Raw genomic sequence first — 72,089 nt, forward strand, 5'->3', positions numbered from 1 at the left:
TATTCATGCTAATTGTTTTTTATTGCTATATCAGCAGCTAGTTATAAACGCAACTTTGAATTGCTGTTATTAAAGATAAAACTGATTTATTTTCATTTTTATTTTAGTTTCATTCTGCTGTTGATGTCATAAGCAGCTGAATAAAGTCAGCAAACCACACGAAAGTCATTTCAGAGCTTAGCTCTCTGTCTAACTAGGACTTACAGCCAACATCTTGGTGAGGACGATGCAGTGACATATAATTTTTTTAAAATACAGTGGGAAGAACAAGCATTTGATACACTGCCGATTTTGCTGGTTTTCCCACTTGCAAGCCATGTAGAGGTCTGTAATTTGTATCATAAGTTCTCTTCAACTGTGAGGGATGGAATCTAATACAAAAATCCAGAAAATCATATTGTATAATTTTCAAATAATACATTTGTATTTAACTGCATGAAATAAGTATTTGATACATTACCAACTAGTAAATATTTCGGCTCTTAGTTCTTTTTTAAGAACCCCTCCTGTTCTCCACTCATTACCGGAAGTAACTGCACCTGTTTGAACTTGTTACCTGTATAAAAGACACCTGTTCACATGCTCAAACAAACAAACTCCAACCTCTCCACAATCGCCAAGACCAAAGAGCTGTGTAAGGACATCAGGGATAAAATAATAGACCTGCACAAGGCTGGGATGGGCTACAGGAAAATAAGCAAGCAGCTTGGTGAGAAGGTAACAACTGTTGGAGCGATTATTAGAAAATGGAAGAAGTTCAAGTTGACGGTCAATCTGCCTTGTTCTGGGGCTCCATGCAAGATCTTACCTCGTGGGGCATCACTGATCATGAAGGTGAGGGATCAGCTCAGAACTACACGGCAGGACCTAGTGAATGACCTGAAGAGAGCTGGAACCACAGTCTTGAAGAAAACCATCGGAAACACATTACGCCGTCATGGATTGAAATCCTACAGCGCACGCAAGGTCCTGCTGCTGAAGCCAGTGCATGTCCAGACATGTCTGAAGTTTGCCACTGACCATCTGGATGATTCAGAGGAGCAATGGGAGAAAGTCATATGGTGGGATGAGACCAAAATTGAACTTTTTGGTCTAAACTCTGCTCGTCGTGTTTGGAGGAAAAAGAAGGATGAGTACAACCCCAAGAACACCATCCCAACCGTGAAACATGTAGGAGGAAACATCATTTTTTGGCGCTGCTTCTCTGCCAAGGGTACAGGACGACTGCACCGTATTGAGGGAAGGATGGATGGGGCTATGTATCGCCAGATCTTGGCTGACAACCTCCTTCCTTCAGTGAGAGCCCTGAAGATGGGTCATGGCTGGGTCTTCCAGCATGACGACCCAAAGTACACAGCCAAGGACACTAAAGAGTGGCTCTGTAAGAAGCATCTTAAGGTCCTGGAGTGGCCTAGCCAGTCGCCAAGTCTGAACCCGATAGAAAATCTATGGAGGGAGCTGAAAGTCCATGTTGCCCGGCAGCAGCCCCAAAACCTGAAGGCTCTGGAGAAGATCTGCATGGAGGAGTGTGTGCAAACCTTGTCAAGGACTACAGGAAACGTTTGGTATCTGTAATAGCAAACAAAGGTTTCTGTACCAAATATTAAGTTTGATTTTTGTGATGTATCAAATACTTATTTCATGCAATTAAATGCAAATGTATTATTTAAAAATCATACAACGCGATTGTTTTTTTTGTTGTTGTTTTTTTGTATTAGATTCTGTCCCTCACAGTTAAAGAATTTATGATACAAATTACAGACCTCTACATGCTTTGCAAGTGGGAAAACCAGCAAAATCGGCAGCGTATCAAATACTTGTTCTCCCCACTGTATATACAGTATATACTCTAGTCCTTCTAAAAAAAATTAGCATATTGTGATAGTTCATTATTTTCTGTAATGTGCTGATAAACATTACTTTCATATACTTTAGATTCATTACTCATAACTGAAGTAGTTCAAGCCTTTTATTGTTTTAATATTGATGATTTTGGCAAAAAAGTCAAGAAAAAAAAAATCTAAAAAAATTAGCATATTTCATCTGACCAATACAAAAGTGTTTTCAATACAAAAATGGTCAACCTTCAATTAATTATATCGGCTATGCACTCAATACTTGGTCAGGAATCCTATTGCAGAACTGACTGCTTTAATGCGGCATGGCATGGAGGCAATCAGCCTGTGGCACTGCTGAGGTGTTATGGAGGGCCAGGATGCTTCGACAGCAGCCTTAAGATCATCCACAGTGTTGGGTCTGGTGTCTCTCAATTTCGTCTTCACAATATCCCACAGATTCTCTATGAAGTTCAGGTCAGGAGAGTTAGCAGGCCAATTGAGCACTGTAATGCCATGGTCAGTAAACCATTTACCAGTGGTTTGGGCACTGTGAGCAGATGCCAGGTCGTGCTGAAAAATGAAATCTTCATCTCAATAAAGCTTTTCCGCAGATGGAAGCATGAAGTGCTCCAAAATCTTCATGCTGCATTGACCCTGCCCTTGATAAAACACAGTAGACCAACACCAGCAGCTGACATGGCACCCCAGACCATCACTGACTGTGGGTACTTGACACTGGGCTCGAGGCATTTTGGCATTTCCTTCTCCCCAGTCTTCCTCCAAACTCTGGCACCTTGATTTCTGAATGACATGCAAAATTTGCTTTTTATCTGAAAAAAGTACTTTGGACCACTGAGCAAGTCCAGTGCTGCTTCTCTGTAGCCCAGGTCAGGTGCTTCTGTCGCTGTTTAAGGTTCAAAAGTGGCTTGACTTGGGGAATGCGGCACCTGTAGCCCATTTCCAGCACACGCCTGTGCACGGTGGCTCTGGATGTTTCTACTCCAGACTCAGTCCACTGTTTCTGCAGGTCCCTTAAGGTCTTCTCCACAATCTTTCTTAGGGTGCGGTCACCTCTTCTGGTTGTGCAGCGTTTCCTGCCACACTTTTTCCTTCCCACTGAGGTGCCTTGATACAGCACTCTGTGAACAGCCTATTTGCTCAGAAATTTCTTTCTTTGTCTTAGCGTCTTGCTTGAGGGTGTCAATGATGGCCTTCTGGACAGTAGTCAGGTCGGCAGTCTTGCCCATGATTGCTGTTTTGAGTCATGAACCAGGCTGAAAGTTTTTAAAAGCCTAAGGAATCTTTCGCAGGGGTTTTGAGTTAATTCTTTGATTCAGATGATTAGTTTAGTAGCTTCTTTAGAGTACCTTTTCATGATATGCTAATTTTTTGAGATAGGGATTTTTGGTTTTTCTTGACTTTTTTGCCAAAATCATCTAGATTAAAACCATAAAAGGCTTGAAATACTTCAGTTGTGTGTAATGAATCTAAAATATATGAAAGTCTAATGTTTAACAGTACATTAAAGAAAATAATGAACTTTATCACAATATGCTTTTTTTTTTTTTTAGAAGGACCAGTATTATCACGAATGTTATGAAAATATTTTATAAAGGTTGAAAAATTACCTAGTGTTGTTTTAAGTCATTTTTAGCACCAGTATCTGTACTTTTACTTAATATAAAAAAAAAAACTTTATCCACCACTGAAAGTAGCAAATATTTTGGGAAAAGCTTGCATTTTTTCCACCACCAGCGTTGCCGTTACGCAAGCTGCAGATCAGCATGAAAGGCTCCGTGTGTGCGCCTCTCGCTCTCTCTCTCTCTCTTGCTTTCGACCTCCTCCTTTTCCCCCGTCCTCTTTTTTTCCTCTTCTCGCTGTACAGCTGGCAATTTCCAGAAAGAAGAGAACGGCGACGTACTTTTCAAGAGATTCTCTGTGCTTCTTCCCGCAATTAGACGGCGACACGAGTGTCACGTGACACTGATTTTTTTTGTCCCCCCGCGGCTCAAGAAATCAAGAACAGCTGGTCACGCTTCCCTCCATAAGGTAAGAGTTTCAAAAAATGCCGAAAAGTTGCCCGACATGCGCTTCATGACAAAATGTGTTTTTCCCCCCAACTGACATGACTCAACTTTTCCTGTTTGAGGTCATTTGGGATAAGCAAAATGAGGGAAGGGAAGGTACGTTTTTCTTTGTGTAAACCAATTTCAACAAGCCAGATGATGTCATTTTTGAAAGGACTATTATTCAATGGCATTTAGAATAAATGAAAAGCAAGACTTGAGGGTTTATTTTGTCACCTTTTTGGCCACAACCAGATTTTGGGGGGATTTTATGGGTGAAACATGGTAATATAACAAGGGTTGCGATGCTGAAATCGCAGACATCAAAGAGTGTTTGAGATTTTCATATATTTACCCTTTTTATTTACCCTTTTTTAGGTACATATCCGTGACTTTTTAGACACCAGTTTTTCCATTGTGACATAATTTGTTTAGAAGTTTAAAATATGCGAGTGAATGCATTTTTTAAAGTTTTTTTTTTCATCTGTTGATGATTCTAAGCTAAAAATGACAGACATTGCGAATAATAAATACAATTACCTTGTTTTTATGGCTAGGTTGAAACAAAAGCGGTTGCCCAACGTCTGTAAACGGGGGTTTTCAGAGTACAACGGACAAATTAAAAATAGCTCAGGGGCTTAATGCGCCATGAATCTGCTATGGCAGCATATAGACATATTGTTCTATCAAATGCAACAGTTCTTTTGGCTTAGCAGTTTATTTTAAAGAGGGGTGCAAAAGCAGAAACTGCTTTTTGAGTCTTGAGTTTTCCACCATATACCTACACACTATATGTATATGGCGGAAAACACTCAGGTGACTTGAAGTTCCGCTCTGAGATCCCCAATTTGGCCAAATTTCAAAATTGTCCGATATGCATGTGTGATACGTCATTGGAAAGCTTAAAATCTGAATTTTCTGGGGGAAGAATTTTTTTTTAACGGGAGGGCATTTAAACTTTTTTTTTTTTTTTTTTTTTAAACAGCAAAACCCTATCTGGAGGTGAGCGCATGCGAGAGCAGAATTACAGACGCCATGATTTTAACGAGATACTATCGCGTACTTATCTCTTTTCGATCCAAAAACTCCATGTAGCATGTATCACCGAGTGTCAAGACACAGCTGTGAATGGTCACAGCTGGACTTTTTGGGGATTTTATGAGTGAAACATGGTCATATAACAAGGGTTGTGATGCAGAAATCGCAGACATCAAGGAGTGGTCGAGATTTTCTTTTTCATATATTTACCATTTCAAACCTTTTTTTGTTCAAATTTTCTTTGTTTAGATCGATTATCATCTAACATTTCGGGGGAAATGCGACAGTAACAAAAAAAAATACAATTAAGCGATAATCATGAGGCAGATATCCGTGACTGTTTTACAGACACCATTTTTTTCATTGTGACGTAATTTGTTTAAAAGTTTAAAATATGGGAATGAATAGAGACTAGTATTCTAAACTTTTTTGGTACGTGTGTTTCCTGGTACCGTAGACACTTTCACCGAATTTGGTGTTATTGTTTGATACTTCAGCTTGTGTAAAATGGTTCCTCCTTCATCCAGACAGTCCACATGCACACATGTGAAATGTTCCCAGCAGCTAAAGACTTGCCCTGCGACCTTGCATGGAATGGAAGATCAATCACCAAGCTGACAACAACAACAAAAAAGACAGGCTGAAAAGACGGCAAAGACAAGCAAGTGGAGTTCAGAACTCTTGGGCTGCCTTCAAATACAAACAACTACTTAACGGTAGCCATTTTTTGGAGGGCTGCGCTCAATGTGATGTCAATTACTGTATGTTAGTTAGACTAAGGAGTAGCGCCGCGCAACGGTGTCACTAGACCTGATACAATACTGGGGCACTTTTTTTTTTTTTTTTTTTAAAGCATTTATCATAACGGTCAGAAATAGCGCTTTAGACTATATATAATCAAACCAAAATACAAGTTTCTGTAAAAAAAAAAGATTTTCTACTGCTCTACTTTGTCTAGAGAGAAATGGAGATACAGTGTGGAAACTAAGTATTTAGTCAACCACTAATTGTGCAAGTTCTCCTACTTGAAAATATTAGAGAGGCCTGTAATCGTCAACATGGATAAACCTCAACCATGAGAGACAGAATGTGGGGGAAAAAACAGAAAATCACATTGTTTTGATTTTTAAAGAATCTATTTGCTAATCATGGTGGAAAATAAGTATTTGGTCAGTACCAAAAGTTAATCTCAATACTTTGTTATGTACCCTTTGTTGGCAATAATGGAGGCCAAACGTTTTCTGTAACTCTTCACAAGCTTTTCAAACGCTGTTTCTGGTATTTTGGCCCATTCCTCCATGCAGATCTCCTCTAGAGCAGTGATGTTTTGGGGCTGTCGTTGGGCAACACGGACTTTCAACTCCTTCCACAGATTTTCTATGGGGTTGAGATCTGGAGACTGGCTAGGCCACTCCAGGACCTTGCAATGCTTCTTACGAAGCCACTCCTTTGTCGCCCTGGCTGTGTGTTTGGGATCATTGTCATGCCGAAAGACCCAGCCACGTCTCATCTTCAAGGCCCTTGCTGATGGAAGGAGGTTTTCACTCAAAATCTCGAGATACATGGCCCCATTCATTCTTTTCTTTACACAGATCAGTCATCCTGGTCCCTTTGCAGAATAACAGCCCCAAAGCATGATGTTTCCACCCCCATGCTCCACAGTGGGTATGGTGTTCTTCAGATGCAATTCAGTATTCTTTCTCCTCCAAACATGAGAACCTGTGTTTCTACCAAAAAGTTCTATTTTGGTTTCATCTGACCATAACACATTCTCCCAGTCCTCTTCTGGATCATCCAAATGTTGTCTAGCGAACCGCAGACAGGCCTGGACGTGTACTTTCTTCAGCAGGGTGACACGTCTAGCAGTGAAGGATTTGAGTCCCTGGCGGCGCATTGGCTTACTGACAGTAGCCTTTGTTACTGTGGTTCCAGCTCTCTGTGGGTCATTCACTAGGTCCCCCCGTATGGTTCTGGGATTTTTGCTCCCCGTTCTTGTTATCATTTTGACGCCACGGGGTGAGATCTTGCATGGAGCCCCAGATCGAGGGAGATTATCAGTGGTCTTGTGTGTCTTCCATTTTCTAATAATTGCTCCCACAGTTGATTTCTTTACACCAAGCGTTTTACCTATTGCAGATTCAGTCTTCCCAGCCTGGTGCAGGTCTACAATTTTGTCTCTGAGGTCCTTCGACAGCTCTTTGGTCTTGGCAATAGTGGAGTTTGGAGTGTGACAGAGTGAGGTTTTGGACAGGTTTCTTTTATACCGATAATGAGTTAAAACAGGTGCCATTAATACAGGTAACGAGTGGAGCCTCGTTAGACCTCGTTGGAAGAAGTTAGACCTCTTTGACAGCCAGAAATCTTGCTTGTTTGTAGGTGACCAAATACTTATTTTCCACTCTAATTTGGAAATATTTTTTTAGAAAATCAAAGAAAGTGATTTTCTGTTTTTTTCCACATTCTGTCTCTCATGGTTGAGGTTTACCCATGTAGACAATTACAGGCCTCTCTAACCTTTTCAAATAGGAGAACATTGTTCGTTATTATTTGTGCACCATGAGGGATTGATTGACAAATTCAAAGCATCTAGTTTGGAGACATCTAGAGGATGCTCTAAGCACAGCTGCTGTGACCGGCCCATGCACAAAGGCTGCAGTTGAATTGCCTAGCAAGGCCAGACTGTGCTCCCTGTATTTTTCAAACACCAAGAGAACAGTCTGGAACCCAGCTCCTCATTGGCCTCTCGAGCGCGAACAAAAGTAACCGTGTAATCAGATTTGTTTATATGCGTGACGTGGTCTTAACGAGCAACGTCACTCTTGCGCGTCGGAAGTCATCTCCACAACAACACAGAAGGCGAACGGGAGAGCCGAGAAAATGTTCCAATCCGCAGTACTTTCAGTTTTAATAACCAAAAACACACCGAGTCGCTAAAACCCCTGCAACTGACAGCACTGGAATAATTTCTTTTAAAAGAAGATGTGCTTCCTCACACTAGAGTTTCATGGCGCTTTACCAACATCATATCCACCCGTCCCTGATTGGTCCGCTCCGCTGTCTGTTTGCTGTGACTCCGCCCTGGGAATTTGATCCGCGGAACGGTCGCCAGACTCTATTGCTGGAACAGTGGTGAGTCTGGAGTTCCAGGCAAGCAGTTGAAGGAATCTGACCTTTTAGCCAGATTGCCAGAATCATGCCAGCCGAAACGCTGGACCCGCGCCAGCACAACTCCAATGACCCGACCCGGCCCGGCGAAACTCCGATGACCCGGCCAAAAAGCCAAACTCCACGCGTTCACCTTAGTCTTCCCCCTTGTACTGACTCCATTCTGAAAGCTGGAAAAAGGTTTCGAAACACAAGTTGACAATTTATTCAGGTCGATAGCGATCAAACAGCAAGGCAAAATCGCAGCAGACCCAGGCGACGAGGCAGACTGGTTCCAGGGTCCTCAAAGGCGATACTGATATGATTTTTGAACGTATATTCACCTGAGTTTTTGCACACCTGGAGGTAAAAAAATACTAGTGGTGGATTCAGCATAGATTTGACCTTTGACCTAACCAGATCTTTCATGATGACATGAACATTATTTACCATGAATAAAACAAAGACAAGAACAATTTTGACTTATTTGAGGAATATTCATTCATTCATTCATTTTCCATGCCGCTTATTCCTCACGAGGGTCGCGGAGGTGCTGGAGCCTATCCCAGCTAACTACGGGCAGTAGGCAGGGGACACCTTGAATTGGTTGCCAGCCAATCGCAGGGCACAAGGAGACACACAACCATTCACGCACACACTCACACCTATGGACAATTTAGAGTGTTCAATCAGCCTACCATGCATGTTTTTGGGATGTGGGAGGAAACCGGAGTTCCCGGAGGAAACCCACGCAGGCACGGGGAGAACATGCAAACTCCACACAGGAAGGCCGAAGCCCGGGATTGAACCCTTGATCTCAGAACTGTGAGGCGGACGTGCTAACCACTCAGCCACCGTGCCGCCTATTTGAGGAATAAAGTACCCATATTTATTTTTTCAAATAAATGTAATTTGAGTCAATTACAATCAATCAGTCAATGTCATTGACGATGTGTTCCCCTGAACAATGAGCACTGAACTAAAACAAACATAAACCCAACAGGTATTGTGGTTTGTCAGCAGATAAAACATTTAGTGCAACAGAAGAGGAGACTTGTGGTCTTGGTCAATGAAACAACTTTCTTAACCTGGCAATTATAGAACATCAAGCCAAAAACCATAAGGCTTCTCAATAACTTGTAAACATAACACTATAAAATGCAAACATTTACTAATTGCCATAGTAAGGTTAATCATCAAGGTAACAAAACTTGGCATACTAGTAAAACAGGAGTGGAAAAAAACGTACACATCCCAATCCACTGACACCTGCCAAAATATTATACAATATCGGGCCTATTAATAATGCTATCGGATTTATTGGGATGACGTCATAATTCCTATTATCAGACCGTGCACCTTTATTTACAAGTCAACAAAAGATTCCCGAGAAAAATGACAACGATTAGTTAAACATTCAGTCTTTTTGAAGGCCCTCGCGGGGCGGGCCGTGGGCAGAAAGAGGGGTGTGTTTGGGTCATCTTCTGTTGCAGATTTGGGCGGTCAAGTTCATGTGTCACTGTTGCAGGGTCATGGTTAATGAGGCAACTGAAATGGGAGGTTTGGCACGCATCACCCTCTGAGAGGCGCTGAGCTATCAAACTTCGAGTTCTTTTTGTTATCGGGTGTTGTGATAGTACAGGATGTCCCACCATTTGTTCTGGACTGTCCTGAAGAGCTGATTGGGGGATTTGGTGTTTCAGACGTGGGCTTGTAGATGCCTTGCCTATCACCTGGTAGTCAGCGTCAATATTGCTCAGTCAGTTGCATGACGCACGCGTTGGGCTTCCGTGGTCAGAAGGCGTCATTTATCTCTTATGCCCTATGTCAAATATATTCTGCTTGTTTTCCTTAAACTATGATATAAATGCTATTTATTTTATATTGGGTGCGTTAGAGTAATACAAACAGTCAAACAGTAAATACGAGAAAAGATACTATTCCTTCACAGTCTACTATGTTAACTTTTAACCCAGTGTTCATACTGGCGCAATACAGACACAGATATTTTTATCACCTTTTATCAGCCAATAGTATCGGACAACTCTCAATGAAAGTCTGGCTCCCTCTAAGAGTTCAATATTTATATTTCTCTAACACAGGTTGACCATTTGGTTATCCTTTTGCCACGTAGGTGTAAGAATGTGGGCGTGTCTGCTTTTCTTTCTGGCCTCGTGCTCGCCTGGCGGCCTGGCTCAGACAACGCGGGCCCCGCCCACGGCCGCCACCCCTGGCCCATCCCCGTCATCGTCCCCGCAGAAGGCGAAGGTCCGACTGGCCGGGTTCCCGCGCAAGCACAACGAAGGTCGTGTGGAGCTCTTCTACAAGGGCGAGTGGGGCACCGTTTGCGACGACGACTTCTCCATCGCCAACGCCCACGTGCTGTGCCGGCAGCTGGGATTTGTGGAGGCCACCGGATGGACGCATAGCGCCAAATACGGCAAGGGCCAAGGTACATTGACCGAGAGGGAAAAAAATGCGGCGTACCAAGCCCTAGCGCCGTAGCGCGCTTTTTTTTTCTACTGTGAATTGAAATGAGTTTAACACAAATAGACACCCAATCAATTTAAAGCGGGAGGGTGGCGGGGAAGAACTGTTGCCGTCATCCCTCCTACCTCAAATGGATTGGACATCTATGGCAGCCAATTTTGGTGCATTTCGGGTCACTTGCTGTTGACTTTTCGGTCACTTCATGTTAGTTTTGGGGCATTTGCGGGTAATTTCCTGTTGACTTAGGGTCACTGAACAGGAAGTAACCCAGGAGTGTCCCAAAATGAATAGGAAGTGATTCAAAATAACTTTTAAATGCCCCCAAAATTAACAGGGAATTACCCATGTTCATTCACCAAAATGAATTGCATGTCCATTGTCGTCAATGAGTTCACCAATTTAGGTCGTAACTTGTTAGTTCCTTTATTTTTTTTCTAAATATGCCTTTTTAAAAGTATGTATTCCAAAAGGTTATCCATATAAAGTATCACCATATATCACCATTTCATATATTGTCCCTGGAATGGGAGGCCTCTCTGGGTGCACACCAAGCTAGCCAGACGAGGAGAAGCTAACCGTTCACCCTGGTTCTTTAATGCGGTGCCGTTGAAATGAGAATCAATCGTGCTCTGTAACTGGATTTTTATTTAAAAGACGAGCACGAAGCACCGAAAATTCAACGGAGGAAGATTTCCAGTTGAAATAAAGCAACTAACAATGGCTTGCAACCGTGCAACTTCTCTTGCTAGTAGCTACTCGGCACAGCAATTGAAGTGGACATTCACTTCCCACAATCAGAGCTCTCTTTGAGCAGCTAAAACAGGGTTACCGTGTTGTCTTTCCAGCTTTGGAAACTATTATTTTGCTCTCCTTTTCGAGCACACGCCATGCTATCGCGGCGACTCGTCTGCCGCGGAAGCGAAACAAGCGCAGAACAACTAAAGTTTGCCTTCTGGGCCACTCGGAGAAAAGAGTTTCAAAACGATACCTTCAATTACCATCTGGAAAAAAGCTACAGAGCTCCAAAATATCATACAAATAGTGAAAAAAAAAGTACAAAGTGGGTGTCTGCGAACCAATAACGGATTAGCATTAGCATTTTGAACTTGCTAGGTAGTGGAAGGTTGACTTGCACTGGGTATGAGGAAGTACAACAGACCTAGGGCCAGGGTGGACTTGAATTTTGACATGTTTAAAATCATGCTTTTGAAATGTGAACAGGAATTTGCCTAGATATTAGGTTGCTAGTTTTGATATATGTTTTAAATTTAGAAAAAAAACTTTATTACCCATGTAATATGCACATGTGAAACTCGTAGGGTTCAGTACCTTTAGACAGGTTAAGAACCGGTGTCCTAGGACCTCCTATTAGGTTGGTGAATAATGACTTTTATTCACATCAATGGTTCTGTCCTGTTTACCAATGAATTCAAGGTAAGATCTGGCTGGACAATGTGCAGTGCGGCGGCAGCGAGCAAAACATCGGCATGTGCAAATCGCGCGGCTGGGGCAACAGCGACTGCACACACGACGAGGATGCCGGCGTGATCTGCAAAGACGAGCGGATTCCAGGATTCGTCCAAACCAACGACATCCGGGTGGGACGCTTTGAGCTCCGCTCGGGACAATTTGGCACTGTTTTTTTTTTCTCTCTCTCTATGAGCAGGACGGGGACGAGGACAAGCTGGAAGAGGTGCGTCTGCGTCCGGTGGTGGCGGCGGCCAAGAAGCGGCTCCCCGTCACCGAAGGCATCCTGGAAGTCAAGCGCGAGGACGGCTGGGCACAGGTGTGCGACCTGGGGTGGACGGCCAAAAACACTCGCGTGGTTTGCGGCATGCTGGGGTTCCCTCAGGAGAGGAAGGTCAACAACAACTTTTACAGGTCGGTGGCCAAAATCTTTGCCGTTATTGGTGGCACTAGACTTCCCGTTCCTTTTGACTAGGAGGGGCTGAATGAACCCAAGGGCATAGGTTTGGTCTCAACATTGGTAGGGACGATATAACAGCATAACCTGCATGTACACTTTTTGCTCAGGATGGGACATTAATAAGACCAAACAGATCGGGTGAACAGGGATCAGGGCTACATTTCTCACGAATATGAACCTAATTAATTGATATGCTGAATCAGGGGTGCGACCAGTCGATTGCAACGCTAGTGTGGGTAGCTCGCGGCATCAAAAATAAACCTTTTTTTCAATGTACAAAAGTAATTATGATAATGTTGTGTGTATGTTGTGTTGTCTGAGCACATATGAGGTTATGCAGCACCTGTCTCTCTGTCTCTCTTTAAGCAGCTTATTGCTCACGTTTTTCTGCTTCTATTGTTTCCAGCAGAGTTTACTACATTTCTCACAGTTTAATTAACGTTAACAGTAGAAAACACAAACTGAAGGACACTTCTAAGCAGCTTCCTCCTCGAGTTTTGTAGGTTAGTTGGACTTTCAGTAGCAAAATTAGTTGTGTGTTTCCCACCTCCACTACATTGGTGCCTTTTTAAATTACTTACAGTGGCTACTGCTGGCCCAAAAAAAAACTTCTAATATCTCTCGTCTTCGAAGGGGGCGGCATGTTGTCGACATGTATTTCTGTCGGGAGCGGGTTAAGTCATCAGCTAAATCAAACATGCAATTGAGAGGGGAAGAATGGACCGGCGCATTCAGCAACTGAAAAGGGGTAAATGTAAGTCTGGACATAATGAAAATAATTCACTTAATAATGGTAGGGTCAATTCTATCCATACAACATATGGGAAGACCATCTAAATTACCTGTATAACTAAACTCTTTATATAATGCATATAAGGTTGCTTAATAGTTGGTGGGGACAATGTAAGCATCCTGAAAAGTTGGCAGGGTTATGTCCCTACCATTCCTATGCAAACCTAAGCCCTTAAATGTTAATGAACCATTCACGTTCAAAAGGAATTGGACGTATTGCGCCGTCCATGGTAGCCACTGAGTTAAATGAGTTCCCCATAAAGAGTTCAAGTCATCATTTTCACCTTTCCTGTTTATAGACTTTTATTTATTTTGGTGACTTTCTGTTTATTTGGGGACACTTCCTTTTTATTTTCGTCACTTCCAGGCCCGGAGTGGCTAATCGGGAGGACCGGTGTTCTGCCAAAATCTGCTACATCGGCGAAACGTCCTACATTAGTTGAATTTCACTCCCAAAGTAGTACCGTGCGCTCTAAACTTGTTTTGTTTAGATGCATACAGGCAGAAGGTACTAAAAAATTGCCTTAAGAAAATACTTAAATGTAGTTATATCAAATAAGGACAGTTTAAATATGCTACGTGACTAATGTGGTCAACTGCCTCAAAGTTAACAAAAAAAAAACAATGGTTAAAAGTATGAGAGGGTAATACATGCAAAACGTATTTTTGAGGCAATGAAAAGGTTCTAAAAAACTAAATAAAAACAAAAATAGTGAGTACTCGCCACTTCTAACCGATGGTAAACTGTGAATGAATGTGTAGAATGAAAGAATTTGAATGTTTTCGAGCACAACTTAAATCTTCATCATCTGTCACGGCCGCCCAGAGGTCACTATTTTTGGGCACAAAGACACAGAGGATTGGGGTGAAATCCAAGTTTTCAGCCAAAACATAACTGGCGTTTTAACCCAAAATACCGCTCTGAGGTGGATCGATGGGTGCGAATCACCTGAAATGCACAGATGTTCGCACTTTACCAGTGCTTTGGGAGACAGCTGTGTTGATCTGACAGCTTGACAGCTGAGTTCATTTATCTTTCTCTTTCACTTTTCTTTTTGTTGTTGTTGTAATTTTATGTCGTAAATAATATGAAACCATTGATATATTACATCAGTACTCCCCCAAAATTTTTCATTTTGGTAGTTCAACCTAAAAGAGTCAACCAAAACAACTGTATGTGTTTATTTGCATTTAAAGTCTCATCTCAAGCAGCTCCTGGTAACTTTTCTGATTAAGATTTTTCATCTTATTATAACCACAAACTTAAAAAAAAAAAAAAAAAAAAAAAAAAAAAAAAAGCCTCAATTTTGTACACAGTTGCCACATGTGTCATTCAAAACATGCAAAAGGTTCTTGAGCCTTTAAAAAGTCAGTCTGATACATGATAAAATTTTACAGTCGTATGAAAAAGTGTGTAAACCTTTTGGAATTCCTTACATTTCTGCATAAAATCACTATGAAATGTGATCTGATCTTTGTCAAAATCAAGCAGATGAAAAAAAACAGTGTCCCCTTTAACCATAACCACCCAAAACATTTCTAGGTTTTCATATTTAATGAGGATAGCATGCAAACAATGACAGAAGGGGAGAAAATAAGTGCTTGAACCCTCTGCCTGTGGAGACTTAAAGAGCAATTGAAACCAATTTTTACTAAACAATTTAAGTCAGGTGTGTGCCCAATCACTGATGAGTGGTTTAAAGCTGCCCTGCCCACTATAAAACACACACCTGGTAAGAATTGTCTTTATGAGAAGCATTGTCTGATGTGCATCATGGCTCGGTCAAAAGAGCTGTCTGAAGACCTTCGATCAATGATTGTTGATATGTATAAAGCTGAGAAAGGATGAAAACCATCTAAAAGTCTGGATGTTCGTCAATCGGCAATCAGAAAAGTTGTCTACAAATGAAGAGAGATTGGCACTGTGACTTATCTCCCAAGGTGCAGCCGTCCACCAAAGATAATGCTAAGAGTTCAGCGCAGGATACTCAGAGAATACTCAGAGAGGTAAAAAAAAGAACCCTTGAGTGTCTGCTAAAGACTTACAGAAATCACTGGCACGGTCCAATATCTCGGTGCACACATAAACTACATGTAAAACTATGGCCAAGAATGGTGTTCATGCGAGGACTCCACGGAGGAAGACACTGCTGTCAAAAAAAAACAAAACAAAAAACATTGTTGCTCATTTAATGTTCGCAAAAAGGCACTTGGACACTTCACAAAAGTTTTGGCAAAATATTTTGTGGACTGATTAAACCAAAGTTGAATTGTTTGGGAGTAACACACAATGTCATGTGTGGAGGAAAAATGGAACAGCTCACCAACATCAACACCTCATCCCCACCGTGAAGATGGTGGAGGGATCCTTATGATTTGGGGCTGTTTTGCTACCTCAGGGCCTGGATAACTTGCAATCATTAATGGAAGAAAAAAATCATAAGTTTATCAGGATGTTTTGCAGGAAAACCTGAGGTCGTCTGTCAGACAGTTGAAGCTAAAATGAGGATGGATAATACAACAATACAATTAGAGCTGTCCCGACTAGTCAACGTTATCGACGTTCGATGACTTAAATGCGTCGACGGGCAAAACATACCGTCGACGGGTAATGACGGGTTAAATAAAAAAATTACATGAGGATAAAGTTTAGAATGGCGGGCGCTCGCGATGCAAGCGGTTGTAACTGGCACCCCCAAGGGGGCCGCTGTTATTTCAATGTGACCGGCATTATCAGATTGAGCAAAGAGGAAGAAAGTGGCCGAGCGAGAGAGAGCGGGTGAGATCGGTGAGTTGGGAAAGTGCGCGGGTAGTGCGAAGTTCAGTGGCTGCAGCCCCTACGTTTTTGTTTTGGTCAATAAAAGTGTCCAGAAGGAGCCATCCGACGCCTCTCGGTGTTTTCATGCACGCCACCGCCTTCCTGAGGAGGAAATGGGCCGAACCGACGACAACGAGCCAAGTGAATCACCGGTTCACTCCTCACTACGCCAAGGAGTTGAAAACACCGCCAATTACCAAAAAGGGCAGAATTGGTGACACGTGAAAGTGGCATAAAGCCAAAAAAGCGGACCAGAATAGCCAGAGCCTGGAATAATTTCAAGGAAAATATGGAGGGTGCCATTGTGTGTACTCTTTGCTAAACTGAGCTCGCATACCACGGTAGCACGTCGGCTATGAATGAACGCTTGAAACGCCGTCACCCAAGTATAATTTTCGAAGACAACAAGAAACAACAAGCCAGCGGATTGTAAGTCCATACAACTAACGATTTTTTAAAATGAAAGTTACCATTATGTGCATCGTATCAACGTGCATTTTTATTCAATAAAATAATTAATGTATATATATAATATAATTATATAATTTTTTAAAAATTATTATTAAATTTATTAAGATCATGGAAGCTCCCACTTGGGGAAAATATATACATACAGTGGGGAGAACAAGTATTTGATACACTGCCAATGGGTTTTCCCATTGTGAGTGTATCAAATACTTGTTCTCCCCACTGTACATCCTGTATATACATAATATAATAAAAATATATGTGGAAACAGCACTGGCCTGCTTACTGTAATCCATGACTGCACTAATGTTAGTTACTTTATCTTATAAAGTATCATTGTGTATATACATATAGTAGTATACTATAAAATTAATACTATATATTTAATTTTTGTTACAGTGAGTATGTGTGCCTCAAAATAGTTGTGGTAATATTTCAGTGTGCCCTCTACTTTATCTATTTTCAGGTTAAAACAAAAGTTGAACAGTTTTTCCCCTCCCCCCAAAATGCGGAATGCGCACCAGAAAAAGCATCTGAACTCACACAAAGTATTCTGAAAATGGTTGTCCGGGACATTGCAATTCATTTTAACATTTAGAACAATATAGACAATGACATACCACAAAAAGAGTAAGAATTGTTTTGACTCCTGTTAAAGAGGTGAAGTGTCAGTGTTTCCGTTTAAATTTTTTTGCACTAGTTAATGCCAGCATCATTTGACCTCATTGTTTGTGATTTATTATTGATTTATTATTATTATTATTTATTATATTGATTTATGTTATTTATTTATACGTTAATAAAGAATTTAGGTGTTCCAAAATGTTTTTTTCTGAATTAATATGCTTCAACAAAAATTTCATTATTAAAGTAGTAAAAAAATATATATATATATATATATATATTAGATTAGTCGACTAATCGTAAAAATAGTCGGCTGACTAATCGGGAGGAAATTAGTCGTTTGTGACAGCCCTAAACACAATGATCCAAAAGACAGAAGTAAATCAACTTCAGAATGGTTTCAGAAGAACAAAATACACGTTCGGGAGTGGCCAAGTCGAAGTCCAGACTTGAACCCCATTGAGATGCTGTGGGATGACCTAAATACAGCGATTCATGCCAGACATCCCAGGAATCTGACTGAACTACAGCAGTTTTGTCGAGAAGAATGGTCTAAGATTAGTCCTGATCGATGTGCCAAACTGATCTGCAGATACAGGAAGCGTCCGTTAGAAGTTATTGCTGCCAACGGGGGCCCCATAAAATATTAAATGTGATGGTTCAGTTACTTATTTTTCCCCCTTCTGTCATTGTTTGCATACTATCCTTCTTAAAATATAAAAACCTATAAATGTCTGGGTGGTTTTAGTTAAAGCAGACACTGTTTTTTCATCTGTGTGACAAAGATCAGATCACATTTGATTTTATGCAGAAAAGCGAGAAATTAGAAAAGGTTCAGATGCTTTTTCATACCACTGTAGATTTTACCCCAAACACAAAATGGAAATTTCCGTGCTTGAGCCCTTGATCACAGAACTGTTAGAACACATGCCAACCACCCTTTCTCCGTGGCTCTCTTTTGACAAGTTATTCAGGGGGAAAAATCATGTTTAATTCATCTTTACAAGTATACAAGTGTCCAACTCTTGTTTCTAATGAGTGTTAAATTTGAATGATGCAAGGTAAGCACATTGATCAACTCTTGTGCTAATAGGTGTACTGTATTTAAAAATTAAAATATATGATTTTTGCATTTTAAAAAGGCCATTAATCGCAAGTTAACTATGGACAACATGCGATTAATCGCGATTTTAAAAGTGTAATCGCTTGACAGCACGATTATAATTACATTATTTCAATACGGTAGGACATGATATAAAGTGGGCCGGTCTGTGGCATGAAACTCCAGGGCCGTGTCACTTCCTTTTGATTTTGGGACATTTCTTGGCCACTTTGTGTTTTACCTATTTTCCTTTGTATTTTCCCCATTTGTTTCAACATGCCTTATTTTAATCTTTGCTTCCAGTATCTTTTGTCATTTCCCCAAATTATTCCTATTTTTTCTCCCATCCCTGATTGATTGCTTAAGTGATGCTTTCCATGATGAGGCGTCGTACAAAAAGCAGGTACTATTTCCCAGACAGGACTCCCGTGAGGATGTTTGGCATTCCGACCGGCGCAGCCAAGGAAAAAAGGCTCTTATTTGAGGCGGCGGCGGTCTCGCATGGGCTCGAGGAGAATTGTTGCCGCATGCGTGTGAAGCCTCGGCGGCTTTCTGGGAACGCCGCGCATCCTGCGGAAAGAGCGCAGGCCGGGTCAACGGGGGCTTCTGCTGACCTTGTCAAAGAGACAATTGCGGTTTGCTTAGCGCCGGCCGCGGGAATCCCTGAACCCAAAAAACACAAAGAAATTTGCTAAACTACTCTTAGAAGTACACTTTTCTTAGAGTTACTCAAGTAGTCACTCTGGAAGTGACGTATGCAGTAAAGCAGTCAGTACATTTATAGTTTTTTTTTTTTGTGTGTGGCAGGTAGGGCTGCAGCTATTGAATATTTAAGTAATCGAGTATTCTGAAAATTCCATCGAGTAATCGGATAAAACATTTTTTTTAGGTATAGAGCAATTATAAATATACATGAGAAAACAAGACATTTCACCTAATATTGTACCATTTTTAGACTATATTTTAGCTGTACAGTGGGGCAAATAAGTATTTAGTCAACCACTAATTGTGCAAGTTCTCCCACTTGAAAATATTAGAGAGGCCTGTAATTGTCAACATGGGTAAACCTCAACCATGAGAAACAATGTGGGGAAAAAAGAAAATAACATTGTTTGATTTTTAAAGAATTTATTTGCAAATCATGGTGGAAAATAAGTATTTGGTTAATACCAAAAGTTCATCTCAATACTTTGTTATATACCCTTTGTTGGCAATAACAGAGGCCAAACGTTTTCTGTAACTCTTCACAAGCTTTTCACACACTGTTGCTGGTATTTTGGCCCATTACTCCATGCAGATCTCCTCTAGAGCAGTGAGGTTTTGGGGCTGTCGTTGGGCAACATGGATTTTCAACTCCCTCCTCACCCCATGGCATCAAAATGATAACAAGAACGGTGAGCAAAAATCCCAGAACCACACAGGGGGACCTAGTGAATGACCTACAGAGAGCTGTGACCACAGTAACAAAGGCTACTATCAGTAACACAATGCGCCGCCAGGGACTCAAATCCTGCACTGCCAGACGTGTCCCCCTGCTGAAGAAAGTACACGTCCAGGCCCGTCTGCGGTTCGCTAGAGAACATTTGGATGATCCAGATGAGGACTGAGAGAATGTGTTATGGTCAGGTGAAACCAAAATAGAACTTTTTGGTAGAAACACAGGTTCTCATGTTTGGAGGAAAAAGAATAATGATTTGCACCATACCCACTGTGAAGCAAGGGGCTGGATACACCATGGTTTGGGGCTGTTTTTCTGCACAGGGACCAGGACGACTGATCTGTGTAAAGGAAAGAATGAATGGGGCCATGTATCGAGAGATTTCGAGTGAAAATCTCCTTCCATCAGCAAGGTCATTGAAGATGAGACGTGGCTGGGTCTTTCAGCATGACAATGATCCCAAACACACAGCCAGGGCAACAGAGGATTGGCTTCGTAAGAAGCATTTCAAGGTCCTGGAGTGGCCTAGCCAGTCCCCAGAGCTCAACCCCATTGAAAATCTGTGGAGGGAGTTGAAAGTCCTTGTTGCCTCGTTTGAAAATATTTTATAAAGGTTAAAAAGTTACCTCGTGTTGCTTTAACTCCTCCAGTCCAGCTGAGGCGGGAGGGATGGTAGCGTCGTTTACTCGCTGCCAGCCTCCCACTCGGATTAAGTGGATGGCCACAAGTAATAAAGACATTTCAACTGATTGCAGAAGTATAAGAGCTCAACATGGCCGCCCATCTAATGCATTGACATTCAACTCGTAACGATCTTATTTGCTTTATTTTGCATCTGCTATTTACTCAATGCTTGCCATAGAAGGCACGAGACGTCCAAGCTATTTAAAGTGGGAGGCAGCGAATGAATAAATGTTATTCCGCTGCCATCCATCCTTTCACTTCAAATGAATTGAACGTCTACAGGTGAACTCATTTTAATTCACAGCCGCAGGGCTGATTGGATGCCATGCGATTGGCATTAAAAATTAACTTTTTTTAAATTGTTTGTTTGTTTTTACACACAGGTTGTTCATGGAGCGTCAGAAGAAGGTGTACCGCGTGCATTCGGTGGCGTGCACGGGCACCGAGGTCCACCTTGGCGCCTGCCGGTTGGACTTCAAGGCTCCCAATGGCAGTGTGCCCTGCCGGGGCGGCTCGCCCGTTGTTTTGGGGTGCGTGCCCGGACCGCTCTTCGCGCGGGACGGCAAAAAGAAAAGCAAAATTCCGGTAAAGTCCACTTATCCAGGGGTGTCCAATGTGGTCATCAAGGCCTGCCGTGGGTTTCGGTTTTTGTTCCAACCAGTGGTGGATGAAGTAGTCACTTTTTTACTAAAAGTAGATAAGATACAGGTGCAAAAAATTACTTGAAGCAACACTAGGTATCTTTTTAATTTTGGTCAATTTTAACTACGCAAGTGAACAAAAGCTGTGGTATTTTTGCCTTAAGGAATCCTGCGTTTCACATGAGAACCAGCACACAGTGTCGTAAAATCCTGAACTCCCGGTCACCTGCAGATGGATTAAACCACATTTCTGTTTCTAGCGGCTGTGTGAAGGATGAATAGTAATGAGGTAATGAATCAAGTTGTGGCTAAACAATAGCATATGACGATGTTGAAAATGAGAAACTTTTGATTTTGTACCATATACCCATAACCGAACTCGTCAGTGGTTGTCACGCCAATGAGTGAAAGACGGGCCAATGATTATTCTTGACTGTCCTTTTATCCTGGTAACCTCCATTTTTCTTTTTTTTTTCTTTTTTTTTTTTTATCCAAGGATAATAATAATTACTAATTCATTAAAGTACTCAAGTTTCCTGAAGGCAGCATCATTTTGGGTTGCTTTGATAGGCTGTCTCACAAGTATCTGAACCTTTTGGAATTTCTCACATTTCTGCATAAAATCACCATCATATGTGATCTGATTTTTGTCAAAATTACACAGATGAAAATACATTGTCTGCTTTAACGAAAACCACACAAACATTTATAGGTTTTCATATTTTAATGACGGTAACATGCAAACAATGACAGAAGGGGGAAAATTAGTAAGTGAACCCTCTGCCTAAGGAGACTTAAAGATCAATTGAAACCAAATTTTACCACACATTTTAAGTCAAGTGTGTGACCAATCACTGATGAGTGGTTTAGAGCTGCCCTGCCCACTATAAAACACTCACCTGGTAAGAAATATCTAGATGGCTCTGTCAAAAGAGCTGTCTGAAGACCTGCGATCAAGGATTGTTGATTTGTATAAAGCTGGGAAAGGATAGAAACCCATCTCTTAAAGTCTGGATGTTCATCAGTCGACAGTCAGAGAAGTTGTCTACAAATGGAGAGAATTTGGCACTGTTGCTTCTCTCCCAAGGAGTGGCCGTCCACCAAAGATGTCGCCAAGAGTTAAGCTCAGAATACCCAGAGAGGTAAAAAAGAACCCTAGAGTGCCTACTAAAGACATACAGAAATCGCTGGCACAGTCCAATATCTCTGTGCGCACATCAACTATATGTGGGAGTAACACACAACAACATGTATGGAGGAACAATGGAACAGCTCACCAACATCAACACCTCATCCCCACCGTGAAGCATGTTGGAGGGAGCATCATTTGGGGCTGTTTTGCTACTTCAGGGCCTGGACAACTTGCAATCATTCTTGGAAAAATGAATTCAAAAGTTTATCAGGATGTTTTGCAGGAAAACCTGAGGCCATCTGTCAGACAGTTGAAGCTAAAAAGAGGATGGTTGCTGCAACAAGACAATGATCCAAAACACAGAAGTAAATCAACTTCAGAATTGTTTCAGAAAAACAAAATACACATTCTGGAGTGGCCAAGTCAAAGTCTAGACTTGAACCCCATTGAAATGCTGTGGCATGACCTAAAGACAGCCATTCATGTAAAATATCCTAGGAATCTGACTAAACTACAGCAGTTTTGAAGAGAAGAATCGGCCAAGATTAGTCCTGATCGATGTGCCAGACTGATCTGCAGCTACAGGAAGCGACTGGTTGAAGTTATTGCTGCCAAAGGGGGGTGGCACAAAATATTAAATGTGATGGTTCACTTACTTATTTTTCCCCCTCCTGTCATTGTTTGCATACTATCCTCATTGAAATAATGAAAACCTATAAATGTTGGGGTGGTTTTAGTGAAAGCAGACACTGTATTTTCATCTGTGTGATTTGACAAAGATGCAGAAATGCAAGAAATTCTAAAAGGTTCAGAGACTTTTTCATATCACTGTAAGTAAAAAAAAGTGAGTACTTCATCCATCACCGGACCAAACCATAGAGTTCTTTTTGCACGTTATCATCTCGTCATGAAAAAAAAAATCTTCGTAATATTTGCGTTAGTCATCGTTGATGAAAACAACACTGTGCTAAAACAAGCAGAATCTGACTACAATCAACTGGTTACACTTGTAAGACAACTAGATTGGTGCAAAGGTGTCGTCCTGTTTTGTTGGAAAGAAATCTTGCACGCACGGCGGCCCTTTGTGGAATAGATTGATGACCTCTACTCTAAACTTTCCAGCAGAGTCCCATGTGTGCCATGTTTTTTTGTTTTGTTTTGATTATTTTTTTTTTTTTGTCGACGGCGGCAGGGCAACGTGAGGCTGAAGGGCGGAGCCTATCGTGGCGAAGGCCGCGTGGAGGTGCTGAAGGGCAGCGAGTGGGGCAGCGTGTGCGACGACCGATGGAATCTGCAGTCGGCCAGCGTGGTGTGCAGAGAGCTGGGTTTCGGCAGCGCCAAGGAGGCCATGACAGGGGGGCGCATGGGACAAGGTGAGACGGAGTCGACCTTGACTTGAACTCAAAGCAGAAGGAACACCGAGGGACACGCTTTTAAGCTACGTGTTGAGACCAGGGCCGCCGCAAACCATGATTTTGATAATTCCGTTTCGTCGCAAAGACAATCATCCACTTTCACTAACAGTACTTTTTTAATTAAAAAAAAAAAAAAATAATAATACAAAAAAGTTCAACTGCAGTCTTAGACTTTATAATGATATTGACGGGGCGCGGGGCCAATTCATTAGGGGCCTATCTCCGTCAAAGCTGACCGAGTGGAATCACAGACAAAGAGCTTTTTCCGTTGAAAATTCTTGTAAATAAATACTTAAATCCCTGAATTCTTTATAGATATGGACGTAAAACAGTCTCGATTCTTGGTTAAAAGCAAAACAAACTTGCAGTTACCATTTATTTTACGTAAATATGTCGAAGTACGATGCTGGTCTGTCAGTCAATGTGGCGGCCGTCATATGTAAACGGCTTTTACGGTGAAAATTCCTGTGAATAAATGCTTAAATCCCTGAATTCTTTATAGATATGGACATAAAACAGTCTCGATTCTTGGTTTTGAAAAAACGTGCAGTTATCATTTATTTTACCTCAATATGTCGAAGTATGATGCTAGTCTCTCAGTCAATGTGGCAGCCGCCATATATAAACAGAGCTTTTCTGGTGAAAATTCTTGCGACTAAATCACTGAATTCTCAATAGATATGGACATAAAACAGTCTCAATTCTTGGTTAAAAGTAAAAAACTGGGCAGTTAGCAGTTATTTTACTTAAATATTGGAAAGTATAATGCCAATGCTGTAGCGGCTAATTTCTCCCATTGAATTTTTTCACGTTTCAAAATGCATGCATGATACGAAAAATATATAATTACCTTGAATCCTTGAACAAATCACTTCTAAGACAATCCTTCTTTTTTGTATGCAGTACAGCTTTCATACTTTTCCAACCTAAATCTGGCGTTAGATCGCTGCATGTGACCGATTGCTAATATATGAAGCGGAGTGTTGGACAGCCCCCTTCGGGAAGGCGTGACGCAGTGAGTAGGGAATGTGTCGTGTCAGTACTTTATGAAGTCTATGGGTTAAGCTAGCGCAAGTCAATGGTGGTGCAAGTCAACCTCATGGACTAATTAAACCCCCGCTAACTCGAAGATTAAGCCTTATGTGAAAAATTCAATTACACGCGATGACATTTTTCTGTTGTCATTCTTATGTTGAGGCAGCAAAGGGAGAAAACTTGGTAAAAAGCAACTGATAAATTACTTTTAAAGTAACTTAGTTACTTTGATAATAAAGTAATCAGTTAAGTAACCAGATTACTTTTTTGAGGCGTAATCAGTAATTAAAATGACTTTTTCAAGTAATCTGTGACAACACTGGTCAACTGTAGAAAAATTTTCCCTTATTTTAAATACTTTTTAAATTGCAAGATGCCATTTCTGAAGAAATCACAGGCTAATCCTATGTATTGCGTGCCGGTAAACTCGTTGATTTTGGGGCATTTATGGGTTACTTCCTGTTCATTTTCAGTTTCTTGTCAATTTTGGCAAGCTCATTTTGGGTTGCTTTTTGGTATTTGACGCATTTATGGGCAACTTTTTGTTGATTTTGGGGCACTTATCAGTTACTTTTTCATTTGGGTCTTTCCCGTGTCACTTCCTGTTCATTTTCAGTTCCTTGTCAATTTTAACTTCTTGTTGATATTGCGTTACTTTTAGATGATTTTGAGCATTTCCAGGTCACTTGCTGAATATTTTGGGCCAATTCCTGTTGAATTTTGAGTCACTTCCTCATGATTTTGGGTCACTTCCTGTAGATTTCGAGTCACGTCCTATTGATTGATACTGGAGCAATTATGTGTCACTTTCTGTTGATTTTGGGCCATTTACGGGTCGCATTGCTGGTTTGCAGGAGTGGGTCCCATCTACATGAACGAGGTGAAGTGTTCGGGCCACGAGCGTTCCATCTGGAACTGTCCCTTCAAGAACATCACGTCGGAGGACTGCCAGCACACGGAGGACGCCGCCGTGCGCTGCAACGTCCCCTACATGGGCCTGGACAACGCGGTCAGAGTCTCCCTCGACCTCAGAGCGGGGCGGGGCCGAATCGGAACGGATGTTCATTGGCTGCCGCGATTTTCATAGTCGACTAACCTCCGACTCGACTCGTATTCAGCTAACATTCGTGCATGCGAGCGCCGGCAAAGGCTTCCTTTGCGCTAACCCCGCTGAGCCCCGCCTGGCAGATCCGCCTGGGAGGGGGCCGCAGCCGCGCCGAGGGTCGAGTGGAGGTCCCGGACGGCGCGGGAGGCTGGGGCCTGATATGCGGCGAGACCTGGACCACGAGGGAGGCTATCGTGGCCTGCAGGCAGCTGGGCCTGGGCTACGCTAACCAAGCTAACCAAGTAGGTCGCTAACATGGTCGCCTTCCCAATCGGCGAAGGTGTACTATGGCCACGCAATAAAACGGGGCCAATCACATATTACAACATTAAAGCCGTAACATTACCAGGAAAAAGATGTATTATTATGAGAATAAAATCATCATGTTACGAGAAAAATCACATTACAAGAAAAGTAATATGAAAATAATGTTGTAATCTGTTCAAGTCCATATATTACAAGAATAAAGTAATGTAACAATATAAGATTTAATTGGTAATATCATGACAAGTCATTACTTTGTGCTTTATGTAATATGTATGGATGCACAACCGTTAAGTTATATTGCGACTTTACACCATTTAATGTCCTTGACGTAATATTACAAGAATCAAATTGTAATATTACGAGATTAAAGTCGTGATATGAGATTGAATTCAGAAATAAAGTAGTAATATGGATCATGCTAACAATGCTAATCACTAACAGATGGCTGGCAGCGAATGATCATGTTTCAATGCCATTGACGGGCTGGTGGACGATCGGCGCTGGTCCAAACGGATTGCCGTCAATGAATAAAAACTGGAGGCGAAGTACAGTATTTGAAGTACTTCAAGACAGCACTAGCTAGCATATTTGGTTTTGTCGGCGCCGACTGACTCCCGGCAGGGCGTGTCCCGCAGATCCGGCTCGCGGGCGGTCGCACCTCGTACGAGGGCCGGGTGGAGGTTCGGGTGGGCGCCAAGTGGGGTACGCTCTGCAGCGCGGGCTGGGGCACCCGCCAAGCCATGGTGGCGTGCAGGCAGCTGGGCCTGGGCTACGCCATGCACGCCGTCACCGTAAGTGCCCCGACGTACCATCTGTGAGCTTTGAATCGTTCGCGCCATTCCGACTTACAAAATTCACGCGACCGGTGCAGCGTCTCTTTAGTATTTCGCCCTTAACATTCACGGTTGCGCAAGAAACACATTTTTTGACTACCAAATAATGGCAAAAATGTTAATATCTTCAAAATGCTACTTTTTCTACAGTTTTTTCCCCATTTGAATTGCCGCTAAATCAACAGCAAGTGACCCAAAATCAATACAAAGTGACCAATAAGTGCCCCAAAACCAACAGGAAGTGACTTGAAAGTGCCCCAAAATCATCAGAAAGTGACTAAAAATCAATAGAAATTGACCCCTAAGTGCCCAAAAACCAACAGGAAGTGACCGGAAAATGCCCAAAACCAATGGGAAGTGACTGGGAAGTTCCCCAGAATCAACAGGAAGTGACCAATGAACAGACCCAGAAATGCCCCAAAATCATCAGAGCGTGATCCAAAATCAACAAAGAGTGACCCTTAAGTCCCCAAAAGCCAACAGGAAGTGACCGTAAAATGACCCAAAATCAACTGGAGGTGACCAATGAAGAGGAAGTGGCTCAAATTCAACAGAAAGTTAGCCAAAATCAATAGAGAGTGACCCGTAAGTGCCCAACACCAACAGGAAGTGACTTGGAAATGCCCCAAAATCATGAGAAAGTGACTTAAAATCAATGGTGACTCCTACTGTACTAATTAAAAAAAACAACAGCAAGTGGCTGGAAAATGCCCAAAACCAATGGGATGTGACTTGGAAGTTCCCCAGAATCAACAGGAAGTGACCCACGAATGCCTCAAAATCATTAGAAAATGGACTCAAAATCACTAGAAAGTGACCTAAAACCAACAGGAAATGAGCCACAACTGCCTCAAAAATACAGGAAGTGACCTGAAAATGCCCTACAATGAATGGAAAATGATACAAAATGTACAGGAAGTGACACTGGTACTTGTTTTGCGTGCTCTGATGTGTTTTTCCTCTGGCCTCCCTCCCTCCCTCTCGCCAAGGAAACATGGTACTGGGACACCAGCAACGTGACGGAGATGGTTTGGAGCGGCGTTAAGTGCAACGGAAACGAGATGTCGCTGGCGCAGTGCCAGAGACACAAGACGCTGACTTGCCAGAAGGCCGCCGCCAAGTTCGCCGCCGGTGTCATCTGCTCAGAGAGTAAGTGAGCGGGCGACCTAACAGTTTGCAGCATTCTGGATTAGCTGCATCTTCCCAGTAGCGTACCGCACATAACACGTCCCCTTTGTTCATTAATTTTCATGACGTTAGCAACTGTTGCTAGAGGGGTCAAACTCGCATATGCTAGATGCAAATGTAAATAGTGTACGAATGAGATGTTAACTGAGCTAAACCTACCAATTCTGTCTGAAAATTATGTCCTTGGTGCCAAATTCACTGGTAAGATGTGGAAGAACATACAAATGTTCAATTAAACGACGGGAAAAAGAGCCGAACTGATCCAGAGGGTAGCTTTTTTATCAACACCTTTTTCTTGTGTGCATTGCCTTATGCCACTGACAATGAAATTCTCCTGTTTCAACAAGCTATCCTTTACCACCATATGCCCTGTTTTTCTTACAGTGGTATGAAAAAGTATCTGAACCTTTTGGAATTTCTCACATTTCTGGATAAAATCACCATCAAATGTGATCTGATCTTTGTCAAAATCACACAGATGAAAAAACAATGACTGCTTTAACTAAAACCACCCAAATATTTACAGGTATTAATATTTTAAAGCGGACAAACAATGCAAACAATGACAAAAGGGGGAAAAATAAGTAAGTGAACCTTTACATTTTATAGTTTGTGCCCCCCCCCCCCCCCCTTTGGCATCAATAACTTCAACCAGACATTTCCTTTAGCTGCAGATCAACTTGGCACATCGATCACGACTAATCTTGGCCCATTCTCCACGACAAAACTGCTGTAGTTCAGTCAGATTCCTGGGATGTCTGGCATGAATCGCTGTCTTTAGGTCATGCCAAAGCACCTCAATGGAGTTCCAAGTCTGGACTTTGACTTGGCCACTCCAGAACGTGTATTTTGTTCTTCTGAAACCATTCTGAAGTTGATTAACGTCTGTGTTTTGGATCATTGTCTTGTTGCAGCAACCATCCTCTTTTTGGCTTCAACTGTCTGTCAGACAGCCTCAGGTTTTCCTGCAAAACATCCTGGTAAACTTTTAAATTCATTCTTCCATTAATTATTGCAAGTTGTCCAGGCCCTGGGGAAGCAAAACTGTCCCAAATCATGATGCTCCCTCCACCATGCTTCACGGTGGGATGATGTGTTGATGTTGGTGAGCTGTTCCATTTATCAGTCCACAAAATATTTTGGCAAAACTTCTGTGGAGTGTCCAAGGGCCTTTTTGCGAACATTAAACGAGCAACAATGGGTTTTTTAGACAGCAGTGGCTTCCTCCGTGGAGTCCTCGCAAGAACACCATTCTTGGCCATAGTTTTGCATATAGTTGATGTGTGCACAGATATTGGACTGTGCCAGGGATTTATGTAAGTCTTTAGCAGTCACTTTAGGGTTCTTTTTTACCTCTCTGAGAATTCTGCGCTGAACTCTAGGCGTCATCTTTGGTGCACGGCCACTGCTTGGGAGAGAAGCAACAGTGCCAAACTCTCAATTTGAACTTCTCTGACTGTCGACTGATGAACATCCAGAATGTTTTTTTTTTTTTATCCTTTCCCAGCTTTATATAAATCAACAATCCTTGATCGCAGGTCTTCAGACGGCTCTTTTTCTGGCATTGTGGCTCTTTTGACCGAGCCATAATGCACATCAGACAGCGCTTCTCATCAAGGCATTTCTTACCAGGTGTGTTTTATAGTGGGAAGGGCAGCTTTAAACTACTTATCAGTGATTAGTGACTTAAAATGTTTGGTAAAAATTGGTTTCAATTGCTCTTTAAGTCTCCTTAGGCAGAGGGTTCACATAATTATTTTTACCCCTTCTGTCATTGTTTGCATGGTATCGTCATTAAAATATGAAAACCTATAAATGTTTGAGAGGTTTTAGTTAAAGCAGACACTGTATATTCATCCGTGTGATTTTGACAAAGATCACATTTGATGGTGATTTTATGCAGAAATGTAAGAAATTCCAAAAGGTTCAGATACTTTTTCATTCCACTGTATACATTATATAATATCCTCTGATTGTCTTACGTTACTGACCGTTCTTGGGGGGGGGGGTTATATTGCTATTTTTGTGTAGCGATTGCAAATGCTAAGTGACAGCCAAATTAATTCTATAATTTATTTACACTCCCCCCTTACTAAAGTTGTTTTTACAACAGAAAATGTAACAACAGTGGCAGTCAGATACCATTTTAATTTTTTTCAGGTCATTTATTGTCAGATAGAGGCAGCACGGCAAAACGCCACGCTAAAAAATAAAAATATCTAAATGGCTTACCTCTTCGGGGCAGGCAATGGATCAGGATTTTCATCTGTAGGATCATGGCCCCAAACAAAATGTTTACTGCATATGAAGGTGAATGACTTCCCCTTTTTTAGCGTTAAACTGGTCTTTTGGACGTAAGTTGATCAATTGTTCACATTTTTTCCCTATGAGTTTTTGGCTTCAGGAAAGTATGAAGAAAACATCCTTTACATGTCGTAATGTCTTGAGTCGTTTCTACAAGTTCCATAGCAGCAGTGTTTACTCGGTATGCTCTTTTTTGAAAGATTACCAGCAGAGAACAAGCAGTGCTAACATGGGTGGTATGCGCAGTCGCTTCTATGTTGACCCGCCCCCCGTCATGCAGCCTTGCGGTCTAAAAATAGCATTCGTGCAGTATGCTATTGGTTTGATCATTTAAAAAATAAAAAAAAAAATTTAAAAACACTGTTCACCTAAAAATATAATAAATTTTTTTTTGAAAAATAAGTCAAATTTCTAAATGTATCTAGTGCTACAATGTTGATCCAAAACACATACAGTGGGGCAAATAAGTATTTAGTCAACCACTAATTGTGCAAGTTCTCCCACTTGAAAATTTTAGAGAGGCCTGTAATTGTCAACATGGATAAACCTCCACCATGAGAGACAATGTGGGGAAAAAACAGAAAATCACATTGTTTGATTTTTAAAGAATTTATTTGCAAATCATGGTGGAAAATAAGTATTTGGTTAATACCAAAAGTTCATCTCAATACGTTGTTATGTACCCTTTGTTGGCAATAACGGAGGCCAAATGTTTTCTCTAACTCTTCACAAGCTTTTCACACACTGTTTCTGGTATTTTGGCCCATTCCTCCATGCAGATCTCCTCTAGAGCAGTGATGTTTTGGGGCTGTCGTTGGGCAGTACGGACTTTCAACTCCCTCCACAGATTTTCTATGGGGTTGAGATCTGGAGACTGGCTAGGCCACTCCAGGACCTTGAAATGCTTCTTACGAAGCCACTCCTTTGTTGCCCTGGCTGTGTGTTTGGGATCATTGTCATGCTGAAAGACCCAGCCACGTCTCATCTTCAATGCCCTTGCTGATAGAAGGAGATTTTCACTCAAAAGCTCTCGATACATGGCCAACATTCATTCTTTCCTTTACACAGATCAGTCGTCCTGGTCCCTTTGCAGAAAAACAGCCCCAAAGCCCCATGATGTTTCCACCCCCATGCTTCACAGTGGGTATTGTGTTCTTCGGATGCAATTCAGTATTCTTTTTCCTCCAAACACGAGAACCTGTGTTTCTACCAAAAAGTTCTATTTTGGGTTCATCTGACCATAACACATTCTCCCAGTCCTCCTGTGGATCATCCAAATGCTCTCTAGCGAACCGCAGACAGGCCTGGACGTGTACTGGCTTCAGCAGGGGGACACGTCTGGCAGTGCAGGATTTGAGTCCCTGGCGTCGCATTGTGTTACTGATAGTAGCCTTTGTTACTGTGGTCCCAGCTCTCTGTAGGTCATTCACTAGGTCCCCCCGTGTGGTTCTGGGATTTTTGCTCACCGTTCTTGTTATCATTTTGACGCCACTCAGTAATCTTGTATGTCTTCCATTTTCTAATAATTACTCCCACAGTTGATTTCTTTACACCAAGCGTTTTACCTATTGCAGATTCAGTCTTCCCAGCCTGGTGCAGGTCTACAATTTTGTCTCTGGTGTCCTTCGACAGCTCTTTGGTCTTGAACATAGTGGAGTTTGGAGTGTGACTGACTGAGGTTGTGGACAGGTGTCTTTTATACCGGTAATGAGTTAAAACAGGTGCCATTAATACAGGTAATGAGTGGAGCCTCGTCAGACCTTATTAGAAGAATTTAGACCTCTTTGACAGCCAGAAATCTTGCTTGTTTGTAGGTTAACAAATATTTATTTTCCACTCTTAATTTGGAAATAAATTCTTTAAAAATCAAACAATGGGATTTTCTGTTTTTTTTTTCCACATTCTGTCTCTCATGGTTGAGGTTTACCCATGTTGACAATTACAGGCCTCTTTAATCTTTTCAAGTACGAGATCTTGCACATTTGGTGGTTGACTAAATACTTATTTACCCCACTGTAATTCAGGAAGGGGCTCTATACAAAAGTTATTAGCAAAAACGTATAGTTCCTCCAAAATTTTCCAAAAACATTCCCATTCATTTCTAATAGCCAAAATGACCCAAAATTTGGTCTATGGAGACAGGAAGTGACCCTGAATTGCTCGAATATCAACTGGAAGTGACCTTGTAATAACAGGAAGTGACCTGGAAATGCCTGAAAAGCAATAAGAAGTGACCCAATGTGACCAGCTAAATGACCCCACGACGACCCAAAATCAACAGGAAGTGATTATATAGCAACCATCACAGCAAAGCTACCATCGCCATTTCTCCAGAAAGGACATTTTCTAGTTTGTTGCGATAATCCAATGTAGTCAAAAAGAAATATGACTGGATGACCCAAAAGATGTTCTGTCTTCTTAGCGGCGTCCGACCTGGTCCTGAACGCGACACTGGTGCAGCAGTCGGTCTACATCGAGGACCGGCCCCTGCACATGCTGTACTGCGCGGCAGAGGAGGACTGCTTGTCCAAGTCAGCCGCCGGGGCCAACTGGCCGTACGGTCACCGTCGCTTGCTGCGCTTTTCCTCGCAGATCCACAACGTCGGGCGCGCGGACTTCAAGCCCAAAGCCGGACGCCACTCCTGGCTGTGGCATGCCTGTCACGGGTAAGCGAGAGCCAGCGGACTGACGGCGATGGATTCACCGAGTGGCCGTGACCTTCTCTTTCAGGCACTACCACAGTATGGATATTTTCACCCACTATGATCTCCTCAACGCTAACGGAAGCAAAGTGGCCGAAGGGCACAAGGCCAGTTTCTGTTTGGAGGATTCCGACTGCCAGGAAGGTCAGCCCTAACGCAGTAGTACCGTAATTTTTGGACCATAAGCCACTACTTTTTTCCCCTTTTTGAATCCTGCTGTTTATAATCCAGTCTGGTTTATTTGTTGATTTATTTGGTTAATAAGTACCACTTTATTTGACAGCGGAGTCATAAGACTGCCATAAGATTGTCATAATTATGACATGACACTATCATGGGAATTCGTAAATGCTTGTGACAGTTGTCATTTTGTGTCATCCGGCAAATTATGTCTCTAACTCCATTTATGTCCAGCTTGGATCTTTTACATCCATTCAAACGTGAGATAATTTGCCTGAAGACACAAAATGACATCTGTCATAAGCATTCATTATTGCTCATGGCAGTGTCATGGTTATGATGATCTTATGACAGTCTCATGGTGCCACTGTCAAATAAGCTATTACCAAATACCATAACTAGCAATTATTGTAATAACTAGAAAAGTAACTGAAGAAATAATTAGCACAGAACATGAATTTCGATTGCATTTTACATGCGTAGTGCTGCAATGCATGCTAGGAGGCATGTTGGACGACAACAGTGTTGACAGCAGGTGACAGCGAGGTTGACTGTCTCCCCCAAGGAAGTAGTGATGGCCAAATGAAGCTTCGTGAAGCAATGAGGGTTCATGGGGTTCATTTGGTCTTTGTATTACTGGTTAATATCTTTTGGTGCTAATATCCCATGGTACAGTGAGGAAAGCTGAGGCTTATAGTCTATGAACAAATGCAGTTTTTGTGTCATATTTAGTGGGTGGCGGCTTAACAGTCAGGTGTGCCTTATAGTCCAAAAATTAGGATAGTCATGCGCTATTTGACAACAATTTTGGGCCACTTTCTATTACTTTCGGGGTGTTTCCGAACAACTTAATGTTGATTTTGCGTCCCTCCCTGTTGTTGTTGTTTTTGAATACATTTACCTCACTTCCTGTTGGTTTTGGAGCAATTATTCTAGCTGGCAATGCTATTTTTGGGCCGCACGCAGGTGTTTCCAAGCGCTACGAGTGCGCCAACTTTGGCGACCAGGGGATCACGGTGGGCTGCTGGGACATGTACCGTCACGACATCGACTGCCAGTGGATCGACATCACCGACGTCAAACCGGGAAACTACATCATGCAGGTAGGTACCGTGACCGATAAATCATCCAATCTGTTTGGACCAGGGGCGGCGGTAGCGCCGGAACGATGTCCGGCCAAGGGAAAAAAAAAAATCACCACCGAGTTAGCTAAAAAAATCACGTGGATTATTTTTTTACATAAATTCATGGATGCCAAAGAAAATACAGAAATTCTCCATTGATTTCAACATGTCACGTTCTGATCCTTAAACCAATGTGATGAGCTCTATCTAGTGTTCAAGATGAGAAGTGCAAGAGAATGGAGTTTTTTTGTGCAGACCAGTTTAAATGATACAGGTAGTCCCCTGGGTTTCGACGCACCTGACTCACGTGATTTCAACTTTACGACCCCTGAGTTTAGTCTTTTTTTGTTTGTTTGTTTTGCTTTGTTTTTCAAATTCTGACTTTTGTTTTGTGATGCATGCTTTTATTTTGGCATAGAAGCATAGGCAAGTCGCACTTTCACACGCAAGCGCATGTACACATGAAGAAGACGCACGAAGTAGAGCGCAGTCGAGTGGGTGGTGACAGCTGCATGCTTGCGCACAGATTTGTTGCTTGTGAAGCATCCAGAGGCAAGGGCTGGATATAACACCTCTCGTGCGTTTTCAATAGCGTACCGAATGAATGCTATTTTTAGACCGCAAGAGTGCGTGATGTCACCATCGTAAATCGGAAGGGGGTCAACATAGAAGCGCGCTCGCATACAACCCATGCAAGTACTGCTTGTTTTCTGCCGGTAATCTTTCAAAAAAAGAACATGCCGAGTAAACACTGCTGCTATGGCTCTTGTACAAAGGAATGTAGCCATTACAACTATCCAAGAACTCAACCAACTTGTGCGGATGTACAAAATACCAGTTTAAAGAGCATATGACACGAGAAAAAAAGTCTTAAATGGCATTATTATGTGAATTAGAATCATATTTTGAGACGATTCGACTATATACAACAATTTAGCAAAGCACAGATGACGAGAAATTAGTCTTTTAATCTGCCGGTTAGCCACGCCTACCATTATAGGGCTTTAGCGTCCCCAACAGGTGGATGACGTCAGCGGTAGACTGGGCTCATCGGTTTTACTATTGAGCCCATTGAGGGGGAATTATTCAGAACGAGGAAAACGCGACGAAGAGAGCTGCAAAATGTCATTGTTTCAGTCTCTCTACTCCAATATTTTTACAGGATATTCTTTTTATCCAAGTATTTTTCCCCAATAGCTATATAAATGGCTTGAGAAGGACCAGTCAGCCCGTCGAGGGGGAACTATTCACAACGAGGAAAACGCGACGAAGAGAGCGGCAAAATGTCATTGTTTCTGTCTCTTTACTTCAATATTTTTGCAGGATATTCTTTTTATCCAAGTATTTTCCCCAATTGCTAAATAAATGGCATGGTCATGACAAATAACAGTCTTGTGCTGAATGGAATATGAAATAATAAAAATGCATTTATTCAGGACGACATGGCAAAACTACTCCATAATGGTCAAAACTGTCAACTTCACCTTTACTGTCGCACCTCCCGAATGATATTTTATGACACCTAAATCAGACATATGTCATTTCCCTTCCCCGGCTTCGGAGAATGTAAACAAACCAGAAGGCGTGACAGCTAGCCGACATGCTAACCCGAACCGAGAGATGTTTCAAAGTCTTTGAAGCGGAAAATCACACATAACTATCCTGGATTATTTGACATGACGACCCGGTTGTCGATTGTGTTCGCGGATCGGAAAACTGCCCGGCGGAGAGCAATTTACAGTTCGTTCCCCGGAGGAGGGTGGCTGGAGTTGTTGTGCAGCTAACGTGCTGCTGCTAATGAGCATTAGGAGAGCTTTTTACATGCCTATCAATGATCAAACGTAAGTAGTCCTTCATTTAAAGAAAGTTTTTAGTGTTTACTTTGTAATCGCTGTATTCGTATTTGACATAATACAAAACAAGATGTTTACTCACTTCCTCGTAAGTCCAATGGTCCCACAATAAATTTCCACGGTGAATGGAACCTTTTGAAACTCCAAAAAAGCGCATACGCCTCTCCCTCATACAGAATGATTTTTCTGCAGCCGTTTGGCTGGCGTGATGCGAAAAATAAACGTATTAATCTGCAAAATCAGCTGAATCCTTCTTCCTCATACACAACAGTGTAGCGTGAAGAGGACGTCTTCTACCGTACACGTCACAGCGCCCTCCTCCTCAATGCAAGACCGAAGCCGGAAGTCACTCATTTTCATGGCGCGGGATTCAAAAAACTAAATAAAAATAGCGATCGCTTCCACACACATCCAAGCGGCCCATATCATTCAGGGGCATAAAATACTGCGTGTATTATGAAATAAGCATGCTTTTTCGTGTCACAGGCACTTTAACCCCTAGCTAGGTAAAGCCATTCACCTTCATATGCAGTAAATATTTTGTCGGGGGCCATGGTCCTTTAGATGACAATCCCGATCCATTGCCTGCCCCGAAGAGGTAACCCATTTTGATATTTTTACCTATTTTTACCGTGGCGTTTTGCCGTGCTGCTCCTAACAATGAATGACCTGAAAAAAATTAGAATTTTACTTATATATCACAAGTCATATAGGCCTATTTTTCTAAAATACGTATATTTAAATAAATTAGTCATGTTTGGCCTTGGTCGTTTAGTAGTAAGCCTGTTCATGCCTACAGGTAGGTCAGATTTAACAGCTTTACATTTTCTGTTGTAAAGAAACAATCTTACTAAGGGGGAAGTGTAAATAAATTAATATAATTAAGAAGATTTGTTATTAATGAAAAAATTAAAAGTGTTCATTGGCTGTCACTGAGTACCATTTGCGATCGCCACACAAAAATAGCAATTTAAATTACTCCCAAGAACGGTCGTAGAGAGACGTAAGACAACCAACCAGAGGATATAAAATATAAGAAGCCCGTCTCATCAGACCATAGGACATGGTTCCAGTAATCCATGTGCTTTGTTGACATGTCTTCAGCAAACTGTTTGCGGGCTTTCTTGTGTACCGTCTTCAGGAAAGCCTTCCTCCTGGGGTGACAGCCATGCACACCAATTTGATGTAGATTGCAGCGTATGGTCTGAGCACTAACAAACCCCCCACCTCTTCAATCTCTGCAGCAATGCGGACAGCACTCCTGTAACGAGTCACATGACATTTTGGAGGGAAAATGACAAGCAGTACTCAATTTGGACATTTAGGGATGTACAAAGTTTCTAAGGGGTGTACTCACATTTGTTGCCGGGGGTTTAGATATTAATGGCTATATTTTGAGTTATTTTGAGGGGGAAAAAATTGACTATTATATAAGCTGCACAAAAACTACTTTTCATAGTGTCGAAGTGTCATTTTGTTAGTGTTGTCCCATGAATAAATATACTTGAATATCTGCAGAAATGCGAGGGGTGTACTCACTTTTTTGATACACTGTACATATACATGTTTTTGGATAGTTATTTTGAGATTTAGAGGGTATTTAGAGGGTTAATTCTGATTTATGCAGACATTCAGGTTACGTCGTCAGCGTAGGAAAGGAACTCGTTTGTAACCCCGGGACTACCTGTACATGTAGCATGTCAAGAGTTCTGTATTATTTTGGCGTCATATATGGTCGTACTGTTCAGCGCTCAGTGCAAGTGGGAAAATGGTCATGTGATGTTTCTTCAGGTGGTAATCAACCCAAACCAGGAAGTGGCCGAGAGCGACTTCACCAACAACGCCATGAAGTGCAACTGCAAGTATGACGGCCACCGGATCTGGTTCCACAACTGCCACGTCGGTAAGCCCCGCCCTCAAATGGTTTTCTTCACTTCCCAGCCGCCGAACCTGGCCTCAAGTCATCGACCTTTTGCAGGTGACGCCTTCAGCGAGGAGGCGGAGAGAAGGTTCGAGAAGTACCCGGGACAGCTCAGCAACCACATTTCTTAATCCCAAAGGACGTCTCGCTCCCTTTTCGTGCGCGATCGTCACGTTTTTTGCCGCATTGGGAAAATGTCTGCTTTTAGAAATCCTTTTATTTTCAGTTATTCTGGTGAATGTATTTATTACCTGGGAAAGGTGCTCAAAAATCCCAGAATTATTTTGTGAGTTGCTATGCTGGTTTTGACTTGTAGGATTTTAAAGAAAAATAAATGGTGCTATACGTACAACTAAAAAAGTTTGCCCCCCCCCCCCACACACACACACAACACGATTAAAAAAAAAAAAAAATCAGTCTGCCCAGTTCAAATCATTTGGATGTCTATCATTGTCAACGGCAGAGGGCTGTAACAGCACAACAAACCTAATACAGGTAGTCCCCGTGTTACAACGTACCCGACTTACGTGATTTTGACTTTACGACGCTAGAGTCTCGTCCACCATTTTGTCTCCAGTCATTTAAAAAAATAATAATAATAATAATAAAGCCGTGTAACAGTGTGGAGTGTGTGTTTGATAGGGATGCAACGATACAGTTAAGTCACGGTTCAGTACGATTTTTGATACGAGGGGCACGATTTTCGATTCGATTCAATGCAAGCAAGCCCCAAATAAGCTTCATAAGTCACATCGACTTAGCTGTTTGTTCACTGGCAGACCAAAGTCTTCTAAATTGTGTCTGTGGTTAAAAAGTAAAAATCAGAGGAACACGAACTCTTCTGTCTCCACTTGTGAACAACCCAGCATACTCAGTGTACCTTTTTCATCATCCATTAGCACGGATAGTAAAGTACTAGAGATGTCCCGATCGATCGGGTCCAATCACGTCATTTCCAAAGTATCGGAATCGGCAAAAAAAATATTGGACATGTCTTTTTTTAATATATGTATGTTTAAATTAAAGCGTTTTCTAATTGTATTTAACGTTACCGACATAATATGTTACTCATCCAGAGTCTTTAGTTTAGGCTTAAGGTAGGGTTATCAAATGTATCCCGATAACGGCGGTAATTAATTTTTTTACAAATGTATCACGTTAAAATATTTAACGCAATTAATGCATGCGCTGCACGACCCACTCACACATTGTCACGCTCAATCTGTAATGGTGCCGTTTTACCTATATAGAGATCTAGAAGGCAGCGTAAAATGAGTGAATTTTGGCAGCTTTTGAAGCCTTTTTTTAATTAGTTAAAGCCTTACAATTCCTCTCCCTACGATTAGAAATATCGTGGGAAGCAAGGTAGTAATTGATCTTTTTCTTAACACCCTAGATTATTTCCCAACGCAGAGAAGATAAATCAATTGGTAGCACTACGCAGTCATGGTTGCACTTCCCATCATGCATTTGGGCATGGCTACAGTATCATTTACTGAAAGCTCAACAAATACACTAGATGGCAATATTTAGTCACAATATACAAAGTCACATTTATCCTTTAAGAATTACAAGTCTTTCTATCCGTGGATCCCTCTCACAGACAATGTTGATAATGTAAATGCCATCTTGAGGATTTATTGTCATAACAAATACAGTACTTATGTACTGTATGTTGAATGTATATATTCGCCCGAGTTTTATTCATTTTTTTCTTAATGCATTGCCAAAATGTATATGATCGGGAAAAATTATCGGGAATGATTGGAATTGAATCGGGAGCCAAAAAAATATCGGGATCGGCAGATACTCAAACGATCGATTTTGAATAATATATAATTTTATTATTCAAAATGTCATTTTTAGCTTTGAATCATTAATTGATGTCTAATATTTCGTTTAAAAAAACGATTTTTAAAAATTATTCACTCGCATATTTTAAACTTTTAAACAAATTACGTCACATTGAAAAAAAATGGTGTCTGTAAAAAAGTCACAGATATCACCCCAAAACTATCGCTTAATTGTATTTTTTTGTTACTGTTGCATTTTCTCCGGTATGTTAGATGATAAATAATCGATCCAAACAAAGAAAAAAAAAAGTTAAAAGGGGTAAATATATGAAAAAAAATCACGACCACTCCTTGATGTCTGCGGTTTCTGCATCGCGACCCTTGTTTTATGACCATGTTTCACCCATAAAATCCAGCTGTGGCCATTTACAGCTGTTTCTTGACACTCAGTGATACATGCTATATGGAGTTTTTGGATCGAAACAAGGTAAGTACACGATAATATCTCGTTAAAGTCATGGCGTCTGTAATTCTGCTCTCGCATGCTCTCAACTCCAGATAAGAGTTTTGCCGTTTTAAAATTTTTTTTAAAAATACCATCATGTTGAAAATTTTTCTTCCCCCAGAAAACTGAGATTTTAAGCTTTGCAATGCTGTATCACACATGCATATCAGACAATTTTGAAATTTGGCCAAATTGGGGGGGGGTCTCATAGCGGAACTTCAAGTCACCTGAGTGTTTTCCACCATTTGTATAAGGGTGCGCTTTGAAAATGCAACGCTTGTCGCCCGCCCCAAGATGGCCACCGATAAAACGCTCGAGGGAAACAACTTATTAATGATGCTAACGACGTAAAAAAATTAAAAAGTGAGTCAGTCTTGTCTACACACATTTATTGGCGTTGCGCTGAAAACGACAGGCAGGAAGAATGAAACCTCGGGAAAGTCTATATTGTCGCGCGTCATTGTAAGACTGTCCGTTTAACGACTCGGCCTTCTTTGTCCACGGCAAAATTGTAGTTCTTAGGGTTGTCCAACGCCTCCTCGATACGTCGGTCCAAGTTATCTAGCGTGATGAAGTTCTTGGCTTCCTCCTGGGGGAAAAAAAAGTGAACCGAATTGACTTTCTCACTAATAGACATCCGATCCATTTGAAGCTGGCAGAGAGTGATTGGAGGTCTGGCGACAGAGTTCTTCCACTGGCTTCGGACCACCTGGTGACTGACAAGGCTTTCTGATTGGATGGGCATACCTGCAACTGCTGAATCTCCTCCTGTTTCTGCTTGATGAATTGTTGCTGTTGCTGTTCTCGCTGGAGAGCCGCTTCCAACTTGTCGCGTTCTGCCTCTTCAGTTTCCTTCTCCATCCTCTCCAGGCTGTAGAACAGCAAACACATGCTCAGGGACCAAGAAAACAACATTCTTATCATTCGTATGACATCTTAAAAGAAAAGAAATAGGACAGGGAGAATATGACAAAATATTACGATGCAAATTGAAGTATCATTTCGAAAAAAAATTATGTGATGTAGATGTCACGTCTTCTCGTGATACTCAATTTAGGTGAATCTTGGCCAGTAAGCAGTGTTGTGCAATAACGCATTCAATGAACGAGCGTTCATGAGCACATTCATATTTTTGACGAACGTGAACTGAACGCATCGTATTTATTGTCTCATGAACGTTACTGTGAACATGCTCATTCTAGCGGTTGTGAGTGGCGTTCATAACCTCGTTTATTGTCAAGCACTTGTTGTGCAGCAAAGAACATACGCGACTACTGCCGTATACTGTATAGTAGTATACTATAATATTAATGCTATTTTTTTTTCTGAATTGTTTTAAATTATGTTGGAAAGGCGAAGTCAGTGTTTTGAATCTGTTTACATTCCATTCTTTTGCACTAGTTAACGCTATTGACATTTGACCTCATTGTTTATTGTTGTTTACATGTTTATTTGTACTTTAACAAAGAATTTAAGTGTTCCAAAAAAATTTTTTCCCAAAATTAGTGGTTGACTAAATACTTATTTGCCCCACTGTAAGTGATGTAACTCCCGCACATCTCACTAGATATCATTTAACAGAACAGTGATTTCCACCATCCCTCAAGTCTCAACCCAATTAGCTATTTAAATCCAGGGTGATCATGGGACACGAAGTCCGTATACCACATTCATGAGTCCAGAATTAGCAGTGAATAATCATTCTTTTCCATTCAGTTCGACTTAGTTTATTTAGAGTTGCCATCTTTGGCACCCCGCGATTCGATTCGATTACGATTCAGAGTGCTACGATTCGATTTTTGAACAATGATCACGTTATTGACGATGATCATGGTTGTCACAATTATAGGGCTGCAGCTATCGAATATTTTAGTAATCGAGTAATCGACTGAAAATTCTATCGATTAATCGAGTAATCGGATAAAACAAATATATTTTTAGGTGAAGAGCAATTATAGATATACATGAGAAAACAAGACATTTTATCAATTTCAGTCAATCAATGTCTTTATTTTTTATGTATATTGTTGAAAACAGCCAACAATTGCATCTCAGATGTAACTAGAATTTAAAAAAAAAAGACTAATTCACTATATACACTGTATATATTATATATATATATATATATATATATACACACACACCTAAAAATGCCTTTACGCTTGATAACACACATCACTTAAAAGTTACGATTTTTTCCCACGTTTTTCAGTTGAATTTCTATTTGTGTCAAGCCATTTTTAAGTTCTAGTAAAGTTTTTAGTCTAAACTGCAAGTCCTGATAGGATTTAGAATTTTTGCAGTGTTCAAAATAAATGTATGATACAGGCTGTATTGGAGCACATTAGGGACTAGTGCTACTTGGTGTTTTATCCAGCAATGACTACTGAGCTAAAATTGATAGTTAGCATTATTGAGTTTTTATTTGACACCCTCGTCACTCCACAACGCTATGTTATGTTAAAGCCTGTATGTAAGACACGTTAGCCACGCATCGAAAGTGGTCATAATTAATAGAAACCTAGCCCTCCGCAGGGCTAACGTTACGTGAGCTAGTAGCGACAGTAACGTTAATCTTATATATTAGCGCTTAGCGCTCTACTGCTTTAAGATGGCGGCTGTTTGCTAACGCTGCCCAGACGCGGCCTAGTCTGTCATTTAGCATCTAGTTCAACATACATGTGATCTCTATGAGACTCATCAGAGCTACCTGCAACTAACGTAGCATGTGCAGGCTAGTATTTAGCAACGTCGGAGTCGTTTGTAGTGGCTGTCTGCTGCAGTAAGTTTTTTTTTTTTTTGCTTCTTCCTCTACGCACGTGACATCAGCGCGTTGTCCCGCATTAAAAGTAGTCCGAGCAAAACGTGATGCTTAGAGCTGTCAAAATAAACGAATACTCGAGGTGAATAAAATTACACGGATCAGTTTTTAAACTCGAGTTGCTCGAGTATTCGTTTCAGCTCTACACGATTATCACGATTATCGATGAATCGTACATTACTGATGAATAAAGTAGCCAAACAAATGTATGTCCATTATTTATTTGCAATATCCTTATGATTCAACAGGAACGATGGAAACATGCCCATAAAACAAAAAGCTGCCCTTAAGCTGCTTATTTATTTTTTTGGAAGAACATTAACCATTTTAAAAGGAGTACTTATTTCTCTCAACAATACAATAAAATTTACAATGAATGGTCTTTAGATATAAGACTTCTTTTAACCAATATACTTTGTTTTCACAGTGTTACCTCCCTTGTGTAACTCTTGGAGTAACAGGTGGAAATCACAACTGCTCTTGAGCACTTTTAACTTGTGGCGTTTATTGCCGAGCACATAAAAAAAGTCTGACAGCCTCCAACATCGCCACACACACACACTCATTACAGCGTGCGCACTTTCTTCTCTCCCTGTCGGCTCCCAGGCAGCACTTGCAACAACAGATTTCTGTACTATTTCGCATGTTTGTAGTGTTACCGCTGTACTTAATCATGGTTTTACACATTCTGCATAGGAAATACACGTTAGCGAATTAGCTAATTAGCTTAGCGCTTGGCGCTAACTATTAACATCTCAAAAACAACAACAATAAAGGCTAAGCAGTACAAGAGGGTTCGTGTACTCACCTCTTATACTCGCAACAGACTCGGGACACTTTTATTAAAATACCTTAAAACTCCTGCTGGACATCTGAAAGACAAGGTGCAACGAACTCTCTCTCTTCCCCTCTCGCTCTAAAAAATAACTTGCGCACAAAAGCGTGACCGCCGGGTCGTGCTTCTGTCCATTCCTGTCTCATACACAAATTTATTTCCCAGTCTTTTAAAAAGGAGTAAATCTCTCACAGTAACCAGGAGCATCCGTCATAACATTGTGCGTGCGTCCGTTAACGCTGTCCAGGCGGCAGACGTGTCTTGAATTTCATTCCGCTACGAGCGGCTGTCATAAAAGTTATGAGGGAAAATTATCGTTTTTTAACCTCTATGAATCGTAATCTAATCATCACGTGTCGAATCGCGATGCACGTAATAAATCGATTTTTTGGAACTCCTCTAGTCTTTGGATAATATTTAAACAACTTGCAGCATAAACATACTTTTGCAACATGATTACGGCATAAATACATGCTTAATGGCACAGGGGAGACGCGGTGAAATAGAACTTTCCTTCGTGTGCGTCCATACAAGATTCCTTTATTTATAGAAAGTTTTTGTTTACTTTGGAATTGCTGCATTCGTGGTCCTATTTAAAATTACGCGCATGTGCAGAACTGCAAAGTTGCCATTTGTGATGGGGTACAAAATCTGACAGAACCAACATTAAAAGTGGAAGCTCAGTATTTTAGACATTAGGCTCAATCTTCGAGTTAGTGGGGGTTAAATTAGTCTCTGGACTTGATTTCGACAAATTTCGTACACTTTGTTAGTTATTGATTAATTTCAGGTCTCTGGAGTGGCTAAGCTCATGCGAGTCAATGGTCCCTTCCTAGCATGCCAATAACAAACGATATTAACAGATCTAACATAGTCAAATAAATTCAAAATGCAGATCATTGTTCAAAATACACATGCGGCCAAAACAATGTCACACCAAAGTGCCGTAGTTCATTCATTTCTGCCGGACAGTTTATTTAGATGCGTAATGCGACCACAATAGAGAGGAGTGCCTCGTCCACTCGTGCTCGTGCTGCATTCAGGAACGTGGGAAGTTGGACTTACCACTCGGATGGTACCAGTTGTGTGCTACCAGCTGCCAGTTGGCACCAAGGGTTTTTTATTTTGGCGTTTTTTTATTTTGGCCATCAAAAGACATGATGACCTCCAGCAAAGAGGGCTTCTTGTAAGTGATCAAATAGTGGAGGATAAACGACAGCTAAGGTAAATAGACCACACTGTAAATTGCCTTCTGTAGTTTCACTATTGACGGTCTAATTTTCGACTGGCAACGTATTTGTCGAGTGACATTTGATTGAAGCAACTCGAAGTCGGGGTACGTTTTTTCTTACGTCACGACTAGGGCCCCCCAGTTCGGGTGGCGCTCTAATGATATTTATCCTGGTCGGAGGTTGGGAAATCCCCGATTTCCCACCTCTCTTAAATGCAGCACCAGTCTACCGAGTCTTGACTGAAGAACGGCAACATAGTGAAATGTGCATTTAGAGGGTGTGGAAACAGACAGAAGAAATGGGCAAATGAGAGTTTCCACTAGGGCTGTCCCAAACTACTAATTTTATCCCGATTAGTCAGCAAACTATTTTTACGATTAGACGGCTAACAATGTTTTTTTTTTTTTTCTAATAATTATTTAGCAATGGAAATTTTGTTGACGCCTACCCAAAAATTTGGAACACTTAAATTATTTGTTAAAGTTCAATTAAACATGTAAACAACAATAAACGTTGAAGTCAAATGCCAATAGCATTAACTAGTGCAAAAGAATGGAATGTAAACAGATTCAGAACACTGACTTCGTCTTTCCAACATGATTCAAAACAATTCTTAAAAAAAAAAAACATTAATATTATAGTATACTACTATATATTATAGAATAATTATTAATTACCAGATTTTTCAGAAAGGGTGTCATTTTAAAGCTATTCTTCTTAGTGTAAAATCTGAATTCTGAAGTATGTGGGATTAACTCCAGAAATCTTTATATGACGAACATGACGTGCTTTTATTTTGAAATGTTCACCAAAAGTACGTTCGCTAAACCGTAAGCACTTTTCGTCATTGCATGTGGTGTCAGTAATAGTTTTTTTTCCTCATTTTTTTGTTTCCAAATGCTGTTAACCAGCGATTTTTCATGTTTGAATTGTCACCTTTTAACCGCCATTTTGCATTTTGGAGAAGACTGACAATGTTTTATAGCAGGCTAAGGTAGGTTGTCTTTTTTTGTTGATGACCAATAAACATCTGTGAAAGCAACTGGAGTCTCATATGCCATCAACACCCACGCACAATTGTATGCACGCACGCGGCGATAAACCACAGCCGTGAAAATTACTGCCCTCATTTTTATTTACCGTGCGATAAATGGACTCATTGCATATCGCGACAGGCTTAGCAACTTCAATAAAAAGTCGTTAGTTAGATGGACTTACGATCTGCCAGCTTGTTGTCTCCTTTCGTCCTCCAAAATTGCAATTGGGTGACGACGCTTTCGGTGTTCATTCACGGCCGACGTGTACCGTATTTTGTTCCATTGAAATAAGTTTTGCCTACTATGGTGCGCTATTTTGGCTTTGTGCCGCATTCCCCGCTTGCATACCGAGCGTCTGCGATTCTAAACTTTCCACGGATATTTTGTACCCCTTAATTAACCATCGACGGGATGTTGTGCTTGTCGACGCATTTACGTTATCGGTGACGTCGGCTAGTCGGGACAGCTCTAGTTTCCACAAATTCCTTATGAAGAACAGGGAAAAATACAAACTGTGGATACATGCTGCTGGCTAAGATGAACACACCAGTGGAAAAAAATATCACTCCGCTCTGCAGCCTGTTACCCACAGAGCTACTGGATTACAAACGTTGCTGTTCATACTGCAGTTGTTGACATGCAATGTTAAGTTTTAATAACTTCACCCTGAAAACAAAGCCAACACCAATGATTGAATGAATCATCGGCGATTTTCATGCGTGCATATGTTGTTTTTTATTGGCATGCTAGGACGGGCTCATTGACTTGCGCTAGCTTAGCCACTCCGGAGCTCTAAAACTAATAAAAAACGAACTAACTGCACACAATTTGCTGAAATCAACTCTAACGACAAATTAAACATCTGCTAACTCAGAGATTAAGCCTAATGTCAAAAATTCTGAACTTCCCCTTGAGTTTTACGAACAGGCCAGTACTGACGCAGATTTCAAATTGAACATGAAGATGAATCTGACACAGTTTCAGCATTTAAGTGGATAAAATAACTGTTGACTGTGGTTCTAATATCGACTCCGTCAACAATAACATGCAGCAATAATTGGGGAGAAGAAAGAACTACAAAAGTTCATTTTTTAATCATCATCTTAGTTCAAAATTATGAACTATGAACTGCACAGTTCATTTTAAAATTTGTCAACTGCAATATGAACTAGTTAGAAAATAAACCTTCCCAACACTGCCAGCAAGAGGAACGACCGATTTTATTTTCTTAACTCATTGGCTGCCATTGACAGAAGGCACTTGACATCTTGTCCATTAGTATTTGTCCAAATGGCGGACAGGGGACTGACCGTAGTTGGAGGAGACGCTGGTTCTCCTGTTGGTTGAAGGCCATGAGCCGGTTGTGCTCCTCTGCCTCCTGGCGCGCGCGCTCCTCCGCCATGGAGCCAGTCTCCTCCTCGTACTTCCTCCGCAGGACCTCCTCCTTGAACTCGAAACTGGGGGAAAATTTGACAGAAGAAATCAAATAAATTCGCTGTGTCGACTCATTTGCTCAAAGACGCTACCAGTCCAAATGGATTGGACGTGTAACGCTGTCATTGGCAGTCAATGAGTTGATTTAGATACACTTTAAAGTGCGTATGACAATAAAAAGCATGTTTATGTCATATTTCACATGGTGTGTGTTTTATGCTCCTGAATGAAATGGACTGCTTTGATGTGTGCGGAAGCCATCGTTTTATATATTCAATTTTTGAATCCCGCACCATGAAAATGAGTAACTTCCAGCTTCAGTCTCGGGTTTAGGACGAATGCGAAACTGGACCGAATTTGCGCTTTGCCCCTGGTAGGTAGCCAGGCCTTCTGCTAAAGACGAAGCAAAATTTCTTGCCCCTGGTAGGTAGGCCGGCCTTCTGCTATGGACGAAGCCCATTTCTTGCCTATGGTAAGTAGCCAGGCCTTCTGTTATACACGAAGCTGGTTTCTTGCCAGCCGGCCTTCTTCTCTTCCTTCCACCCCGGCGGCCTTCACCATGGCTCTCCCTGGCGAGCCGCTTCTGGGACGCGTCTAACACGCGGCCGCACTGCGACTGGTGTGCATTGGCTGATTGACTTTAACGCCCGTGTTTCAATACGTTCTCGCGGCGGCCACGTTGTTGCGCCGTTGACGTTTCTGGGTTATACTGTCCTACCGTGTTGGTCCTCATTATAGTAGAGAAGACGGAGTAAATATAATCTACACAAAGAAACTGTAACCCGATCGACTCACAGCCTCGAAAAGTAAGGGTTACATTTAGGGTTGTTCCGATCATGTTTTTTTGCTCCCGATCCGATCCCGATCGTTTTAGTTTGAGTATCTGCCGATCCCGATATTTCCCGATCCGATTGCTTTTTTTGCTCCCGATTCAATTCCAATCATTCCCGATAATTTTTTCCGATCATATACATTTTGGCGATGCATTAAGAAAAAAATGAATAAAACTTGGACGAATATGTAGATTAAACATACAGTACATAAGTACTGTATCTGTTTATTATGACAAAAAATCCTCAAGATGGCATTTACACTATTAACATTCTTTCTGTGAGAGGGATCCACGGATAGAAAGACTTGTGACTTTGTACATTGTGACTAAATATCGTCATCTAGTGTATTTGTTGAGCTTTCAGTAAATGATACTGCAGCCATGCCCCAATGCATGATGGGAAGTGGAACCATGATGGGGAGTGAAACCATGACTGTGCGTCGTGCTACCAATGGATATATCTTCTCTGCTTTGGGAAATAACTTAAGGTGTTAAGACAAAGATCAGTTGCCACCTTGCTTCCTCACATTGCTTCCCATATTATTTCTAATCATAGGGGAGAGGAATTGCAAGGCTTTAGCCAATTGAAAAAAGGCTCCAAAGGCTGCTAAAATTCACTCTACTTAACGCTGCCTTTTATCTCTCTATATAGGTAAAACGGCGTCATTACAGAGTGAGTGCGACAATGAGAGGGTCGTGCAGCGCATACATTAATTGCGTTAATTATTTTAACGTGACACATTTTTTAATAAATTAATTGCCGCCGTTATCGGGATATTTTTGATAACCCTACCTTAAGCCTAAACTAAAGAATTTGGATGAGTGTAACATCTTATGTCTGTAACGTTAAATACAATTAGAAAACGATTTAATCAAAATATATACATACAGTATATTAAAAAAAAGGCATGGCCGATATTTTTTTGCCGATTCCGATACTTTGAAAATGACGTGATCGGACCCGATCGATCGGGATCTCTAGTTACATTACGTCAGAAACTCGTTCGGTACGCTTCTGTTCCAAACAGAGCAGCACGTAACGAAACGGTTCAATACAAATTAGGGCTGCAGCTATCGAATATTTTAGTAATCGAGTCATCAACTGAAAATTATATCGATTAATCGGATAACACATATATATATTTTTTTTTAGGTAAAGAGCAATTACTAAATGTACATGAGAAAACAGGACGTCATCCAATACTGAACCACTTTGTCAATTAATGTCTTTATTTTCCATGTACGTTGTTGAAAACAGCCAACAATTGCATCTCAGATGTGACTAGAATTAAAAAAAAAAAAAAAAAAGACTCATTCATTCAATTGAATTTCGATTTGTGTCAAGCTATTTTTAAGTTCTAGTTAAGTTTTAAATTAATCTAAACTGTAAGTCCTGATAGGATTTTGAGGTTTTGCAGTGTTCAAAATAAATGGATTTTAACATATCAGGTTATAATATGGCGGAGATATTTGCATGCGTTCCTGACTACACCGCGTGACGTGCGGAGGTGAGGGAGGTGCGGGAGAGCGAGAAACGTGCCTTCCTGTTTTGTTGTTGTTGTCCTTCTGGCAGGTGCGTCGGCTACTCAGACAGCAGTCGCGTGTTGGTTGTTCCACAAGTTCCCAAAATATAAATAATTGAAACCTAACGAAGCGGGTGACTCTTTGTCAACGTTACAGTATGATACCTGCTGTATTGAAGCACATTAGGGACCAGTGCTACTTGGTGTTCTATCTAGCAATGACTACTGAGCTAAAATTGACAGTTAGCATTATTAGGTTTTTATTTTACACCCTCATCACTCTACAGCGCTGTTTTCACAGATTAAATAAAACCTGTATGTAAGACACATTAGCCACGCATCGACAGTGGTCAAAATTAATAGAAACCTAGCCCTCTGCAGGGCTAACGCTACGTGAGCGAGTAACAGTAACGTTAATCATATTCATTAGCGCTGAGAGGTCTACTGCTTTAAGATGGCGGCTGTTTACTAACGGCGCTGACTCTGTCATTTCGCATCTAGTTTAACATACACATGATATCATTAAGACGATTCAGACGCTACCTGCTACCACTGTAGCATGCTCCGCGTAGCATCAAGCGGGCTAGTTTTTAGCAACGTCGGTGTAGTTTGTAGCAGCTGTCGGCTGCAGTAGGGCATTTTTTAAATATTGCTTCTTCCTCTATGTACGTGACAACAGCGCATTGTCCCGCATTAAAAAGTAGTCCGGGCAAAACGTGATGCTTAGAGCAAAATTAAACGATTCCTTGAGGTGAATAAAATTACTCGGATCAGTTTTTAAACTCGAGTTACTCGAGTTGCTCGAGTATTCGTTTCAGCTCTAATACAAATACATGTACCGTTACACCCTTACAATTTGCAACTATGTTCTGAAAAATAAGAAAAATCCTGTTCAATGGAAAAAAGTTTTTTTTAACCCATACATCTCAAAGGAACATATTTCTATAGACCCTACCCACCGACGTCACAAAATCACGTGCTCGCTGTATGGTTCCGCCCCCTTGTCCGTCATTTTGTGTCTGTATTATCAATGGTCTCAATTGATCGAGCAATTTATAATGCATTTCATGGAAGATCCGGTGCTTTCGGATGCCGTAAACTCACTTGATGCGTTGCATAAAAGGCGTTATGTGGAAAAGCTTCAGTTTATCCATTCGCCAGATCCATATTTGATGCCTAAATCGATGTTTTTCGACCCGCTGTCTCCGCCGTATTTGCCTGACATCTGCTAGCTAGCCTGATATGTACAACTATCTTGTCCACACAAAATCAGCCTATTCTCACGAAAGTTTGAAAAACTTTAAGAGCTTGGAGGCTTATAAATACTTCGTTGCTGGTTGGGTGAAACAGGTCCTCGTCCACGAAAATTCGGCAGGAATCCATCTTGTGCTTGGAAAGGTGAGTTACGAAATTTTCAATTCAAAATCTTTTGTTATTGCTAACATCCACTGTATTTCATGTCGTTTGTCAATGGAGTTAGGGCTTTTAATGTTTATATGGTTTAGCGATAGCACTCTCACTACATACATACGTGTATGTTGTCGGCGATTAGCCTAGCAATGATCTTAATTGTGGTTGTCAGCCCAAAACCCTCTAAATATATATTAAATGCATCTTACCAGATATAAAATGACTACTACATAATCTGTGGTAATCGTTTGGACCCCAGTTTTCTCGTCTAATTGCAGCAGCCCATCTCGCTCTCTTCTCTCCGGGTCTCTCGGAATCCGGTAGAACTTCAAGTCTCTCTGTCTTCTCCGTCTATCTTCTCTGTTATTGCAACCGACCGCCACACACGCCTTCACCATTTTGATTATTAATGTTAACGAGCAGAAAAACACGTCGTAAATAGGAGGAATGTACGTAGCCGTAACAGGTAAACATGATGTGTTGACGGACAATTGGGCGGCACCAGTCAGGAGGAAGGAGTTGTGACGTCACGTGGGTAGGGTCTATAACTGCAATACTGTGATACAGTGAAACCACGGTATTTCTGCCTAGTGCAGATGGACTGCGGATTCAGCTTATTTAGCCGATTAATTTGTTTATTTTTCGCATCACACCAGCCAAATGTGCTGCAGAAAATTGTTGCTGCACCAGGGAGAGTCGTGTGAGCCTTTTTGGGTTTCAAAAGGTTCCCATTCATCGCGGATATTGGCCAAAACAAGCCCTACTACTGTGGGACTATTGGACTTACAAGGAAGTGAGTAAACATCATATTTTGTATTATGTCAAATACTGGGATCATGGCACACGCTTTAATACGGAGGTGGCTTGCATTTTGTGGCTGATTGTCCACTGAGAATGCCGCTCGGCCGCACAGCCCCCTCGGTCCTTCGCGTGCCTGCCGGGAGCACGCTATACTCGGCTTATTGCCCTCTTCGTGTGCCCGGTGTTCTGTCAAGTTTTCAACTCCACCAGAAATTGCAACTTTGTGTTAAAAATTGCTGCGAATACAAAGTAAACACTACAAACTTTCTTTAAATGATAGCTGCACACAACAACTGCACGCCGCTCTTTCACTGTTTACGTCTTCGCCGTGTAGTAAAATATTATTTTACGCCATATTCGTGTTGACCATTTGGCAGCTACGAGCTCCTCCGATGTTGGCGGGTATGTCCAGCTGCTCTCCCGGCTCTCCTGCTCGCAAGCAGGGGAACGAGTCCAACAAGCTGTAACTTGCTCGCTGCCGGACGGGTTGCCGATCGGTGAAAACAATCAACAACCCCGCCGCCGTGTGAAATGATCCTGGGTAGTTTTGTGTGACATTACGCTTCGAAAGCAGGGAAAAAGACTTTGAAACATCACTCGGTTCGGGTAAACATGTTGGCTAGCTGTCACGCCTCTTGGTGTGTTTACGCGCTCCGAATTTCCCGTCATCTGCGCTTTGCCAAATTGTTGTATATAGTCTAATCGTCTCAAAATATGATTCTAATTCATATAATAATGCTATTTAAGACTTTTTTTATCCTGTCATAGGCACTTTAAAGCAACACTTGGTAGCTTTTCAGTTTTGGTCAATTTTAGCGACGCCGGTGGACAAAAGTGGTAGTGTTTTGCCTTTTAAGGAAGACTGCGTTTCCCATGAGGACCAGCGCTGCGTTTCCTATGAGGACCAGCGCACACACCCAGTCTCATAAAACCATCAATCAATCTCCTGGTCACCTGCAGAAGGATTAAACATTTCCGTTTTCGGCGGCTGTGTAAAGGATGAATCGTAATAAGGTAATGAATCCAGTTGTGGCTAAAAATAGTATATGATGGTTAGCAACCGTGTGGCTTAATGTGGCCAATCCCCCTCCCTGCACACACACGACCTCGTTGGGGGAGGGGGTCATGCCAGCAAGTGAAAGCTGGGCCAATGCTTATTCTATATATCCTGATAGCCTTCCTTTTTTTCCCTCCTCAGACAAAAACTTTTTGTCCCTTTTATTGCTCTGCCATGTTTACAAATTTCGCATAAAAGCGTTCACATCGACTTCCGTCTTTACAATGAATGGGGAAAGGGGGAAGTGAAGTATGCCGTAAAGCAATCAGCACATTTATAGTTTTTTTTTTTTTTTTTTTTGTGGCAGATTTCCTGCCACCCTCCTCAAAGTTAGTGTCGGTGAAAGCGATACAGACCCCTCAAGATATTAAAGAGGTGTCATTCGACATTAAATCTCAAATGTGATTATATTGAAAATATTTTATAAAGGTTGAAAAGTTACCTAGTGTTGCTTTAAAGCCGATTGAACTGTCAGCCAGAGAGTTTTATCGTAATGTATTATATTTCTTGACTTCATGCCTCATTTTTGACGTACCGAAGAGCCCTCGTGATGAGCTTGTAGTCGGCGTATCTTTCCCGCAACACGACCATCTCCACCGGGTCGACCGGCGGTGGCAATTTAACTCGACCCACTTTGGACTTGGCCACCGGGTCGTTACGCGACTTTCGGCCGCGCTGCGCCTCCACCAGCACGGCCTGCCGGGGCACCAGCAGCCGGGCCACCCGCAACATCGTCGCCTTCCGCCCAACTCGCAACGTCAAAGCAGTCCAAACGGCTCACTCCGCGAGTAACCGCGACAACATTTAGCAATTAGCGTTCGCAGGCGGCAGCCATCTTGAGTGTGTCCTTTAACCCGGAAATAGTCAGGAAGCGTAATAACTTGACTCCATTGCCATCTCGTGGTTAGTCTCATCATTGCTTTTTGAATTTGTGTACGAATGTACGGAGCCCCCCCCCCCAACCCCACAGTCGCGACGAAACGGTTTTTTTAATTAACCGAAATGAACAATCAACATACAAACAATAACAACTAAAATAAACAATACAAACACAAATATGCCAGGAGGTATTCTCGCAGTCGGCGTGATGTCACGCTGACGTCATTTCGCATAGCAACGGGTCGCCATTTTGAGATGGGGGCACGCACTTGTAAACATCAGTAGACGTTGTCTGAAATTCATATATTTCAGCTGTGTTTTGCGTTTTTTTTTTTTTTTTTCATAAAAACGTCTTAAACATAACTTACAGTGCCCTCCATAATTATTGGCACCCCTAGTTAAGATGTGTTTTTTTAGCTTCTAATATTTATTTTTTAAATTCAAATAATATGGGACCTTTATGGAAAAAAAGAGAAAAATCCAACCTCCGATTCAAGTGCATTCATTCAGTGGGGAAAAATCCCACATAAAGAAAAAAATTATTTGACATCAAATAATGTGTGTCACAATTATTAGCACCCCTGGTGTTAATACTTTGTACAACACCCTTTTGCCAACAAAACAAGGTCTGGCGACTGAGATAGCCATGGGAGGAGCTTGATTTTGTGTCTGGTGAACCATTTCTGTGTGGATTTGGCCATATGTTTAGGGTCATTGTCTTGCTGAAAGACCCAGTGACAACCCATCTTCAGCTTTCGGGCAGAGGGCAACAGATTTTGATTTAAAATGTCCTGGTATTTCAAAGCATTTTTCAAAGCATTCATGATGCCATGCACCCTAACAAGGTTCCAAGGGCCTTTGGAAGCGAAACAGCCCCACAGCATCACTGACCCACCCCCATACTTCGCAGTGGGTATGAGGTGCTTTTCAGCATGCGCATCTTTCGTGGCACGCCAGACCCACTGAGAGTGTTTGTTGCCAAAAAGCTCAATCTTGGTCTCATCTGACCAACGCACACGTTCCCAGTTGAAGCCTGGGACCCTATGTATTTTTGTGTGAGACCAAGATTAAGTGCTAATAATAGTGACACACATTATTTGATGTCAAATAATTTTTTCTTTATGCGGGATTTTTTCCCCACTGAATGAATGCACTTGTATTAAAGGTTGGATTTTTCTCTTTTTTTCCATTAAGGTCCCATATTATTTGAATTTTTTAAAAAATTATTAGAAGCTAAAAAACACATCTTTTTCAGGGGTGCCAATATTTATGGGGGGCACTGTATTATTAGAGCTGAAACGAATACTCGAGCAACTCGAGTAACTCGAGTTTAAAAACTGATCCGAGTAATTTTTATTCACCTCGAGGAATCGTTTAATTTTCCCAGCTCTGAGCATCACGTTTTGCCTGGACTACTTCTTTTAATGCGGGACAACACGCTGACGTCACGTGCGTAGAGGAAGAAGCAATTAAAAAAAAAAAAACCTTACTGCAGCCGACAGCCGCTACAAACTATGCCGACGTTGCTAAAAACTACGCCCGCATGATGGTGGTGTGGTAGCAGGTAGTGTCCAATGTGTCTCATAGATATCGTATGCATTTAGAACTAGATGCGAAATGACAGACTCGGCCGCATCTGGGCAGTGTTAGTAAACAGCCGCCGTCTTTAAGCAGTCTACTTCTCAGCGCTAATAAATATAACGTTACTGTCACTGGCTAACGTAACGTTAGCCCATTGGAGGGCTAGGTTTTTATTGATTATGACCACTGTTGATGTGTGGCAAATGTGTCTTACATACAGGCTTTATTTAATCTGTAAAAACACAGTGCTCTAGAGTGATGAGGGTGTAAAATTAAAACATAATAAAGCTAACTGTCAGTTTTAGCTCAGTAGTCATTGCTGAATAAAACCCCAAGTATCACAGGTCCCTAATGTGCTCCAATACAGCAGGTATCATACATTTATTTTGAACACTGCAAAAACTCAAAATCCTGTCAGTACTTACAGTTTAGACTAACTTAAAACTCAACTAGAACTTAAAAATAGCTTGATACAAATGGAAATTTAATTTAAACACGTGGGAAAAACACATAGCTTTCAAGTGATGTGTGTTATCAAGCGTAATTACATTTTTAGGGAAGAAATATGTTTTTTTTAAAATAAGAACTAGAAGTTTTTTGAGTGAAAGCAGTGAATTTTTTTTCTAGTCACATCTGAGATGTAATTGTTAGCTGTTTTCAACAATATACATCGAAAATAAAGACATTGATTGACTGAAAATGGTTCAATATTGGATTAAATGTCTTTTTTTCTCATGTATATTTATAATTGCGCTTTACTTAAAAAAAAATGTTTTATCCGATTACTTGATTAATCGATAGAATTCTCAGTCGATGACTCGATTACTAAAAATATTCGATAGCCTTGTCATGTCATGTCATGTCATGTCATGTCATGTCATGTCATGTCATGTCATGTCATGTCATGTCATGTCATGATAACACTATTGATTAAATAGATAATAACCAAATAACCCTCCCTGGGTTCTTCACAGAAAAAGCCAGGAAATAAATAACACAAGTAAAAAAAAATAGAAAATAAAAAATTGTTCAGGGGGCCGGACCAAATGTGGAGGCGGGCTTATCCGGCCCACGGGCCGTAGTTTGGGGACCACCTAGTGTAAAGGAAAGAATGAATGGGGCCATGTATCAAGAGATTTTGAGTGAAAATCTCCTTCCATCAGCAAGGGCATTGGAGATGAGACGTGGCTGGGTCTTTCAGCATGACAATGAACCCAAACACACAGCCAGGGCAACAAAGGAGTGGCTTCGTATAAAGCATTTCAAGGTCCTGGAGTGGCCGAGCCAGTCTCCAGATCTCAGCCCCATAAAACATCTGTGGAGGGAGTTGAAAGTCCGTGTTGCCCAACGACAGCCCCAAAACATCACTACTCTAGAGGAGATCTGCATGGACGAATGGGCCAAAATACCAGCAACAATGTGTGAAAAGCTTGTGAAGAGTTACAGAAAACGTTTGGCCTCTGTTATTGCCAACAAAGGGTACATAACAAAGTATTGAGATGAACTTTTAGTATTGACCAAATACTTATTTTCCACCATGATTTGCAAATAAATTCTTTAAAAATCAAACAATGTGATTTTTTTCCCACATTCTGTCTGTCGTGGTTGAGGTTTAACCATGTTCACAATTACAGGCCTCCCTAATATTTTCAAGTGGGAGAACTTGCACAATTAGTGGTTGACTAAATACTTATTTGCCCCACTGTATATAATTAAATTGCCGTCAAAAAAAAAAATATTTTCAGAGCCAAAGTTTCTTTTATCTTCAGCTAGTTATGGACAAAACTTGCCTGTAGCTTGTAGGTAACTCTGTGTTGATCTTCTCCTTAAGGTCCTCGAGGGAGGTGAACTTGTCGCTGTCCATTAACTTGTGCTCCATCCTCCTCCATCTTGTAGCCTACAACCCAACACAAAGCTGATTTTTTTTTTTTTTAATATGGACACAAAAAATGCCTAAATTACAATTTAGCGATACAAAATCCAACATGGCGGACGTCACAAAACAGCTTTTTAAGTTGAAAATTATTGTAAATAAATGCGTAAATCCCTGATTTTTTAAAAAATAGATATGAACGTAAAACACTCAAGATTCTTATTTGAAGCAAAAAAAAAAAGGGCAGTTATCATTCATTTTACGTAAATATTTCAAGCTAACATTAGGCTATTTTTTTCCATTTTAATTTCATTCTATTTACAACATTTCAAAGTGCATGCATGGTGCAAAACTATAATCCACGACCAAATCACTCGTGAGACACTCATGCCTGCTTGTATGTAGCACAACTTTCGTCCTGTTTCAACCTAAATCCGGTGTTAGAACGCAGCGTGCGTTTGAGTATCACAGCTCTGCCTGCCTCCACAGGCCTCCTTCGAGAAGTCTGTGGGATCTGTCTAGTCAACTCATAGTGAAGTCTATGAGCAGAGCGACTTGACTTTTCTGGTCAGTAAGTTTAGAGGATGTTAAACGCGTGGTTTCTAGGTACAGTGGTGCGAAAAAGTCTCTGAACCTTTTGGAATTTCTCACATTTCTGCATAAAATCACCATCAAATGTGATCTGATCTTTGTCAAAATCACACAGATGAAAAAACAGTGTCTTCTATAACTAAAACCACCCGAACATTTATAAGTTTTCATATTTTAATGAGGATAGTATGCAAATAATGACAGAAGGGGGAAGTAAGTAGGTAAGTAAGTAAGTAAACCATCACATATAATTTTTTGTGGCCCCCCCTTTTTGGCAGCAATAACTTCAATCAGATGCTTCCTGTAGCTGCAGATCAGTCTGGCACATCGATCAGGACTAATCCTTGGCACATTCTTCTTTACAAAACTGCTGTAGTTCAGTCAGATTCCTGGGATGTCTGGCATGAATCACTGTCTTTAGGTAATGCCACAGCATCTCAATGGGGTTCAAGTCTGGACTTTGACTTGGACACTCCAGAACGTGTATTTTGTTCTTCTGAAACCATTCTGAAGTTGATTTACTTCTGTGTTTTGGATCATTGTCTTGTTGCAGCATCCATCCTCTTTTTAGCTTCAACTGTCTGACAGACGGCCTCAGATTTTCCTGCAAAACATTCTGTTAAACCTTTGAATTTATTTTTCCATTATGATTGCAAGTTGTCCAGGCCCTGAGGTAGCAAAACAGCCCCAAGTCATAATGCTCCTCCACTATGCTTCACGGTGGGGATGAGGTTGTTCTGACCATTTTCAATAATACGCTGGTTTAGGAATGTTTCAACGCGCACTCACCATGTGACGATGTCAGCCGGCAGGATCAGACAAAACGACATGGCCGATGGTAATCCAAGGTGTCAAATTGTCAATGAGTATGGTCAAGCTAATCGTGGTCATTCAGTCCAAAGTCATGTCGTGTGGTCAAATAACAAAACAAAATGCGATATTCGCGTCTTCAAACTTTCAAACAAACAAAACAATATACACTCAACTCTGCAGTCATCTATAACATACACGTGCATTTGCGGTGCTATATTTGCATTGCGGGTTGTCACATGTGTTGCGTTGCGTATGCGGTTGAAAACTATATCCGCCAGCGTTCCACACCAGTGCTGAGTAAGTCATTGATTTATACGCGAATAGTGGTGACGTTATCGCCCATATTGGCAGCACTTCCACATTACTTCACTCAACACAAAAACTGCTCCAACAGAGGTTCCTCAGTGTTGGTGAGCTGTTCCATTTTTCCTCCACACATGACGTTGTGTGTTACTCCTAAACAATTCAACTCTTGTTTCATCGGTCCACACAATATTTTGCAAAACTTCTATGGAGTGTCCAAGTGCCTTTTTGCGAACATTAAATGAGCAACAATGTTTTTTTAGACAGCAGTGGCTTCCTCCGTGGAGTCCTCCCATGAACACCATTTTTGGCCATAGTTTTACATGTAGTTGATGTGTGCACAGAGATATTCGACTGTGCCAGTGATTTCTGGAAGTCTTTAGCAGACACGCTAGGGTTCTTTTTTACCTCTCTGAGTATTCTGTGCTGAACTCTTGCTGCCATCTTTGGTGGACGGCCACTTCTTGGGAGAGCAGCAACAGAGCCGAAATCTCTCCATTTGTAGACCAACTTCTCTGACTGTCGATTGATGAACATCCAGACTTTTAAAGATACCGTAATTTCCTGAATATAAGGCGCACCCGTGTATAACGCGCACCCCAAATTTACTTGTAAAATCTAGGGAAAATTATTGTGCCCGTGTATAACGCGCACCCTAATTTTAGCACCACTAAATAGAAGAATACAGATGTGACTTTTCTTTTAAAGGCTGCTGTATAACTTGCTCGTTTCATCATGATGAATAAATGTTTCTTCCATTGATTGATACGGTAAAATAAAAGTGTGGACCGAAGTCGGAAATCGGAACAAGCGCATCGCTACTGTAACAAGAGAAACTATTGTTATTTGGGTTTGAGTTTCCCGAGGGACAGATATAGTTGACGGACACAAGAAGTCTGTGTTGTTCCGTTTGTTATGGTCCGAGTTGCGGAGCTGCAATAAATGTTGACTCAAATGAGTTCAAGAAACTAAATTTTGTGCTTTATGAAGAGTGAAAAAAGCTGAATTTAACACAGATGAAATCATTCGGCTGATCAGAGTGAAGTATTACCGAAACAACATGGTGACGTCACGTACCGTAATGGTCAGCAACGGATTGCCGTATATGTTTTATCCACACAACATGGCCGTGTCAATTTTTTAAAAAATCGTTTTATATATATATACAGTGCCTTGCAAAAGTATTCGGCCCCCTTGAATCTTGCAACCTTTCGCCACATTTCAGGCTTCAAACATAAAGATATGAAATTTAATTTTTTTGTCAAGAATCAACAACAAGTGGGACACAATCGTGAAGTCGAACAACATTTATTGGATAATTTAAACTTTTTTAACAAATAAAAACTGAAAAGTGGGGCGTGCAATATTATTCGGCCCCTTTACTTTCAGTGCAGCAAACTCACTCCAGAAGTTCCGTGAGGATCTCTGAATGATCCAATGTTGTCCTAAATGACCGATGATGATAAATAGAATCCACCTCTGTGTAATCAAGTCTCCGTATAAATGCACCTGCTCTGTGATAGTCTCAGGGTTCTGTTTAAAGTGCAGAGAGCATTATGAAAACCAAGGAACACACCAGGCAGGTCCGAGATACTGTTGTGGAGAAGTTTAAAGCCGGATTTGGATACAAAAAGATTTCCAAAGCTTTAAACATCTCAAGAAGCACTGTGCAAGCCATCATATTGAAATGGAAGGAGCATCAGACCACTGCAAATCTACCAAGACCCGGCCGTCCTTCCAAACTTTCTTCTCAAACAAGGAGAAAACTGATCAGAGATGCAGCCAAGAGGCCCATGATCACTCTGGATGAACTGCAGAGATCTACAGCTGAGGTGGGAGAGTCTGTCCATAGGACAACAATCAGTCGTACACTGCACAAATCTGGCCTTTATGGAAGAGTGTCAAGAAGAAAGCCATTTCTCAAAGATATCCATAAAAAGTCTCGTTTAAAGTTTGCCACAAGCCACCTGGGAGACACACCAAACATGTGGAAGAAGGTGCTCTGGTCAGATGAAACCAAAATTGAACTTTTTGGCCACAATGCAAAACGATATGTTTGGCGTAAAAGCAACACAGCTCATCACCCTGAACACACCATCCCCACTGTCAAACATGGTGGTGGCAGCATCATGGTTTGGGCCTGCTTTTCTTCAGCAGGGACAGGGAAGATGGTTAAAATTGACGGGAAGATGGATGCAGCCAAATACAGGAACATTCTGGAAGAAAACCTGTTGGTATCTGCACTAGACCTGAGACTGGGACGGAGATTTATCTTCCAACAGGACAATGATCCAAAACATAAAGCCAAATCTACAATGGAATGGTTCAAAAATAAACGTATCCAGGTGTTAGAATGGCCAAGTCAAAGTCCAGACCTGAATCCAATCGAGAATCTGTGGAAAGAGCTGAAGACTGCTGTTCACAAACACTCTCCATCCAACCTCACTGAGCTCGAGCTGTTTTGCAAGGAAGAATGGGCAAGAATGTCAGGCTCTCGATGTGCAAAACTGATAGAAACATACCCCAAGCGACTTGCAGCTGTAATTGGAGCAAAAGGTGGCGCTACAAAGTATTAACGCAAGGGGGCCGAATAATATTGCACGCCCCACTTTTCAGTTTTTTATTTGTTAAAAAAGTTTAAATTATCCAATAAATTTTGTTCCACTTCACGATTGTGTCCCACTTGTTGTTGATTCTTGACAAAAAATTAAAATTTTATATCTTTATGTTTGAAGCCTGAAATGTGGCGAAAGGTTGCAAGGTTCAAGGGGACCCGAATACTTTTGCAAGGCACTGTATATATATATATATATATATATATATATATATATATATATATATATATATATATACAGTCTCCATCCATGTACCCGTTTATAATGTGCACCATGATTTTACAAGTTGATTTTTGGGGGAAAAAAGTGCTTGTTATATTCGGGAAATTACAGTAGTTTTGTATCCTTTCCCAGCTTTATACAAATAAACAATCCTTGATCGCAGGTCTTCAGACAGCTCTTTTGACTGAGCCATGATGCACATTAGACAATGCTTCTCATCCTGACAATTCCTACCAGGTGTATGTTTTATAGTGGGTAGGGCAGCTTTAAACCACTCATCAGTGATTGGGCACACACCAGACTTAAATTGTTTGGTAAAAATTTATTTCTATTGCTCTTTAAGTCTCCTTTGGCAGAGGGTTCACTTACTTATTTTCCCCCTTCTGTAATTGTTTGCATGCTATCCTCATTAAAATATGAAAACCTATGAATGTTTGGGTGGTTTTAGTTAAAGTCACTGTTTTTTCTTCTGCGTGATTTTGACAAAGATCAGATCACATTTGATGGTGTTTTTATGCAGAAATGTGAGAAATTCCAAAAGGTTCAGATACCTTTTCATTCCACTGTAAGTTTATTTGAAAACAATGCACTGCTTTTCCTGCAGAGTGTATATTGTCATCACAAAGTTGGCGTTGTCCTTGTAGACCAGGGGTCCCCAAACTTTTTCCTGTGAGGGCTACATAACTTTTCCCTTCTCTGATGAGGGGCCGGGGTCAGTTTGTAACAGAAAAGGTGGGATGATTGTAGGAGTGCCTAAATGTAAAAAATTACTGTTTTTCAGAAAGCTACAATCAAATAACTCTTTCTGGATTCTTCACGGAACAAAAGTAAATAAAATAAAAATAATAATAACATACTATAACATAATGTAATATAATAAATAATAACACTATTAATTAAATAGATAATAACCAAATAACCCTCTCTGGGTTCTTCACAGAAAAAAAGCCGGCAGATAAATAACACTATTAAAATTTTTTATTTTTTTTGTTTAGGGGGGCGGACCAAATGTGGAGGCGGGCCGTATCCGGCCCGCAGGCCGTAGTTTGGGTACCCCTGTTGTGGACGCTACACTTTGTGCTCATCTGTCTATGTTCATTCGAAAGTGTTGGAAACCTTTATTTATTTTCGGACTAAAACTTTTGAATTTTACAGACGAAAACATTTTGAGTAACTGTCGACTAATATTAGACGAAATGTGTATGGTACTTAATGGACTAAAACTAGATCAAGATGAAAACATTTTGAAACGACTAAAATATGACTAAGACGAATAAGTATTTTTGTCCAAAAGACTAAGAGAAAAATTAAAAGGGCTGCCAAAAACAACACTGATTTCAGGTCACTTCCTATTGCTTTAGGAGCATTTAGGGTCACTCCCTGGCACTCAAACATCATCATTCATCACCAGCCAAATATGGAAGACCATGGTCAATTACTCATTTTTGGCCTCCATGTTAAACGGACACGATGTCTGTCACCGTTACTGGCGGTAAATGAGTTGAAAATAATAGTTTATGGCCGCCCTAATTTCAACACTATCTGACACTGCAGTATATTTTGGGAATCGTGCACTGTCTTGTGTTTAGTTTGAGGGTGGAATGCCACTTTAGGGGAGAGGACTTCCACATGATGCGTCACGCGCATGGCTACATCAGCCCGAGGGCCTTTGGGAGCCAAAAGCGCAAAGCACGCTGGGAAGTCGTCGCTGCCCCACATCCACGAGAGACAACGAGACAAGTGAGACGTTATTAATGTCGGACGTTTTGTTGCGATGTCTATCCAGGCCTAGTAAAGAAAGGAAATGCTTCTGTCCCTGCGAAATGTATCGAATACTGCCATTGATGTCCAATCCGTTTTGACTGGGAAAATGAAGAAAGTGCGACCAAACCATGGTCCAAAATCTACGGAGCTCCTAAAGGTTTTTAAACAATCTGGTGCACACCAAATAGTATATGGTGCGCACTAGAAACAATCTATAACAATCAATAGTCTACAAACTGCAGGCGCTCATCGGACACCAGCGGTTTCGGCGTGCTAAAAATGCTAATATCATGATCCCTCATTTTTCGCTGTTAATGGGAACCAGAACACGCCGCGATACGTGAAAAACCGCGAAGTAGCGCCACCCTCCCACCCCAAAAAATGTTTTCTTTTTGTTTTTTTTTTGTGTTCAATGTATTTATTCAGATTTACAATTGGAAAGCGATACTTTTAAGCAGGGGTGCACATAAGTGGTCCGCATGCGGACATAGACAAACGCGCTGGCCCTCAACCTTTTCCATATGCTTTTGCGTACCGATGGCTGACCACTGTATTTGCGGCGGACACGAGAAAATCACTTCTCAAAATGTCAAAGAGGCAGGCCCCACTGAGTAAATATCTCCATGTTCCCCCACCCCTGTCAAAAGACAGACAGACGACAGAGACGTCACCGGAGCTACCAAAAAAGGACTTTTGCTGAAAAGTGGCTGCAGGAGGTACCATGGCTAGAAGCAAATGATGCTCGCATGGAATGTGGTACAAAATTTGCCGTGAGAATCCCAATGTCGCTGATAAGAGCAGCGCATTTTATGTAGGGTCAAAGAATTTTAGCCATCCAAACTTTGAAAAGCACGAAAAAAACAACATGCTGCAATTAAGCAAACTATCGATGTCAGACAGGACCCCACTCGCCCTATGGACAAGTGGCGGAATAAAGTTAATGAAGAACACCGCCATGCACTGACAAATGTGTTTTTGCTCGCATTTCACAAAGCTAAACATGCACGTTCACTGAGCTCATATGAGAAGGACATCCCACTTTTCCACTTTTACAAAGGCTTTGAGTTAATGTGGGAGCCGCATAATGCCCTTTATTTTGAATTAGTGCTTTTATATTTATTTCTTTACATTTCACTTCATAGTAATGGCAATTTTGTTGTGACAGTTGATAATCAAGCATTAATTGTTAATATAATTAATTAAAGGTAATTGGCTCTAAGTAAAGCTTGTCATAATTTTATCGTATCAGGCGGGTCGGCTCTCAAGCTCAATGAGGACCAAGTCGCATCTCCAGGTCCTCCTCTGAGAACCTGGGCAAAAAAAATATGTGCACCCCTGCTTATAAGACATGTTTTTCACCTTTTTCCCCATTGTATAATTAAAAAAAAAAACTTATGTATATATACATGAGTACTTTAAATGTAATTATGATAAGTTTTTAAAATGTTACTTTCCCACAGAATTATTTTAAAACAAGAAAGAAAAAGTAGCTGCCCAATCCATTTTAAAAAAGTAAAAAAAAAAATGCATATCTTTATTAAATGCTTCATAGAGTCCACTCAAATTAGCTCCAGCTGCAAAACTTACACACAATGAGTTGCCACAACAACTGTTGAACAAGTTAAACGACGATTGACGCATGTGGCGCTTTGAAGGTTAAGTCTCTGGCAAGATCAATGCCTAACTATCTGTCAATAATCGTTTACTTTAATAACAACTCCAGTTCATTCTCTGACAAACAAAGAGCAGGGAGAGGGAGGGAGAGTGAGACTTCCAGCCGGCCCGATCAATTAACTTGATTTGCAGGCCCGAGCATAGGCGGAGTTTGACTTTTGGGGTAAGGGGGGCACAACATGTTGATGACCCCGTAACGCAGTGTCAGAAAAAAAAAAAAACTTACAAGAATATTTGTAATAATAAGTTGACAATGAGCGTTTTTTGTTTCCCATCATTCTTTAGGGGAATTCTAAATCAGGCTGCTTAGGCAATACTTTTCGCCAAGATCGTCATCCACTGAATATGGTATGCCCGCCAGTGTCGTGCCAATGTAGTTACCCCAGTCAAAAATCGTATCCCCTGGGCGGAGCCATATGGAGGTAGATTTGTGTCTTTATTATTCAATCAAAAAAAAGTTGCTTCAATTAAAAAAATGATTTTGAATGCAAAAATAAATTTGAAACTAAAAAAGAATGCATGTGAAAGGTATTTTTCTTTGAATTATTATTATTTAATTTTTTTTTTGATTGAAGTAATGTTTATTTTTGTTTGGGCCAAATTTTGGCGAGGACGTTTTTTCTTTATCATTCAATCAAAAAAGAAGTTGCTTCATCTTCAATCAAAAAAAGAAAAAAATCAATCATCGAAAACGTTTTTTTAATGCGAAAAAATATTTGAGATTTTTTTTTAAATTTGCATTTGAACACTTAATTTTTCATTGAAAAAGTTTTCTTTGATTGAAGCAATCCTTTTTGTGTTTGGGCCATATTATGGGTAGGACGTTTTGTCTTTATTATTCAATCAAAAAATAAGTTGCTTCAAAAAAAAATCTATATTTTCAAAAAGAAAAATCACTTCAATCCAAAAAAAAGAAAAAATTCAATCAATGAAAACCTTGTTGAATGTGAAAAAATATTTGAGATTTTTTTTAAATTTGCATTTGAACACTTAATTTTTCATTGAAAAAGTTTTTTTCTTTGATTGAAGCAATCCTTTTTGTGTTTGGGCCATATTATGGGTAGGAAATTTGTGTCTAAATCATTCAATCCCCCCAAAAAGTTGATTCAATCAATAAAAATATTTTCAATCAAAGAAAAAAATCATTTGAAAAATAAAATTGCCCTTCCCTAATTTTTTTTTATTTTTTATTATTATATGCAAAGCAAATGACCGTCTAAGGTGCTAGTCACATGACCTGTTTGAAAAATAATTTTTACCCATTATAAAAATATATTTTTTTGTTCATTTCATTCATTTTTGTTGCAGTTTTATTGCTTTACAACTTGCATATATATATATATATATATATATATATATATATATATATATATATATTATATATATATATATATATATATGTGTGCCTGGCCCTCCCTTAAAATCTGCTTATGGGCCCGAGGCCGAAAAAACCCGGAAATGTATGTTTTATTTGTAGGCGCGAGCCCGAAAACCCCCTTAAATTTTATGTTTTATTTGTGAGGACTCAGAAATGCGGGGATACGATGCGTGGTTGCATTTTTTGTGATCACATATATGACGATGCCTATGTATAATGATAACAAATTAAAGCCTGTCTTTTGTAACGAATTCTCCCAATTAAACAGGACTGTAAGATGCATATTCAATAAACGTTTATATATTTTATATTTGTGTGTCTGTTCTATAAGGCAGGTTGTGGATTTGACATTTATTTCAATCTCTTCAAGTTGGCAGAAAAAAACCGCAAGTTTTCTAGATGTTTAAATAGTCTACATTAAAACTGTCCAGACCATCCGGACACTAAGACTTCCATTCTCCGTGTCAAACCTCTGAACAGGACAGGTTTAAAAAAAAAAAAAAGGGAAAAAAGAAATGACCAAAATCAACAGGATGCCCCACAAATTGACCCAAAATCCCCCCCCCCCCCCCCCCCCAAAAAAAAAACAACAACAGGAATTGACCCAAAATGTCCCAAAATCAACAGGACATGACCCAGGAATGAATTGGATGTCGACCATTTGCTGTTGTATCCAGACACAATATTTGATCACAAAAGCATTCATTCATTTGTTTATGCAATTGTAAATCAGCTTGTTTTTACTTTGACTTAGTTTTTTTTTTTTACCACAGTGTTGCTCAATGGAACAGTAGTTTTACTCAAGTACATTTTTCATCGTACTTTTACCAGCCTGGTACGGTCTGATCTGGTAAAATGTGTCAGTTAACAAATGAACTCCGTGACCGAAGTAGGCCCATAGAAAAATAAAGACGCCGGCAGCGCCATTCTTCCTCGCGGCCATTGGTGGAACTGCACCCAGAAGTAGTCGAAGACAGCTGAGCTCCTCCTTCTCCTTCTTCTCCTCCCCTCCACTCGACCTACCACAGCGCGGCTTCAAGCTGTCAGTTCTTCGGGAGCTTGGAGAATTTCAAGTCGTACTTTCCTATCTTCTTGTCCTTTTTTTTAATTTTTATTTTGGGAGACGCAGCAATGGCTGAGAACCTGTCACAGAGCGAGCTGGACTATCCCTTCAAACTACTTGAGTACATCCACGGATTCAGAGTGTCAAAGGTAATCTCTTTCATCAAATACTGTAGTAAATAGTTTTTAAAATTAAAATGTTCTTTTAATCAACCATGCTAAAGATATTTTTTTGCTTTTTCTTGTTTTTTTTTTTAATTATAAACATTAAAAAATTAATTATTAAAAAAAAAAAAGACAGAATTCTTTTTTTTGTCCCTTTTTAATTTAAAAAAGCATTGAAAAATTCACTTGTTTTTGTTAATTTCAATAGATTTTTTTCAAAACTAATCAAGAAATATTTTTTTCTTTCTAATGATTAAAATAAAAAGAAAAACGTTCAAAAAATTGAGGATTTCATGGGATTTTTAAAATTTGTTTTTAAAAAATATTTACACTGAAAATACATTTCTGAAAAAAATTAAATTATAAACATTCACTCTTAACTCATTGTCTGCCATTGATGGCGCTAGACGTCCGACCCGTTTGTTTTTATAATCGATTAATCGGACGATTATTTAAACGATTAATTGATTGTTAAAAAATTTCCCTTTTTTCAATTACCGTCACAATTTAACTTGAAGTTGTTTTAGGCATTTGTAAGTAACAATGAAGACAAAATGGATGACTATTTCCTTCAAAAGGAATATTTTATTACAGCTTCCTGACTTACCTGTAAGTCTGCAACTGTATTTTAAGTACATAAACCTTATTAAAGTTTTTAAAGGAAACCACGAATAGAAGGACCTATAGTTCTTAAAAGATAAATCTTAGTACAAGTTATAATATTTTGATAATAAAACCGCTCAATGTTTTCGTTTCAATAAAATTAGTAAAATTATTTTAACTAGTAGGTCGCCATTGTTGTTGACGTCACAGGGCGGTGACAGCACATGGCCACCCTGCCAGAATTCAACCTGCCACTCTTAAAAAAACAAACAAAAAAAAACGTGTCACTCATTAATTATGTAATGTAGTCATTTAAATACGCCACAAGATGTCAATGGCGAGTTTTACATTAAATAAGGATCAAGCAAAAGAGTGCGTTTTCATTCGCTTGACTGATGCCGTAGTTTTCCTTTAATCCACAGTGGGGTGTAAGGCAGAGAGAAAGAGTGGACACAGGCGTTCAGATTCGTAGCTCGGACCACGTTTATTGGCATAAGCTTCGGCAACTCCTTCACAACAAACATAAGTATCATTGTTACGTCCCACGGACGGCTCGCTAAGGGCGTAACATAAAATGAGCCACTCAAGTTCACAAGTGGCACAAATTTATTCACACAGTCAAACTCGCAATGAACAATATATACACAATGTGGATGAAGCACTGCTTCAGGGTAAGCCCAGGCCAAAACAACAAACAAAAGGAATCTACACTTAAACCCCACCCGCTAACTAAACCCTGATCGTGAAAAAGAACAAAGAAAAGACAGCCACTAACTTAGCTTCTTACACTAAACAAAACAGGAGAAAATGGGTTGAACAGAAATGGCAGCTTACCCCTACTGCTTCAGTGCTCTTATTTACAGTGGTGAACAAAAACGATCCAATAACGAATAAACACAAAAGACCTCACTGAAAAAGCGGGAGTGTAACAAAGTAGCGATTAAATGCACACGAGAGTGAATGGCGAGCAAACAGCTGGCGAGGACAAACGCTGCACGAATGCTATCAAATGCGACCTCAGCTGTCTGTTGTGTTTTTTTTTTTTAAACCTATCCTGATCAGCTGTTTGACACAAAGAATGGAAGTCTAAGTGCCCGCTTGGTCTGAACAGTTTTAATGTTTCACATTGAGAGTATGACATACTCCCATTGTGATCATTCAACATACCTCGTTTATTATGACAAAGCAGCGAACAGGAAGGGGTTATGGGGGAACAGAAGAAAAGAAACACAAGAGAAGAAAGAAAAGAAACACAAACAACAACAAGAAATACATTGAACGCCTACACTAACGACTAATATGTTGGTGCTATCGTCAGCTAGATGTATTTCTGGTTGACACCATGTGGGGGGCCTGTTGACCAGGGAAAGAGGGGGACGGGGGTGGGGGAGTCTATAAGCTAAGTGGTTGAAAGGGGTAGAGTTTACACAAATCAGCTCTGTGATCTGGAACCCAGTAATCGTGGGAATCCCTTGTGTGTAAGCCCGTTGGTGACCGACCCTACGCCGCCCCATCGCCACTCCCGGCACCGGGACCCCCCACCCGAGCGCACCCTATCACATCCAGCCACACGCGAGCCACACCAAGCACGTGACAGCCACGCAGACGAGCAGAGACGCCACGCGGGCGCCAACCCAGGGCCACGGCCCCCACCCAGCCATCCCGGGCAGGGAGGGCGGATGGTGGGGTGGGGTTCAGCGCAGCCCATGACTCCTTCCCGCAGCCCAGCAAAGGAGCGATGGCCCCCACCCCCCGGGATCCAGGCGCATCCATCAACCGGCTTTCATGGATGGTAAGAGGGGACGCACTACCAACTTTAGCAACTCGTTTAGCTCAACAAATACACACATAATACATGGCAATATGTAATCACAATTTACATAACTTTGATGCTGGGAGTCATTATCAGGAGTCTTGTTTGTTGTGAAGACAACACTCAAATGAACGTAAATCATAATGCAGTGTTTCCCACAGGATTTTAGGAGACTGTGGTGGGAGGGTCTCTGACCCTCGGGGTAGGGTGTGTGTGTACATTTTCAAGCCTGGTGTATCTCTTTAGGGCATTTTAAGACCACTGAATGTAATATAAATTGCTGTATATGAACATAACAGGTTGGTATCATCCTTAAGAACACACAAAGGCATATCAGGAATATTTCAAATTTAATCTTGAATCAAAAAGCCATGACACAAAGTCATTAATTCATTCACTCACTCATTCAATCCATTGTTCATTCACTCACGACTGACACACTCTGCACCCTGCCATTGAACATTTAATTTTTCTTGGCTTTGTGAAGAAAATTTCCATAGCTCTTCCAAAATTGAACGCTTCAGGGCTTGGTCCATTTTGGTCCATTTGGACCCCTTTTCTGACCCAACCACTTACATTTATATTTTACAGCCATAATCTACAATACATTTGTTTATATTTAAATAAATGATCACAGAAAACCTACATTTATTTTTGCTTAATTTATCATTTACTAAAGAGTTATGTTTGAAAGATATGGAAATGTTCACAGTATGGAATCCCCCTAATACCAAATGAAAACTTACCATGTGGAGTTTTATAGAGCCAGTGTTTAAACTGAGCATTTGCAGCCATTCAGCGTTCCACGACTTTCCGTGTTTGTCTGGACCTTAATGGCATGAACAAAATAATTATTCCTAGGCACACCAACAGCTCCTCAACTACGCTGAGCAACTTCCCCTTTCTCTGCTGTCCCTCTTTCAGGGGAAGCTGCCTCCCCTGCTGCCCCTATGTCATTCACCTGCTCCTCACTTTCTGTCCCTCTAACAGAATGAGAGTCAGCCGAAACTATCACTCGTCACTCTTGCGCGCCGAAAGTCGTCTCCACAGCAACACGGATGGCGAACGGGATAGCCCAGAATATGTTCCAATCCACGGTAAAATCAGTTTTAAATTACCAAAAACACATCGACACGAGTCATTTACAACAATCTGTCTCGCGCTAGCCATGTTGAATAAACTATGCTCTCCTCGTATGTTTACTTCCGCGCGCAAGTCCCTCGTCCTGCCCTCGTCGTTTTACTAACGTCACGTCTGCCCGTCGCTGTCTGTTTGCTGTGGCTTGCTACGCCCTGGAAATTGTATCCGCTGAATGGTAGCCAGACTCAATAGCTGGAACAGCGG

The 72,089-nt window shown here is 40.9% G+C and overlaps 3 protein-coding genes across 6 annotated transcripts in view; 2 read left to right on the plus strand and 1 right to left on the minus strand.

Moving 5' to 3' along the window:
- Positions 1-3,741: 3,741 nt before the first annotated feature.
- Positions 3,742-38,828, plus strand: loxl3b (lysyl oxidase-like 3b). 4 transcript variants are annotated; one of them, XM_057858847.1, is made up of 15 exons: positions 3,895-4,021; positions 10,221-10,538; positions 12,011-12,174; positions 12,243-12,457; positions 20,813-21,014; positions 23,395-23,575; positions 25,507-25,661; positions 25,841-25,999; positions 26,660-26,815; positions 27,847-28,006; positions 32,772-33,015; positions 33,080-33,195; positions 34,198-34,334; positions 38,000-38,111; positions 38,187-38,828. In XM_057858847.1, exons 1-15 carry the CDS (start codon positions 3,964-3,966, stop codon positions 38,258-38,260), a joined length of 2,451 nt encoding a protein of 816 aa, XP_057714830.1. In that variant the 5' UTR covers positions 3,895-3,963; the 3' UTR covers positions 38,261-38,828. The 4 variants fall into 4 exon arrangements, with proteins under 4 accessions (XP_057714828.1, XP_057714830.1, XP_057714827.1 ...); XM_057858845.1 differs by lacking the exons at positions 3,895-4,021; positions 26,660-26,815 and adding an exon at positions 3,742-3,887 and having other exon boundaries at positions 38,187-38,809; XM_057858844.1 differs by lacking the exon at positions 26,660-26,815 and having other exon boundaries at positions 38,187-38,816.
- Positions 38,829-40,776: 1,948 nt separating this feature from the next.
- mrps26 (mitochondrial ribosomal protein S26) lies at positions 40,777-54,280 on the minus strand. Its single transcript, XM_057858554.1, has 4 exons — positions 53,945-54,280; positions 47,663-47,809; positions 41,175-41,298; positions 40,777-41,016 (listed from the first exon to the last, which is right to left on the minus strand). Exons 1-4 carry the CDS (start codon positions 54,139-54,141, stop codon positions 40,885-40,887), a joined length of 600 nt encoding a protein of 199 aa, XP_057714537.1. The 5' UTR covers positions 54,142-54,280; the 3' UTR covers positions 40,777-40,884.
- A 13,841-nt stretch (positions 54,281-68,121) lies between these two features.
- asmt2 (acetylserotonin O-methyltransferase 2) overlaps positions 68,122-72,089 on the plus strand; it is a 15,165-nt gene continuing 11,197 nt past the window's right edge. Inside the window, exon 1 of the mRNA XM_057859057.1 lies at positions 68,122-68,314. Within this exon, the coding sequence (XP_057715040.1) occupies positions 68,234-68,314 (81 nt within the window). The 5' untranslated portion in view covers positions 68,122-68,233. The remainder of the gene's footprint in view (positions 68,315-72,089) is intronic.

The sequence above is a fragment of the Corythoichthys intestinalis genome, chromosome 15 (assembly GCF_030265065.1).
Source record: "Corythoichthys intestinalis isolate RoL2023-P3 chromosome 15, ASM3026506v1, whole genome shotgun sequence".
Classification (NCBI taxonomy): Eukaryota; Metazoa; Chordata; class Actinopteri; order Syngnathiformes; family Syngnathidae; genus Corythoichthys; species Corythoichthys intestinalis.

Bases quoted from the DNA above. Each gene is read 5' to 3' on its own strand.
- loxl3b (XM_057858847.1), top strand. From the start codon at position 3,964: ATGACTCAACTTTTCCTGTTTGAGGTCATTTGGGATAAGCAAAATGAG. The intron at 23,576-25,506 runs GTGAGACGGAGT...GCTGGTTTGCAG, and splicing joins AGGGGGGCGCATGGGACAAG to GAGTGGGTCCCATCTACATG. The intron at 33,196-34,197 runs GTCAGCCCTAAC...GGCCGCACGCAG, and splicing joins GGATTCCGACTGCCAGGAAG to GTGTTTCCAAGCGCTACGAG.
- mrps26 (XM_057858554.1), bottom strand. From the start codon at position 54,141: ATGTTGCGGGTGGCCCGGCTGCTGGTGCCCCGGCAGGCCGTGCTGGTG. The intron at 47,810-53,944 runs GTACGTCAAAAA...ATTTTCCCCCAG, and splicing joins CTCATCACGAGGGCTCTTCG to TTTCGAGTTCAAGGAGGAGG. The intron at 41,299-47,662 runs GTCAGTCCCCTG...GCTGTTCTACAG, and splicing joins CAGCGTCTCCTCCAACTACG to CCTGGAGAGGATGGAGAAGG.